This window comes from Rhodamnia argentea, chromosome 9 (assembly GCF_020921035.1).
Source record: "Rhodamnia argentea isolate NSW1041297 chromosome 9, ASM2092103v1, whole genome shotgun sequence".
NCBI classification, from domain to species: domain Eukaryota; kingdom Viridiplantae; phylum Streptophyta; class Magnoliopsida; order Myrtales; family Myrtaceae; genus Rhodamnia; species Rhodamnia argentea.
This window is the reverse complement of record NC_063158.1, coordinates 19152082-19224170: the sequence shown is the minus strand read 5'-3', so window position 1 is coordinate 19224170 and position 72089 is coordinate 19152082. Positions and strand designations below refer to the sequence as shown.

At 39.4% G+C, this 72089-nt stretch overlaps 2 protein-coding genes and 1 long non-coding RNA gene across 3 annotated transcripts; 1 reads left to right on the top strand and 2 right to left on the bottom strand.

The window, feature by feature from the left end:
- Positions 1-38599: 38599 nt before the first annotated feature.
- Positions 38600-42650, bottom strand: LOC125316603. Its single transcript, XR_007199735.1, has 3 exons — positions 42325-42650; positions 38760-38764; positions 38600-38610 (listed from the first exon to the last, which is right to left on the bottom strand). It is a non-coding gene; the product is annotated as an uncharacterized LOC125316603 (long non-coding RNA).
- On the top strand, positions 40742-45266 carry LOC115726594 (pentatricopeptide repeat-containing protein At1g02150). Its single transcript, XM_030656544.2, has 2 exons — positions 40742-41258; positions 43502-45266. Exons 1-2 carry the CDS (start codon positions 40893-40895, stop codon positions 44720-44722), a joined length of 1587 nt encoding a protein of 528 aa, XP_030512404.1. The 5' UTR covers positions 40742-40892; the 3' UTR covers positions 44723-45266.
- Positions 45267-71003: 25737 nt separating this feature from the next.
- LOC125316584 lies at positions 71004-71847 on the bottom strand. Its single transcript, XM_048285296.1, has one exon. It carries the CDS (start codon positions 71723-71725, stop codon positions 71249-71251), a length of 477 nt encoding a protein of 158 aa, XP_048141253.1. The 5' UTR covers positions 71726-71847; the 3' UTR covers positions 71004-71248.
- Positions 71848-72089: the final 242 nt, after the last annotated feature.

The following is a 72089-nucleotide window of genomic DNA, read 5'->3' as shown; positions in this document are numbered from 1 at the left end:
AATTCCTTCGCGGTTCACCCCAAAGAGGTTCAAGAAAAGTAGATTTGGACCGGGTATGGGAAATGACCCATTTGCCCTCGAAAAATACCCCATTTTTCACTTGGAACTAAGGGTATTTTGGCCATTTTCCCTTTTGGCCGAGATTGACTAGTCAATGAGGGGAGATAATTATTTTTTTTCTCTTGATTTTGTGGGCATAATTAATTATTATTAACCTATATTAATTATTATATTGACCCTCTTCTTCTTCCTTATCCAAGAACCCTCTCTCTCTCTAGCTCACTTTCTCTCTACCACACTCTCCCTCTCCCTCACTTGGCCAAACACCCTCTCTCTCACCCTCCATTGCCGAAAATTCTTCAAGCCTTCTTTAGTGTCTCTTTGGAGCGCTTGGAGTCGCTAGATCGTCGCCGAGTCGCCGGCCGTGCAAGGATTGCCGGAATCGCCAATTGGTTCGGGCTTTTCCTCAACCGTTCAACGGACATTTTGCGAGTTTTTGAGGTAGGATTGTTTCTAAACCTAAATTAGGTGGTTAGGTTGCTAAAAGACCATGAAATTGTGAATTTTTTATGAAGAAAATTGTTGGATTTGGGCTTGAGGAGGGGCTGGACGAAAATTACAGATTTGAGGAGAAAGAAGGCTTGTTCTTGCAATGAATAGTAAATGCAAGAGGATATTTGTTTGGTCAAAGTTTGACCATGGTTACTCTACCAACCCTAGTTACTTTTTGTTCAACTATGGTTGCTTTATGCTACTTATTAATCATGGTTAGGTTAGTATTTGACTCTAGTTAATTTTGAACCATGGTTAGTTAATATATTAACTAGGGTTACTTTTATGTGACATAAAGTTGTTATGCCATGGTACCAATTAAATGTGGCATTAGTATTATAAGTTTAGTACTATAGTAATATTATTTGCATGTTAGAAAATTATTATTGTTCGGCCGTGATAAATTTCCACGTTAGTATAATTTTAGTGGTGCGTGATTTATAAATTGCTACGTTAGCGTAATATGGTCGCATGACGTGGATTGGATACTATGGTAGTATTAATTGATCGGGTAGTCTGAATTAATATTTGGATTAGTGTGAATTAATCGGGTGATCTTGAATTATTAATTCTCTAACGTGAGTGAATCACGTGGTCCCGATCTATTCCGAGAAAATGAGAAGGGTCGTATTCAATCAAGTCGTCCGAGGCCAAAGTGAGCCGTATTCGTTTGATTGTCCGAGACCGAGGAAATGTGAGGGTCGTATTCAATCAAGTCGTCCGAGGCCAAAGTGAGCCGTATTCGTCGATTGTGTCGAGACCGAAAAAGCAAGAAAGTCGTGTTCAATTAAGTCGTCCGAAACAAAAGTGAGTCGTGTTCGACTAATTGTCCGAGACTTGATCCAGTCGTGTTCCTATGTGTCCGAGACCGAGATCCGTGGGTCGTATTCCTATGTGTCTGAGACCCCGATATATATATAGAGCCGTGTTCCATAAAGGTCCGAGGCTCAATTTCATGAACTTATTTGATGGCGGCGGAGTAACGTGGAATATTTTGGAGCAACGTGGAATATTTTGGAGTAACATGGAATATTCTGGAGCAACATGGAATATTTTTGGAGTGCCATGGAATATTTTTGAAGTAACGTGGAATTTTTGGAGTAATGTGGACATTTATATTATGGCCTGATGTGTTAAAAACGTGCCCCGGAGTACGTAGAATATTTTATTGTCGGACTAAGGCATGGAACGCCGAGACGAGAGTAACGTAGAATATTTGAGAAGGTGTGAGAATTTTCGGAGAAAAAATGGAATTTTCTGGAATTTAATTGGAGAATTTTTTAGGTAAGAAAGAAAGAGTTGTTGGAAATTGTTGCTCGTCTAGATTGTGTCTAGAGGCACTAGCGACCTGATCTAGGGTTAGAGATTTTCCTACTGAGATTTTATCTCACCCCGTCGTGGGTTCGTTGTTTTCAGACCCTCCGCCGCAATGATCCGACCCGGAGATCGAGATGCCGGGAGAAGTTGTGGAGCCTTTGGATGCTGAGTAGCCGCTTGAGATAGCGAGGATGAGGCTTAGGATAGTCGGCCCCTCGGTTTTGTGGAGTGTTGTATTTTGGTTGTGTAGTGGGCTTCAACCACGTGTCTTTTGTTATAGGTGGTCACGGGCTTGTACAGTGGCCCCTAAAGCCCTAGGTTTGACAGTTTGTAACAACTATGTATATATGTACATATGTGTATTTTTACCATCCCAAGTTATCGTAGTGTTATTGGTTTTACGTACGGAGATTTTGTTGCTTCCGCAAGTGTTGTGTAATATTGTTGGCCCGAGGATCCTGGAGAACCGTACGCAAGCGAGGCCAGGTGGGATGTCGACGGTTCGTAGGGTTCGGGTCGTGACACACTTCGCACGTGCCCACGCGTACGAAGTGAGTTGGACAGCATCCGGAACGGAACAAGATTCCGTCCAACTCCGTTTGGCACTCCGGCGATGCAAATTGTGCACGAATTTGGTCGTTTGTTCAGAATGTTGACTTTCTGGATTGCTGAAGCTTTGACCGGCCGTCCCGCCGTGCTCCGGCGACCATTGGTCCCAAGGCTGGTAGCGATCGACGCATCTTGACCCGAGGAACAAAACGCCCACATCAATTGACTCAATTAGGATCGATTAGCCTATCAATTTGATCGTCAAAATCAACCCGAGCATTGTTCATTCGCGCGAGTATTCCGAGGAAGAAGACGATACTGTTTTGGACCGGTTCGACCGGTCCGACCGGTCTAAACCGGTTCAGACTTAGAATTTTCAAAATTAATCAAAATTCATGGGGAATTTTTACAATTAAACCTCAAAATTGAACTTAGAGGCTTAAATTCTATCTAGAAATGTGGTTTTTCCCAAAAGTTTGCTTCAATTTCTACAAAAATCCCAAATTTTTCTAAAATTGCAAATAGGGGAAAACTTCAATTGGGTGCCCAAATGATCAAATTGGATCAAACCACCCCCTCCAATCGATTCAGAACACATGAAAACCTTAGGAGTAGTCCAATTTTACCGTGAAAGTCCCTAGATCAAAAGTAATTTCAAAGATTGGAAATTCTATGGACTAAATTGCAAAGATTTTGGGGATTTTTGCCCAATTAGTGTAATTCATGCAATTGAGGGTGTGATTGATTAAATTGAAGTTGCAAAGGACTGTAATTGAATGTCTAGACTCAAGATGTGCAAAAATTGCAAATAAAAAGACTCAATTTGTATTTTTAGGTGAACTCAACCTTTAGTGTTGTGAAGAAACCCCTAAAATTGAGTTCAATTTTTAATTTTTCTTGAGGTCAATATGAAGAGGGAATTAAAAGAAAAATATGAAACATTTTTCTATATTTTTGTGACCTCATGAAGTATTTTTTTATGAATTTTCTTGTATTTTCCTATTTTTTGAAAATATTAAAAAATGTGAAAAATATGAAAAATTAATTTTTGTTCAAAAATGGTTCCTTATGCTTGGCCAAGGCTACCAAACTTGATTTTTTTATTTTTTTTATTTTTTTATGAATTTTTATGAAACAAAACTAAGAAATACTTGACGAAAAATCGGGTGTCAACAATTTCCCCTCTTTGAATGTAATCTCGGTTAGAGGTTGCTTTCAAAGACAATGTGACACCTAAATCTTTAATTGACTCTACTGGTGATAGAGTTTAAGAAAAACGAGTATCAACATTCAATCATCTTACCTTTGCCGTTGAAGTTCAAAATTCTATGGAGAAATTACTTTGGCTCCTTTTGATGTGAGAGAGAAATGAGGAGAGAGAGAGATTTACCCGTAGCTCACCTATTAGTGGTCTGAAAATTTTTTGTCTGTGGTTGAGAGAACGAGTTTATGAGATTACCTTTGAATGGCTTTGAATGGCTTATGAGATTACCATCCGATGTTAAGTGGCTTTTCGTGGCAATTTCAAGGTTAGAAGAAAGGTTTACCCCGTAATAAGGGATTTACCTATTAAAAGGAGATTGGCTATCCCGTATGAAAGAATTCGTCATTTAAAATGAGATTGGCTATTCTGTAAGAAGGAATTCACCGATTAAAATGAGTTGGCTATCCCGTAGGAAGGAGTTCACCAATCAAAAGGGGTTGGCTATCCCGTAGGAAGGAATTCACCGATCAAAAGGGGTTGGCTATCCCGTAGGAAGGAGTTCACCGAATTAAAAAGGGCTGGCTATCCCGTAAGAAGGAATTCACCAATTAAAAGGGGTTGGCTATCCTGTAGGAAGGAGTTCACCGATTAAAAGGGGTTGGCTATCCTATAAGAAGGAATTCACCGATTAAAAGGGGTTGGCTATCCTATAAGAAGGAATTCACCGATTAAAGGAAGGAGGGTGTCATCCGAGGATCTAAGATTACTAGAGAACCTACAGAAGCTCAAACCCGATTTTTCTGATTTTTAAAAGTTGAGGGTGCCATCTAAAGAAGAAATCAGAGAGGTCAATGAGCGATATAAATCTCTAGAGTCTCGAACAAAATTCATCTTGCCACACTTCAGCCTCAACCATGATTAGTTTCTTCCTCTACCTCCTACTAATCAATTAGGTGATGGGCACAATGATGATCAGCACAATGATGAACGGCACAATGATGATGAGTTTACTGATGATGATGATTTTGTCAATCGTTTTATTAATTAAATAGCATACTTGAAGACTTACGTGAGAGCTTTTATTGTTAATGGATGTTTTATTATGTAATTTGGATGTTTTATTTGAATGTATTTGGTTTTCATATTATTCTACTATTTTGATGTTATTAAGTGCTTAATCAATGTTAAATATAAATTTTAGAAAATAATTTTCCTTTTAATTAGATTTTAAAATCGAAAAATAAAAGAAAAGATTTTATCATACGATCACAAATTATAAAAATTCATTGCAAAGTTCGTCCCTAAACAGTTGTCATTGCAAAATTCATCGCTAAAGATACATTGAAGAAAGATAAAAAAAATTACTATAAATTCATTGCTAAATTCGTCCCTAAACAATATTCATCGCAAAATTCATCGTTAAAAACATTTGGCAAAACAATCATAAATTAATAAAATCTCGTCGCTAAATTCGCCCCTTAATACTATTCGTTGCAAAATTCATCGCTAAAGAATTAATAAAAATTCGTCACTAAATTCGTCCTTGAACAATGTTCGTAGCAAAATTCATCGCTAAAGACATATTATCAAATACATCACAAAAAGAAAAAAATCGTCGCTAATTTCGTTGCTAAATTATTTCAAAATTCGTTGCTGCTGTTGTTGCTAATTGGCGACGAACATTTTCATCGCTAAATAGCAACAACTTTTGCAACGAATAAATTCGTCACTAATTAGTGATGAAATTAGCAGCGAAACTATTTGTCGCTAATCTGCGACAAATTTTTCCACGAATAGCATTCATGGCAAATTAGTGACGAAATTTGCAGCATAATCTTTTGTCACAATTTAGTGACGAAAGTAAACTTTTTCGTCGCTAAATTTTGTGACGCCGAATTGGCGACGAAATTTTTTTCGCTGCAATTTTCGTCGCAACTTGATTTAGCAACCAATTTCGTCGTAACTTGATTTAGCAACGAATTTAGTCAAAGTTTTCATGGCAAATGCCGTTGCTAAAACCTTTTTTTTTTTTTTTTTTGTAGTGAACAATCCTTTTTCTGAATTTTTTTCGATAAAAATTGGAACTTTATATTGTTCTTGCAAAATCACCTTCTTTGTTTCGATTATGGCCAAAATTTGGAGGATCCTTATTCGTTGATAGAAAATTCAGGTTTTCGATCCTTGATAGTAATGCATGCGAATTTGATTAAGATTCATGAGCATATGCAAAAGTTGAGATACGATATTCTCATCTCGGGCTTACGGACAGAAAAAAAAAATACTCAAAGAATAGCATCAATCAACAATTATGTCACCCTCAAAACAAGTAAGGAAATTTACCTTCGAAGCCAAGCAAAATCGATTCTGAAAAGTCGATCATAAAGTCCAAACAAAGTGCTGTTTCTTACTCCAAACGGCAGCGAAATAGCCCAAAACCTGCAGCAAAGATCAAACCTTGAATAATGAGCAAAACGGGATTGAATAACCTTGGAACAGTGGCTGATCAGTAGCTGAAACAGCAAGAACAACAGCGTCAATTCGTCTCGTGGGGCTCAATCAAAGAGAGATTGGCTTCGTTGGACGCTTCTGGGAGCTACTCGCACATCGCTACAAATCATTCGCAGTACGGGACAAGGTCGAGGGGTCAGGCGGTGTAATTTGCGGCCACGAATTTTCTCGGCAGAGTACTGAAGTTGGGGTCTTCAGTGTTGCATACAAAGATCATGGAAACTTGGAAAGCATGACATTTTTTTGGCGTTATCTGCACATGAGTGGAACGTCAGTAGAAGCTACCATGAGGAAATCTTCAATTGGACCATGGACTTTCTCCCTCCTCCCCTTCTCCATTGCTTCCTCGTTTATTTTACGAACCACCCTCCCTCACTTTTGTGGTCGTATATCCCTGTTCAGAATTTTCTGAATTGTGGACGATCTTGAACCCCCTCTCAAAACCCTTGGCATAAGCTAGTATTTATAGAGAAAGATTGTTACAAGCTTGGGGCCTAAAGTTTCTCAATTTTTGCAATATAAACCAGGGCTCAAAATATGACTTGAATTAAGTCCCAAGGGACTAAATTGCATCAAATTATTTTATTTTTCCCTGAAAATTTCTGCTAAGCCCATTGTGCTTTAAGATAGCTGAAATTCATTGGGTTTATTGTGCATTTTCTGAGTTTAATTAGGCTTTTTATAATTACTCAAATATTAAAATTAAAGCCTTTTTCTAAATTATAAGCTTCAGAATTGGTTCAAATTTTCAGCACATATATGAATGAATTGCCAAAAATTTGCCTATCAATTTAGGTCCAAACTGCCTAACAAATTAAGTTCAAATGCTTTGCCGTCAGTCCAAATGAATACGTATGATAAAGAAAATTAAATATGTTATGCGTGAAAATTAAATTAATTATTTTTTGATGAGAACTAAAACTTAATTCTCATTTTTTATGAATAAATGACTAAAAGAGTTTAATCAAAATTTAGGTTTCAACAATGGGAAAAAGATTAGAATCACTTTTGTTCATGTTCTGTACACTTGCTAGAAAAGAATTAAACTCGGGGAGGAAATCTGTAATATTCGAAATCCTAATAAGATGCCTTGAGTTTGTTTGGGGGATTTTAACGAAGTTATGAATTATTGGGAGAATGAGGGGTGATGTGTGGCTGAGAACTATAGAATTTCAACATTTCGGGATTTTTTGGAAAATTGTTCTCTCATGGATTTAGATAGCAAAGGTTGTGCCTTCCCCTGGTCAAATAAAAGAATAAAAGACAAGGGGATGAAAATGTAAGGGAGCAACTTTATAGGGCATTATGCAACCTTGATTTGAGAGTGATGTTCCCTAAAACTGAAATGATTGCACTCTCGACAATAGGGTCTGACCACAACCCTATCTTATTAGCTCTACAACCCAACAAAGCGAAAAGAAAGAAAGATTTTAAATTTAAGGCTTTTTTGTTTAAAAATGAAGAATGTAGAGAAGTCATCAAAAAGGCTTGGAATATTCCTTGTCCGATCGAGAGGGATTTTACAGGGAAACCGAAGTTCGTGGCAAAGGCCCCATCACTATGGAGCAGGAAAACTTTGGGGAATGGGAAGCAAAAGTTTTAATACTTAAAAGGGAAAAGTACACTAGAAGTGCCATAACTTGTGTATGGCATTCACTTGAGTGCTATAATTTTCAAAACGTTTACTTAAGTGCCATAACTTTCAAAAAATCGTTCACTTGAGTTCTACAGTAACTTTTCCGACGTGCCACGTCGGCTTTCCGGCGTGCTACAATAACTTTTCCGCACATGCCACGTTAGCTTTTCCGGCGTCCATGTCAATATGGCACTCAAGTGAACGATTTTTCAAAGTTATGGCACTTAAGTAAACGTTTTGAAAGTTATGGCACTCAAGTGAACGTTATACAAAAGTTATGGCACTTCTAATGTACTTTTCTCACACTTAAAACTAGAACTTCAAGAGCTTATTTGTGACATTCTGAAATCCGACCCTTTTGAAGTAATGAAATGTCATCGATGTATTTCAAGAAATCTCGCTCAAAATTGATCACTCTTGAGTTAACTAACCGAAGGGGAATAGCTAACTGGGAAATGGGTACGTGGACCTAATCATAAGGTCGATACGTGTAACTCCTAAAGAGCCGCCCGTTAGTTTGAGATAAACCGAGTTGCAATCGATTGGGATTAGCCATTAAATTGGACTTCGAATTTGGGCATCGGACTTTTAAGGATCACAATATGAATATTTTGGACGTCGCCTCACCAAAGTCAATTAAGTTTACGGTTCGTCCCAAAATGATTAGAAAAGTGAGATATGGATGGAATTAGAAATTACTCTTTTACCGTTGGATTAGAGCTCATTCCTCAAGTTAGATTAAGGGCAAAGTAGTCTTTAGACTTGAGTTGGATTTACAAGATTGCCCCTCTTGTTGTTATTTGCAAGAATCCAAAAGTTTGAATTATTGATATGACTCCCTAGACAACTCTCCTTAAAACCCTCAACCACCTAGTCTACCAAACCCCTCAAGTCAAAAGCCTAGTCTAAGACAACCCATCACCTCAATCTCTCACTCTTCCCCCTTGGCTTTGAGAACAAGCTCTAGAGAAGCAAGAGCTCATTTTCACTCTCCCTCTCCCCTTTCTCACCACCATCTCCTTCTTGTTGCCTTATCCGTTGGTCACCAGGATGCCTTACCACCACCACCATCGATCACCCTCCTCCGCAAGAGCACCGTGAGCCTTGAACCGCCATCCACGAGCCGTTGAGAGCCCACAAAGCTGAGCCAAAACAGCTGCTGCCCTACACTGAAACTGTGGACTTGTAGGGCTGTTCTAAGGAGTTGCTTGAGTTGTTTCAAGGTAAGAAACTCCATATACCTCACTTAGTATGTTAGACAACTTGTGGAAGAAGTTTGGAATGGATTAAGAGGATTTAAGTGGCTGACTTCAAGTGTTTTTCTTGGACTAAATCAGCCCTCAAATTTGTTCCAGATTTAGTCGTGAAGTCTTGCTGCCCCTTGGTTGGCTTTTCAAGCTTGAATCTTGTGGTAAGTTACCCTTAAACTTAGTCTAGGACTTTAGGTTACTAATGGATAGTTTAGAATTTGATTGGTAGGATTTTAGGATAGTTTTTGTATGAAGAATGTATGAAACCCGAGAGACCCATAATCCCGTTTTTCAGCGCGCGTCAAAATTGAAATGGCTCATTCGAGGTCGTCTGGAGTCCAAATTGAGCCCCGTTTCCTCCCACACGACTGTAAGATCATGAGGAACATGATTCTGAGTTTGGATTGCTAAAAAAAAAATTAGAAAGATGTCATTTTTTCTGAGAGTAGGTCTGGATGTAAAAATCAGTAGGTAGATACCACCAAGGATGCATGGACGTGGCTAAATTAACTTGCTTCCCCTATATGTGTTTGGTCTTGAGGTGTCCTTGGGGATTGATTACTTATTGTTATTATGTTTGGCTATGGTTTGCCAATGTGAATTGAGCATTTGGAATTGACTAGCTAAGTACATTGTATTCGGTCATGAGGGATTGAAATGATCAATTGGATGAATTGATAAATTGCTCCTAGTATGTTTAACCTTATGATGTGGAACATGAATGAATTGATGTGTTTGGGGCATAGTGGACGAACCATGAGATGTCCTTTGTGATTGTGCAATTCATGTTTGCTCGAACTAGTGCTATGGTTAGTTGGCATGGCTTGTGTTGTTTAGGTCATGATTGACCTTGAATTCAAGTTTGGCTAAGTGAACGAAGTGATTATATATATGTGATCACATAATACCCTGAAGCGTGATACGCGGGGAATTGAATTTATCTTGAGGCGTTAAACGTGAGATAACGACTTGATGCGTGTTTACGCGAGTCATAATATTTATAATGACTTGATGCGTGTTTACGCGAGTCTTAATATTTATAATGACTTGATGCGTGATTACGCGAGTCTTAATGCTTAAAATGGCCTGAAACGTTATGACGCGGGCACTTGGCAATCCGAGAATTAGTGGTTGTTGACACCTAAATTTTGATTTTTTAGCAAATCATTTATTTAAGCATAAAATGAGAATTAGTCATAATTCTCAAAAAAAATAACTTTTCATGCATTGCATATTTATTTTATACATGTCACTAGCATTTAGGATGAGTCAATTAAGCTTAATTTGACGGTGACTAGACCAGATTCAGCTTGAGAATCTCGATTATCGCAAGAGGAGGTGCCGAATTTTAATGAGTCAATGGGACTTAGTTTTGAGCTCAATTCTGTCTATTCGGGCTGAATTTGATAATTAAGGCTTTCAGCAAAATGTTCATTATCCAGAGAAACTTTAATTGGAGCCCAAAATTTTGAGATGAGCCCATAACATGATTGAAAGTTTCGGCCAAGGCTAGCTCATGGGAACCTAGTTTTAACTTCAAATTAGCCCATTCTGAACATTTAATTGAGTGAAGCCTCTAGTTAGTTATCCATTTAATTAACTAGAACCCAATTAGGCCCAAAATTACACTGTAAACCCACAAAAGAGGCCATTTTTGGCTATTTCTTGCCCCATTACTCCCTTTGGCCGAAAATTACATAGAGTCCTAGGAGATTTGGACTCTTCCAAACTTCAAGATAAATTAGGAGTTTCATCAATTAAGGATTCTTATCTTAAAGAGTTTTATCGGATCGGGGAACTTATCTAGCTAGAGTTCTAGTAGATGTGGACTCTTGTGATCCAATGGCTAATGACAAGTCCTACTCTAGCTAGGATTAGTGATCCAATGGTTCCACTTAATTCCTACTCCTAGTAGGATTGTTGGACTAGAGTTCTATATATACAACCCTCGCCTCAAGCTATTCGAGAGGAGGACACATAAAAATTCGGCAATCTCAAAGAGCAAGAAGGGTCGGCGGCCGAAATCCTCACGCAAGTCCATTGAGGTGCTTAATGCTCGTGCATGGTGTGAACATAAAGGGTGATTCCTCTTTTCTTTCGTGATTATTACTCCTTTAGTGCTTCACAATCTCACCTGCACATCTTGAAGTCTGCTGGTTAGTATTTGAGGTTTAAAGTGGCTGGTTTCTCTTCTATTCGGATGTAATTTTCTCTCGTGTTCTGGCTCAAGTCTAGCGGCTGTTCTATGATTCAATTCGCTGCTGTTCCGCGACATTTTTGAGGTTGATCAATCACATTTTGTCGTTATTTTAGGGTAAAACCTTGTTGTCACTTGTGGTAGATCCCTTGGGAGCGTTTTAGTAGCGAATTGGGTACAAAAGGCGCAAATTTTGAGCGAAAATTTCTAGCTCGAGCGTGCTGGAATTTTCGCTTGGGAAAGGTAAAACTCCCGACCTTTCTATTGCAATCCATGCTAATTAACTTGGTAACTTGCATATGTGTTTTACGACAACATGTCGGCTTGCAATCAAGAGTTTGGTCCTTTTTTTTCATAAAAAAAAACGAAGATTAAACATGTTCGTATGAAATTCTAGTTTTCTTTTGGGTAAGCTTGATTCAATCCTGAAATTGATTAAATCTCCTTGAGAATTGTTGTAATTTGATTGGAAGAACACTCTTCTCTAAGAAATTTTCGGATCCGTTGAATGCGAAGAGATTGGATTCTTGTTGAACTGAAAAATCAATTTTCGGCGTCCATGTAATGTCTTGGTCGAGCATATGGATGAATTTTGTTGGATTGTTATCTCATTGGTTGAATTGATGTTATCCTTGTTTATTTAGCTTTATCTATTGTAGTTTGGATAATATCATGTGCACGAGATGTTGTTTGCATGCTATAGATAAGGACTTGGATAACGTCAAACTCACTATGGTTAAGTTTTTGATCTTGGTCGTTATCTTTAGTATATGAATTGGTTGGAACTTTATCTTATATTTATCTTGTCCTATCTCTAGTGATTTTTTTTAATATCATCTGAATAGAGATGAGGCTTGAGCTTAATTAGAGGGTTTATCTAATAACTTGAATTGTCCTATCTTGTTATGGATGCTTATGATGTGGATAATGTCTGCGTGGATTAGATGACATTCAATTTTCTTGAGAATTATCTAAAATGAAATTTTCAAATCTCAAAAATAATTTCTCAAATTAAAATTGGATTGAGTTTTTGGATGAGGAAAGGTGGATCCCCAATGCCATATTTTTTGGCCACCTCTCTCATATTTTCAAAATATCCAAAAATAAATTGACTCATTTTTATTTTTTATTTTTGTCGTGCTGTTTGTTTTGATTTGTTATAAGATTTGCACAATTTTAAACAAACATGCCCATAATATATGCTCCTCAATGTGCCTAGACCTGTCGAAAAAATAAATCGCACGCCTTAGCCACGATCTCGTGGAATGGGATGGTGATTTAGTATAGAAATTCGTGATTCGCCCTTCGGCAAAAGGGATGTTGTTTTTCTATACACATATTCGCATACTGATTCGAATCCTCGAGGATGTAGCGGATAAAATCTCGCTCAAGCCCAGATCTTTGGAAATGAGAGGATTTTCGGAAAAATCGGAAATTAAAGGTATATTATGGGCATTTTTGTTTATTTTTGTTCAGATTTTTTATTGCTTTTGAATGTTTTCTTTTATTGCCAAAAATACCAAAAAAATCATCCTCTTGGTGCTTAATATATGGTCTTCATGTCACATTTTTTCAATTAATCATCAAATTCACATCGATCAATCGGAAAGGCTTTTTCATGAAATTGGTACCGAAAGGGTGTTAATTTTTCAATTAGCGTAACCAAGTCCCCGGACTCATTCTCTCTGGTTCGTAGAGATAAAATAGTTCTCCCGCTATTTTATATAGGTTTCTAATCAACCTACTGTAAATGATAAGTGGCGGCTCCGATTAAATATTTTCTCATGAATAAACCTAAGTTGCGATTTGGTAGGACTTGGGAGGGTCTGAATTAGGTTAGTTAATTTAATTAACCCGATAATCCGTTAACCTAAATTTTAAGTTGTGACAATAACTACCATCTCCTTTGGTGTCAAAATTGATGGAGAACTATTTCCCTTCTTCAAACCATGCAAGGGAAAAAGCCAAGGGATCCTCTTTCCCCTTACCTTTTCATCTTGGTAGCAAATGTGCTGACTTTTCTCATGACGAAAGCAATGACTGATGGGAGCTTAAAGGCAATAACTTAATAGATGGTGCCCTATGCTTTCCCATCCTCTCTTTGCTAATGACTCAATGTTCTTTTTGGATGGGAAAGTTATGGAATGCTAAAGCCATGCTTCAACCCAAAACCAATACCACGTGGCTTTGGGACACGAGATAAATTTGAACAAATCAGGAATCTTCTTCAACAAGGACTGCCCTCAAAATTTAAAAGAAAATGTGGCTGAGGAACTAAGAGTGCCTATCATTGATAAAATAGGGAAGTGTCACGGGTATTCCCTTGGATTGAGGAAAGTCAAAGAAGGAGATGTTTGCATGGATTTTGAGCTGTGTCGATGCAAAATTGGAAGGATGGAAGAAAAAATTTCTCTCGAAAGCATGGAAAGAGATTTTGGTCAAAGTAGTTGTAACAACTCCAAGACATGACCCCACTACTCTTTTCCTTTTCTCTTTTCTAAGTCATTTAATTATTTCTCTATGGGTCTTCCTCTTCTATAAACTTTCTAACGACATTCATTGAATTAATTTCAAGGGATACTTAAGGTAAGATTGTGACCTCCCACAATTCCGACGTCCGTAAGAAAACTGAATTTAATGAATTTCAAATCATGAATTCCAACCTGGCAAATAAAAGTAGATTTTGAGGATTTAAGAGACAATAATTGAAATATCCCGAGACGTCGATCAGAGAAAGTCAAGCCCGAATAGTTGAGCCATCACATTGTAGTATCAAGACCCTTCACGCCCAAGCCTAACCCCGACCGAACCCTAGATGTGAATTGAAAAATGGCCCTCAATTTTTAGTATCCATAGAGTAATTTATCCCCATGAGCCAAATTACCGTTTTTCCCCTAGATATTATGCATATAGGATGAAATAGTGAATAGTGATTTGACTTGTGGGCCCCATTAACATCACCATCACACACACACACACACACACACACACACACACACACACACACACACACACACACACACACACTCTCTCTCTCTCTCTCTCTCTCTCTCTTTCCTCCCTTTTCCCTTACGACCGAACCCCATTTCTCTCCCCGTGGCAACTCCACCCCACCACTACTATCTCCTCCTCCTTCCGTCATCGCTGGCCATCCCTCGCCGTCACCATTCCACCGTGGTGTCGTACCGCTCCATTGTAGTGTCGTACCACCCCCTCCGTGCTCCGGTAGTCCCCCCCCTCCCGAGCCGCTCCGTTCGCCGCCATCGACTCGCCGTCGAGCCACCCGTAAGCCGTATCCCACGGCAACCACCTCCCAAGCTTCGCCGACTCGCCAACCCCCGCGACCCGAACCTCCACTCGCCATGCGATGGACCACCGCCGCAATCCCCTCGAGTTGTCCTCCGGCCGACCCTAACCGACCCGTCTTGCACCACCAGGGCACCCCGCCATCGCGGAGCCGTTGTTGCCCATGCCGGCAAGTCGCTCCCGTTGTTGTGCTCGAGTCATCGCCGCCACCGTCATTACCAAACATCGTTAGTTGTGAGTTAACCTATAATCTCTTATTAGGACGTTAATTACGCTTAGGAAATAGATTAATGATTGTTAATTATGAATTTTAGTTAACTGTGGTCCGGTTAGATTAGTGATTATGGTTAAGTTAGTTGACTACGGTTAGTTGAAATCAACCCTATTTAGCTAAAGTAACCGCAGTTATTTTTCGTTAACCATAGTTACTTTATGACCAATCATGGTTAGTCTATTTAACTCTAGTTACTTTAATTAATCATGGTCATTTTATTTACCTAAAGTCAAGTTGACTAAATATTAATGTGCTAATTAACCGAAGCCGAGTTAATTAATTAAGGTGAGTTAACTAATTAAAGCTGGGTTAATTAATTAAAGTAGACTTTAATTAATTATGGTTGGACTGATTAATTATAATTAATTTAATTAACTATGATCGAAATAATTAATTAATTATTATTGGATGATTATTTGGTGAATACTATGTGCTTTGGGTACATAAATATGTTGTTAATGATTAATCACCCTCTAATGAATGCAAAGTCTGGTGGATAAGGTATATTCATATGATCGTGTATGAATATCCCGTTGCATTTTTAAGCATGAAAAATGGCATTGAGCCGAGTTTTGAGCACGATGATGTGTACATTGGACAAAATACAAATATATAAATTGGCTTGTCCGGCTGGTGTGCTCGTGTGGTCACATGATGGATGCCCGATATGTTTGTGCTAGAGGGAGTTCGGAACCATACGGTTTATTGGATGTCCGATATGTTCGTGTAGGTGGGAGTTCAGATTTATACGACTTATTGGATGCGGGACGGTCTGTGCTGGCGGGAGTTCGAAATAACACGGCTGATCGGATGTCGGCCGCGGCAAGTTGCGAACCAACGCTCCTTATAGGAATGCTTAATATGTCTGTCTTGGCGGGAGTTCGGAATTACATGGGTTATCAGTCATTGTGCCCGATAGGGTGGGATGATATGCGGTCATGCCGGGAAGACAACCAACCTTCGAGTTGTCTTGTAGCTAAGTGATCGTTAATAATTGGAATACGTGTGGTACATCGTGTATGCAAGACCGTGATGAGTGTTCTGATTGTGTGCCTTGGTTTGTGTGTGGTTTGAATGCCATGTTGAATTATGTGCGGTGTATGTGCCAAGGCGGGGTAAGATTGTATATGATTGATGGTTAACTGTTGGATTACGCCCGATCATGTGGTAGCTAGAGCATTGCAAGAGTCGCACGCTATTAATCGTTATCGACACTTCTCCTATATGTTTAGGCCACTCTGAGCAAATTAGCACCCTACTTGGACTCGGGCGTTGACTCACGGACATTTTATATCTCATCCGTTATTGTAACCATTTTTCAGGTCCTTAGCTATGGAGTAGCGATTTACTGGATTTGAATAGAAGACGAGGATGTTGGTCTCTTTTTAGAGTAGCTTGGAGTAGTGTTAACCCTAACCCCGAACTTGTATCTTTTGTGCGGTCGTATGAAGTGCCCCTAAGGTAGGGCTTGTATGTATATATACTTCCCAAGGTTAACGATATATATAAATAAAAATTATCTTTTGCTGATGTCATGATTGGGTTGCCTACTATTTTATCCATGTTATTTGTATTATTGTTTGGGAAAGTAGAATGTTCCGCATGCGCTTAAAAAAAAGATTAAAAAAACGAGATGATGACGTGCCTAGGACATCATCTTTTTATGACCCGAGGTGATTTGATAGGATTGTTACGTACCCTAGGATTGGGGCGTGATGTCCCCGCCTAAGATTGGTATCATAACAAGGTCGGTCTAAACCGCTTAGTCATGGTGCGGGGTGATAAGGTGCGCTGGGTTTTGGAATAGTTAGTAGGATTAAAACCCCGTGATTATATTTGCTAGTTAAGTTATAGGCTATAGACTTCAGTTCTCATTACGTACTACTTTAGGGTGAGCTAGGCTCCATAAGGTACCTACAAAATGAGCAATCGTAATGAGAGGGTGTATAGAGAGAGGGCAGCTCAGGAGGATCCCAGAGTGAACGGCATCCCGCAGGTGTTGGAAGCCTTAGGAGACATAGTTGGGCAGCAAGCGAGGAACCAAGCTGCTACTACTATTGTTGCTGCTCCGTATGAAGACCTGTTGGTAGGAAACAAGAATGGTGGACAACAAATGCATAAGTTGGTGGAGCAGTTTCTGAAGTTTAAGCTGCCAAAGTTTTCGGGAGTTGGTGATTCGGAGGGCGCCACCTTGTGGATCAAGGAGTTGGAGAAGACCTTCGCTTTGTTGAGGTGCTCCGAGGAGGATAAGGTGATGCTCGGGGTATACCAATTGCAACATAACGCTAGCACTTGATGGGAAGCCTCTCGGGGAAGGATTTTTTCAGAAGGTACGATCCCAAGATAGGATGTCTTCGTGGAAGCTTTTAATGGCAAGTACTTCTCTAACTTTGTGCCGAAACAGATGATGGCTGAATTTCTACGCCTTCCACAAAACAAAATGTTTATGGATCAATATGAGGCAAAATTCACCGATCTGTCGCGGTATGCACCGAGGATGGTGGAAAACCCTATGGACAAGGAAAGGAGATTTAGGGATGGGCTAAAACCCAAGTTAAAGGATTTGCTGGTGCTACCGAACCCGAAGGATTACAATGAGCTGTATGAAAAGGCCTAGCTAGTGGAAAGAAATACAACCGAAAGGGTAACTGCATCTAGATCACGATTTGTACCCTTTGGTAGGAACGATCACCGGTTTGGGAAGAGGCCGATGATAGGAGGAGAGCATTCCATTCCACCCAATCGAAGGAATGATGTGGGGAAGCAGGTATACCAACCCAATGGTGTATGTCGAGTCTATAATCGAGGGCATGGAACAGCTCCGTGCCCTTTTAGGGCGAGAGCTTGCTATGGTGTGGTTAGTATGGCCACCAAGTAAGAGATTGCCCGCGAAGACAAATGGGAATGCAAGCACCGCTACCGCAAGGAGGACAACCGCGAGGAAATGTTCCTCAGAACAACCCGAACCAACCTCGCTAAGGAATAGTATATTGTTTGCGAGAAGATGTCCCGATTGTAAATTGGTTGTAGGCGATCACAAGAAATAGATAGATTTGAATTATGGATATGTACTTGAATATAAGTTTGAACTTGTGTTGTGTTTTGATGGTTTTAGTTATTGACTTTCATTAGTGGCCTTGAGTGGTGATATGATTGAAATTCGCAAGGAAACGAACAGGAATTCGGAAGTTTTAAGTAGGGATTTGAGCGAGCAAATGTGCTTGCGATTTAATGATTTGCTTATGGACGAAGGAGTAGTTGGATTATATGATTATGATTCTGGATTATCAATGACCAAACTTGGGATATATAGATTGAGCACGGGCAATTGATCTTTGAGAGGTGATGATCGCCTATAGAGTTAGAAAGTTCAGATTGGTAGGGATCAAAGTGAAATTGAGTGACGTGTGATGAGTATGATCATGCATTGCACGTGTTTATGGCATTAAAGTTGGTTCTCAAAGTGAAATATATATATTTCGAAAATGCATAGCATTACATCTTGAGTGACGAATGAAAGATGATAAGTGGATCGAGATGCAGCGATTAAGTGATGTTTATACGCCCTATGATATTAGTGAAAGTTGGTTTGTGCCTCCCAATGCTAGTCGAAGAGAGTCCTTGCTATGTGACTAGGGTAGCCTTGAAATGGTTTGAGAGCCATACGAGCTAGTTAACTAGCGACCCAACAATGTCATGGTGGAGGGTGGTTTGTATCGGGACTATAACCAATAGAACCACAAGCGAGCGGGTAAAATAGAGAGGTTGTGGAAACGAACACGAAAGATTCATAATAGCATCGTGAGTTGATGGTAGGATGAAAATGCTAGTTGAATCTATAAGTTACTGAGGTCGGTGATAACCCAAAATAAGGTTAAGATTACGAGATATTGTAATTAAGGAAGACAAGTGATTATATTGTGTAGCGAAAGCTTGGTAAGGCCACAAAGTTGACCGAGATACCGACCATAAGGGTTTTGCTTTTGATAAGGAAGAAATCTTGTAGGAAGCCCGTCACAGCAACTATAGTATTCATCTCAGGCGATGCGAAAATGTATCAGAATTTGAGGCAATACTTTTGGTGGAATGGTATGAAGGCTGACATAGCCAAGCATGTGGCGAAATGTTTAATATGCTAACAAGTCAAGGTGCGGCATTGTAAGCCTGGGGGACTGCTGCAGCCGCTTGAGATTCCAGGGTGGAAATGGGAGCATACCACAATGGACTTTGTGATGGGTTTGCCAAGGAGTCAGAGAGGAAATGATTCAATTTGGGTTGTGGTGGATAGATTGACGAAGTCTGCACATTTCATTGCGGTGCGAAATGATTTTGTTTTGGACAAATATGCAGAGTTATATGTGTGCCACATAGTGTGACTTTATGGAATGCTAGTGACGATCACTTCGGATAGTGATCCCAAGTTCACCGCCACATTTGAAAAAATCAGTAGACTACATTAAGAACGAAGCTGCAATTTAGTACGACCTATCATCTGCAGAAAAATGGCTAGTCCGAAAGGGCGATTCAAATGCTCGAAGATATGTTGTGAGCTTGTGTTTTAGATTTCAAAAACTTCATGTGGTTGAGTTTGCCTACAACAACATTTATCAGCAGAGTATCGAGATACCCTACCATACAATAAGGCCCTATAGGACACTAGTGTATTGGAACGAAGTTGGTGAAAGAAAGATCATTAGTCCTAAGTTAGTAGTGCAACAATCGTTGGATACTATCAAGATCATTAGAGAAAGACTTAAGACAGCTCGAGCCACCGAGAAAGCTATGCGGACAGGTGGCGTAGGCCTTTGGAGTTTCAAGTTGATGATCATGTTTTCCTAAAGGTGTCGCCATGCTAGGGACATCTCGTTTTAGCAAGAAAGGGAAGCCAAGCCCGAGGTATGTTGGACCGTTCAAGATTTTGGAGCGAATCGGGAATCTGGTTTATTGTCTTGCGTTACTACCGAGACTTGCTCAAATGCGTGAAGCTTTTCATGTGTCGATGCTGAGGAAGTATGAGCCCGACCCAACTCATATGTTGAGTTTTGAAGATATCAAGTTGGATGAGTAAGTATCACACATGGAATTTTCAGTGAAGATCGTGGATAGGAAAAAGCAAGTGCTTTGGAATCAGACAATCCCCTTGATCAAAGTGGTTTGGCAACACCATGGAACAAAGGTGCAACGTAGGAAAGCGAAGAAGTTATGAAGAATTTGTACCCCTTTCTTTTTTATGAGTTGTAATAGTGGTGTAATTTCAAGAACGAAATTCTCTAAAATAGGGAGAGTTGTGACTTCTCGAAATTTCGACGTCCGTAAGAAAATTGGATTCAATGAACTTCAAATCACGAATTCCAGCGTGGCAAATAAAATTGAATTTTTGAGGATTTAAGGGCCAATAATTGGAATATCCTAAAACATCAATCGGAGAAATTCAAGCCCCGGTAGTTGAGCCATCACGTTATAGTATCGAGACCCTTCACGGCCAAGCCTAACCCCGACCGGGCCCTAGATGTGAATTGGCAAATAGCCCTCGGTTTTTAGTACCGATAAACTAATTTATCCCCGTGAGCCAAATTACAGTTTTGCCCCTATATATTATGCATATAGAACCAAATAGTGAACAGTGATTTGACTTGTCGGCCCCATCAACCATCACCATCACTCTCTTTCTCTTCCTTTTCTCTCATTTTCTCTCTCTTCCCTTTTTCCCCCACGACCCAACCCCATTTCTCTCCCCCTCCATTTTTCTTTTGCAGCAACTCTAGCCTACCACCACCATCTCTTCCTCATTCCGTCCTCACCGCCGCCGCTCAGCCACAATGCCATCCCGCCCCTCTGTGCTCGCTCGGTACCCCCCAAGCCGCGCCATTCGTAGTCGCCATTCGCCGCAAAGTAGCACGCAAGCCGTATCTCGCGATACTACCTCCCGAGCTCTACAACTCGCTGTGCGACGGACCACGGCCGCAATCCCATCATTGTCGTGAGTTGTCCTCCGTCGGACTCGAGCCGACCCATGCTACACCACTCGCACGCCTTGCCGTCGTTGCTCGTGCCCGCAAATTGCTCCCATTGTTCCTCTCGGGTCGTCGCCACCACTGTCGTCGCCGAACGTCGTTAGTAGTGAGTTAACCCCTAATCTCTTATTAGGACATTAATTATGTTTAAGGGATAGATTAATTAATATTAATTATGGATTAGTTTAGTTAAATATGGTCGGGTTAGATTAATGACTATGGTTAAGTTAGTTGACCATGGTTAGTTTAAGCCAATCCTAGTTAGTTAAAGTAACCGTAGTAACTTTTAATTAACTGTAGTTACTTTTCATTAACCATAGTTACTTTATGACCAACCATGGTTAGTCTATTTTACTCTAGTTACTTTAATTAATCGTGGTCAATTTATTTACCTAAAATCGAGTTGACTGAATATTAATGTGCTAATTAACCGAAGTCGAGCTAATTAATTAAAGTAAGTTAGTTAATTAAAGCTGTGTTAATTAATTAAAATAGACTTTAATTAATTATAGTTGGACTAATTAATTATTATTGGACGATTGTTTGGTGATTGTTGTGTGCTTTGGGTGTACAAATATTTTGTTAATGATTAATCACCCTTTAATAAATGAAAAGTCTTGTGGATAAGATATGTTCATGTGATCGTGTGTGAAGATCCGGTTGCATTTTTAAGCATGAAAAATGGCATTGAGCAGAGTTTTGAACACAATCGTGTATGCATTGGACTAAATGCAAAGATAAAAATTGGCTTGATTGGCTATGTGCTCGTGTGGCCACATGATGGATGCCCGATATATTCGTCTTTGGGGAAGTTTAGAATCACACGGTTTATTGGATGCCCGATATGTTCGTGCTGGCGGGAGTTTGAAATCACACGACTTATTGGATACACGGCAGTCCATGCTAGCAAGAGTTCAGAATCACACGGCTGATTGGATACCATCACTGCAAGTTGCGGATTGACTCTCCTTACGGGAATATCTAATATGTCCGTGCTAGCGGGAGTTCGAAATCACATGGCTTATTGGTCGCCGTGCTTGATGGGGTTGGACAATGCCCGGTCATGCCGGAAGATAGATAACAGTTGGGTTGTGCCATGGTCAAGGGGAAAAGTATACTAGAAGTGCCATAACTTTTGTACGGTGTTCACTTGAGTGCCATAAATTTCAAAACGTTCACTTAAGTGCCATAACTTTCAAAAATCGTTCACTTGAGTACCATGTTGACGTGGATGCCGGAAAGGCTGACGTGGCAGCCAAAAAGCTAACATGGCATGCCAAAAAGTTATTGTAGCACGTCGGAAAGTTGACGTGGTATGCCGGAAAATTACCGTAGCACGCACGGAAAAGTTACTGTAGCACTTAAGTGAATGATTTTGCTCCGACGTAGCACTCAAGTGAACGATTTTTGAAAGTTATGGCACTTAAGTAAACGTTTTGAAAGTTATGGCACTCAAGTGAACGCCGTACAAAAGTTATGGCATTTATACTATACTTTTCCCCATGGTCAAGTGATTGTTAATAATTGAAACACGCATAGTACATCGTGTATACGAGACCGTAATGAGTGTTCCGGTTGTGTGCCTTGATTTGTGTGTGGTTTGAATGCCATATTGAATACTGTGCGGTGCATGTGCTAAGGTGGGGTAAGATTGCATGTGATTGACGGTTGACCGTTGGGTTGCGCCTAATCATGTGGTAGCTAAAGCATTGCAAGAATCGCAAGCTATTGATCCGTTATCGACACTTGTCCTACATGTTTAGGCCACCTTGAGAGAATCGGCGCCCTACTTTAACTTAGACATTGACTCACAGAGATTTTATATCTCACCCGTTGTTGTAACCATTTTTCGGGTCCTTAGCTATGGAGTAGTGGTTTCTTGGATCCGAATAAAGGACGAGGATGTTGGTTTCTTTTTGGAGTAGCTTGGAGTAGTGTTAACACCGATCCCGAACTAGTATCTTTTGTGTGGTCGTAGAAAGTGGCCCCGCGATAGGACTTGTATGTATATATACTTCCCAATGTTAACGATATATATAAATAAGAATGATTTTTTGCTGATGTCATGATTGGGTTGCCTACTTTTTATCTTTGTTGTTCATATTATTGTGCCGGGGAAGTAGAGTGTTCCGTATGCGCTTAAATAAAAAATAAAAAGAATGGGTCGATGACGTACTTGGGACGTCGTCCTCTTATGATATGAGGCGATTTGGTAGAGTTATTACGTACCTGGGGAACGGGGCGTGACAAAGATGTTCTATCCAATTAAGTACCACTAGTTTACCAAATTGGGACTTAAATCTTTTCTCTAACTTTTAATCTAGATTTCCTTTACCTTTATATCGCAGAAATGCATCGATGGGCTCGTGTGGTAATAGCAGATGTGGTAACTTTTAAGATATACATAAACACACATAATCTTATATATATATATATATAATATATATATATATATATCGTTATATCTTGCGTATGACCTCCCGTTCATCCTTTTACAAATAAAATTCAAAAGAGGTTACTTATTCGCCGTCATAATCTCTCACCTGCTACTTCCACATTATATGACTCCACACCCACATCACAAAATCCACTCCAACGTCACGATGATACATATGTATATGGGTATGCTAGCCGAACGGAGGAGCTCATGGTAAAACTATTAGTTTCCTAAAAATGAAGGGATAAGCACACAACCCAATAGGAAAAGCACTAGTTTCGAGATAAAATAGAAGTTGTAATACCCGATGTCATGAGCCACAAAGCTATGATGTGATCTATTACTTAAATTCATCAAGCACAACATTAGTCATAACATCAAGCACACACTTAATACATGATATAGGCCTTTATTTTTCACTTCGAGTCTTAATTTCTCGAACCATTTCATTTCTCAAAGCAATCTTGTTTGACATCATTCATCACACTAAGCATTTGTCAAGACATGCAATATGCAGTCTTTTCTTTTCACTTTCTTGGGCATCCTTTTTCTCGAGGTTACATCGGGACTTTTGGTACCGAGCAACATCGTCACTACACATGTACGATGACACATTTGTTCAATCACTTGATAATGATAAACGATGTCTATGCCATCGCCTCAAGTAAACGTTTGGCCTATGACGACACTTGATTCCATTGTCACGAGCAACGGCCACTTGAAAAATACATTGTTTACCCCGAGCCCCTACCCTATAGCTTCTCGAGCTAACGGAGGCCCATCGATGTCTTTTAATGACAATCACATACTTACACACGTATGATCTCCTCATTATCTTTGATTAGGTTTATCATACCATCCACACATTCTAAGAAAAATTCATATACCACATGCAATAAATACTTATACACACGAGAAGAGCGAGATTTTCGACGCAGGAACCTTTTCCTTTGTTTTTTCCACACTTCCTTTTTCTGAAGGAAATTTTCCTGAAATGAGTCTTCTTCTTGTGTCCGCCGCAAGATGGATCATTACAATTTTTTGGATACTTATCTTCAAATATGATTTATCGCAATTGCTGTCCGGATTGCGATTCTCACGAAGGAATTTCTGGAAGAGCTTCTTTCTATGACAAGCTTCTTCAATAGCAAGATGAATTGCTTGTTGAATTTCTCCCATAGTTGCTTCGCAACCGGGTTTGTTGCGACCTTTCAATATTTTTTCTGCTTCATCAGCAATTTCCTTTGGGATATAGGTTAGGAACACATGCTTAAGATTCACATCTGCACCAAGGTAGTAAAAAAGTTTGATCATCTCACGAAAGTAACAATCAAGGTCTTTTTTGGAAGTGGAACAACATTTGCGCTCAAAGAATTCTTTTTTCTTGAGCTCTTTGGTATTGTCGGGCAGGCCAATGAAGTAAGTATGGATGACATGAACGGCTTGGTCAAAATTCATCGTAAGGAGAGATATCTGATCTTGTTCGGAGGCTAAATTCCCCCAACCTCTCAATGTTCCCGTAAGCCTGCTTGTAAACTCAAGAAGTACTTCATAAGTACTATGTTCTTTCAAATTTCTAGCAGTCATCCAAGCATGAAACTCTTGGAGTCTATCGTGCCATTTGTAAAACGGGAGGTCATCAAAGGTAAAAAAAGTTCGGAAGTTTGACGAAGGCTGATTTTCCGAGGGCATGGTTACTTGAGGCCCCATTTCTTCTTCTTTAGGTTATGCAAGATTAGCCATCATGATTCCAAGAATTGGCTGAATCTTGTCGGGAGAAGTATCAGATGAGGCTCAAGAAAGAAGATCGGTGTTTAGAGATTCTGAGGCTGAATCAGAGTCAAATGACTCATGGGGATTAGCCGAATCGACAGCAGAAATAGAAAGAAGCTATTGTCTCAAGAAATTTTGCAAAGTATTGGACACCATATAAGAATGGGTTCGTGGTTTGGAAGAATCGGGAGGTGATTCTTCAGATTTTGGAGGAGTCGAAGGGGTTGGAAAAGGAGATTTTCTTTTTTGTTTTTCTTTTCCAATTTCTTGCAATTTTGCTCTATGGGCTAAGACATTTGTCTTGGGAGAAGATAGTATGGATGCAAGAGTGACTGCAAAAGAGGAAGATCCAAAAAAAACTGAAGTGGCTGGAGAATTTGAAATAATTCGGGATGCAAAAGTTCTAAAAAGAATGGGCTTTATGAAGAAGAATCAGATTGATCTGGATGTCTTTTAAGATGTGCCTTCTGATTTTCAAGAAGCTTAATTTGTTTTCTGAGCTTCCCAATCTCGGGAGTCCGATCTTCAAGATAATGGTGAGGAATCTACCGAGTTTCAAGAGGAAAAAGCCTCTTTTGTAAATCTTCAAGCATCTTCTTGATCAACGTGGTGCACCGATCTACTCGTTCAAACCAGGTAGAGACCTTGTCAAGTGCAACATTTTGAGCCAAAGCATTTTCAGTCTGCCAATTTAAAATAGTTTCTGCTAGTGTCGGGCCTTTTCTTCTACCATGCGCATCAACATCATAAGGGGCTAGTATTTTGGGAGCATAATAGTATTTTTACTGGGGGTCTGAAAATTTTTCCAGCAAAGGAAACTAAAGATTTGAAGAACTGGACTCAGTTCTTGCTGGCCGAAGTAGAGGAAAATCTTCAGGTTGAAACATACAAATACTTGGCAATACAGGTGGCAAATCTGTCTTTGGTGCACATGAATAAGGCCTGGGTAACTCAATGGGACAAGATGGGTTTTTCTTAACCCATTTCTAGATTGGCTTATAAAAGGGTGAAGTAACAGGCTTGTTAGATGGTGGAGGTGGCGGAAGTTGGTCTTCTGGAACACAAGATGATGGTACAGGAATCTGAGGGGGCTCTGGTGTGCCGTCTTGGACTATATATTGCCATCTTCCACTGTCTTTACCAAGAGGTTTGACAAGAGGGTCACCATCAAGGTACCTCCGGTACAAAGAATTCTTTTTCTTCTTCTTCTTGGAAGAAGGCCTATCTTCTTCATCTTCATGTTTCAAACAAGAAGAACATGAACAATCAATATCCCAAAAACAATGCACTGAAGGGTCCTTGTAATGATATATGGGTTGGCCACGTGAATCAAAGGACTGGACAAATTCTTTGGGATCTGGACATTCTATGCTTACCGCCTCGGTAGGACACAGAGTAAAGCACGAAATGGTAGGAAAGGGAAAGAAGATGAGGAATCTTCTTTTTCTTTGGCAAATTTAATGGTGACAGTACCATCCTTTTTCTTGGTAAACCGTGGTTCAAAAGATTAAACAGGTCAGGAATTTTGGTGAAGCTTTTCATAGGTTGTAACCCAAATGTTAGGAGGAAGTTTGACAAGCTGATCTCTTGGGATCTGTCTAGGTACTTGGACGCAAGAAGTTTGATCATAATCAATAAAAATGATCAAAGCTTCATATGAATTGGGGAGGTTTAGGTCTATCGCACGATTTTGAACCCGATAAACCATCCGGTAATGAAGTGTTGCAACCAAAGAATTAGGAGTCCGAGGAGCTCTTGTAATATGGAGTTGGACTTTAAGGGCTAAAAGTAAGCTTGGATCAGCAAGAGCCATATTGAAATTTGGGAACAAGGTGACAAAAATTGTGCCAACGTTTAGAGTGGTTTGGACTGTGCCAATACAAGCATGTTGGTAAATCTAGAAACCGAGTATCCAAGAGAGCAATTCTTACTACGATTGGTAAGCCTTTACGGCCATGAAAGCATAGGATAAGACGGATAGCTCCAAAATGGAGATGGGTAAATCCTTGCTGGATCCACCGAAGAGGGAACTCCTGGGGGATCCGGAGAGTCACGAACTATTCTTGCTGGGTGGCCAGTATATGATGTTGGTCGAACTTTGAAGACTAGACATATTCCTTCACAGTTCGAGGAGTATGTCCGATGAGATGTTTTATGAATCTGATGGGTGAGAAAGACGATGGTTTGGAAAAAGCAAAGTAAGGATTTATGAGAGGGAGTTGGGTTTCCGAAATCTTACTATCCTCAAAATATACTACTTCATAAAGATAGTCGATCTTAGAAACCGTAGATTTACGGAGTTACGGAGGTGGAGCTAAGGAAACAGAAGAAGTAAGCTATATAGGAGCTGCAACATCGGTGGGAGAATCCATAATGAGTGAAGTCTTCTCCTCTTACAAATCCGTAAATTGAAATCATAATCTTAACTTAGGTTGACGATATTGGCTCTAATACCGGTAAAGGAAGTGGAAACAAGCCCGAATCAAAACCATGTATGCTAATCCGATATGACCCATTGTGGACGACTCTAAGAGATTTGCCTTTTAGCTTCCGCATTCATTCTTGAGGCTCAACCCTTAAGGCATCATATATTTCTGATCCACATGTTCCACAAAAGTGGCAAGTGGAGAGTATACTGAACCAATCGTCTTGCTAAATTAACAAAATGATTTCAACTCTTGAAATACTGCTTGAAGAGAAGAAGAGGGATTTTAGTGGATCATGGATAGAACAAACATTCACACCGATATTAGAGGAGGCTCCGATCTACCTCTATGCGTTACAAAGCAAGCCTTTTATAGGCAAACGATGATAATTGGGATCCATCAACATCAACTAGTGGTTTCTACAACTTTGACAACCACGATAATGACAACAACCAACAACTCATTACAAACCATGACAACAACAATTATTACAAATTACAACAACAACAACCAACAACTCGACGAGACATTATAAACCACCATTATAACAACTCTTGACCATGGTTGATCAATTATTTCACCACACATATTAACAAGATAAGGGGGTTGAGTAAGATGATATGACTTTTCTTCATGAGGGATAATAATTTGCATCATCACTGTCTAAGTTGTTTGGACCATCCTTTTATTGCTTGTAGGCCTTCAATAATTGCCTTTCTTCATACTCTGAGATTAATCTGTCTACTTCCGGATCATCAAGGATACCGCTGGACGGTATATCCATTGAACTGGATGGAATATCTCTGGAGCTAAACGGAATATCTTGATTGGGGAGCACCGGCTGAGGGAAATCGTAAGGATCTTAAGATAAAGGACCACCCCATGGATCATATGAGCTCTATGAATCATCTATGTTCATGGAAGAGTCTGGATGATTTCTTTGGAGTTCTTCGAGAGCTTAAAATGTCTTGGGGTGTGTGCTAGATCTGTCCCATGAGCAACCGGTCGAGTAGGGCCAAACTTCTGGAGGAATGACTCTATTTGCTTGACATAGAATCCTTTGAAGTTCCTTATATTCAAAAGAAATTTCCATGACTGTCTTCGCAAAAGTTTGATGAATTCGAGCAACTTGTTCCGAAAGATATGGCTTGAAAGTTGAAGTTCCAACTTGTACCGCATCTCGTGCGCTGTCTCCCGTTGGTCTCGTAAAACACCATGGATTGTAAAAGATTACAGCCGTGTGTCTTTCCGGTTCTTGTCTTCCAATTCTTCGCTGCATTTTAAAGTAATTGTTCCACACTTGTAGAGGTTGAAACCATGTCAGCATGTCCATCAAAAATTTTTGGTCATGAGTTCTGTAATCTCCGAAAAGAGCTTGAGATAAAACCCCGATAATTTTATCTATTGGAAATTCCGTGGTAACATGATAAAGATTAAACATGTACCGGAACATCCATTTAAGTTCTTTTGGAAATTCTTCATCTAGAGACCAACGAAGAGGTCCGATGAAAGGATAATCATAACTGAGACCTGGTTTCAACATCAATCCACTATAATCTTTGAAGATATAATAGTGGTAATGCCAAAATTAGAGATGAACATTTGCAGAAAACTGATTGTTCCGGATGAGGTTAGGAATATCGGGAGGATACCGATGGGAAGGCCATTGGTGTTATCTCATATTAACCGTACGAAGGGTACCGTCCGAGGGTTGTTTTTGCACGTACATGTTAATAGAGGAGGTGGGTTCCTTAGGCCTAGAGAAAAAGTCTGCAAGGACATTTTTCTTTCCCGAATTGTGTTTGGCATCGAAAGAGTATTTTGAAAACCATTAGCCCATCTCAAAAGCTAAGGATGAGGAATTTGTTTTTGTTTGAACTTTAGCATATGGGGAAATGAAGACATGTCCATTTCCACAAGAAAATGGTAGTCAATGAGATGAAACTTGAATTTTTTTATGCCATATTTGACTACTAAGATTTCTTTGAAGGTGGAGTGGTAGTGTATTTCCGCATTGGTAAACCTACCACTTTTGTGAGCACAAATTTTTCGCTTACCATCAAAATTCTTCAAGGAGTATTGCTACCCAGTATTTGTCACCGGCATATGTCCGTAAAATTCTTTTCCCGATGGAGGGGATTTGCCGAGGAGGGAGGTGTTGAAGGATTTCCTTGAGATATTTGACAGCCTTTGTTTGCTTTAGTCCCTATGGTGGTGCGTTCTTCTTCAGCATCTTCCGGAGTGGATGCGGACCCTTGAAACATTAGGAACAAAATCTCCGAGGTAGTTAACAATGCCGAGAAAAGCTTGTACTTGTTTAACAAGAAGGTTACTGTCTAGAAATTGTTGCAAATCTTTTGTAAAATGAGGTCCTATACAAGAGGTTCCATCTTTGAGATGCATACTAAGGAACTCTATCTCCTTTTGGGCAACGATCATCTTTTTCCGAGAAAGCATGATGCCATATCTTTTAACAATCTCAGCGAACCGAGTGAGGAGCTTACAATGAGATTCTTCATCAACCGAATAAAGAAGAATGTCATCAATGTAGATCCGGGCATTTGGTAATATGGATAGGAAGATTTTACACATGGCTTTTTGGAACAAAGAAAGGGTTGTCTTTAATCCAAATGGAAGGACTTTCCACTAGTAATGCTGGTTCAGAATACTGAACACGCTTTTGGGCCTGTCTTCCGGGCCGATACCCAATTGCCAAAATCCCGCTTTGAGGTCAAATTTGGAATAAATTCTGGCTTTGGCCAAACGGGAGAACAGGGAATTTTTGTGTGGCAATGGAAACTTATCATCCTAAAGGAACTGGTTCGGAGGCTGATAGTTTACGACTAATATGAGTTTGTCACGATTTTATTCAACACTTTTAATGACATAGAAAGCTTCACAAGCCCACCTGTGAATCGAAGCCCATCATGAATCGGATGACTCAATGAGTCCTTAAGCAAGCAGCTATGAGCATTCTTTTTGGGCTAAAACTAGATGTTCAAAATTCATTCCCGAATGACTAGCTTTTGTGGGATTGACATCTTCATTTTTCTTAAATGGCGGACGGACAAAGAAATCTGGATTTGTCCAAAGAGGCAGAGCTCAATTTTGAAAGAACTAAGAGTGGGAGTCTCTACAACGGGACGGGAGGGACCGAGTGATTGGGTCTAGGATTTCTGGTTGAATGATAAAGAGTCGCTGGATGTCCACAAATTCTTTGAAATCATCATCAAGTTGTATTCCATTGGAAACAATTTTGAGCTGTAGAAGTTGGGCCAGGATGTCCCAACCTATGATGAGATCTTTATCATGAGAAGGGCAGCCAAGAATCTTTGTAGTGATTGAGCACTCGGGAAAGATTTGAAGAGTAATTGTCTTGCTGCAAACTTTCGTAGTAAAAGTGTCACCGTAAAGCGAACTTAAATACCTGGTGTTTGGTAGCCAGTATTCTTCCGGGAGAACCGTAATATCCATAAGGGATGCAGCAACACCGGTATCTATAAGAGCAATCACTTGAATGGGGTCTTTCTAGTCGTGGAGAAAGATTTGGATGGGGATATAGGGCGAGTGAAAGATTAAAGGTTTGATATGAAATGAGTCTAACACAAAGTCGGGGAAGATACCAAAGATATCTCTTGGAAGATCATTAGATTCAAAGTCCGAAGAGTAAGCTTTTATGGCACAAAGGGTTTTTTAGGAAGGCTCGCCTTCAACCGAGAAGACTTATTCAATGTCTTCATCATTGAGAGAGATTCCCGTAGTCTTTGAAATCTTCTGAATCATGTAGCTTCCTTGGTGCTTTGCCTAAGGACAGTTTTTTGCATACCTACTTTTGATTCAGGCTTGTTTCCGCTTCCTTTACCGGTATCAGAGCCAATGTTGTCGGCCTGAGTTAAGATTATGATTTCAATTTACGGATCTGTAAAAGGAGAAGACTTCACTCATTATGGATTCTCCCACCGATGTTGTAGCTCCTATACAGTTTACTTCTTCTGTTTCCTTAGTTCTACCTCTAGAACTCCATAAATCTACGGTTTCTAAGATCGGCTATCTTTATGAAGTAGTATATTATGAGAATAGTAAGATTTCGAAAACTCAACTCCCTCTCATAAATCCTTACTCTGCTTTTTCCAAACCATCGTCTTTCTCACCCATCAGATCCATAAAACATCTCATCGGACATACTCCTTCAACTGTGAAGGAATATGTCTAGTCTTCAAAGTTCGACCAGCATCATCTACTAGCCACCCAGCAAGAACAGTTCGTAACTCTCCGGATCCCCCAGGAGTTCCCTCTTCAATGGATCCAGCAAGGATTCACCCATCTCCATTTCGGAGCTATCCGTCTTGCCCTATCCTTTCATGGTCGTAAAGGCTTACCGGTCGTAACAAGATTGCTCTCTTGGATACTAGCTTTCTAGATTACCATCGTGATTGTATTGGCACACTCCAAACCACTCTAAACGTTGGTATAGTTTTTGTCACCTTGTTCCCAAATTTCAATATGGCTCTTATTGATCCAAGCTTACTTTCAACCCTTAAAGTCCAACTCCAGATTACAGGAGCCCCTTAGACTCCTAATTCTTTGGCCACAACACTTCATTACCGGATAGTTTATCGGGTTCAAAATCATGCGATAGACCTAAATCTCCCCAATTCGGATGAAGCTTTGATCATTTCTATTCATCATGACCAAACTTCTTGCGTCCATGTACCCACACAAATCCCAAGAGATCAGCTTGTCAAACTTCTTCCTAATAGCTAGGTTACAAACTATGAAAAGCTTCACCAAAATTCCCGACCTATTCAGTCTTTTAAACCACGGTTTACCAAGAAAAAGGATGGTACTGTTACCATTAAATTTGCCAAAGAAAAAGAAGATTCCTCATCTTCTTTCCCTTTTTTTCCTACTATTCCGTGTTTTACTCCGTGTCCTACTGAGGCGGTAAGCATAGAATGTCCAGATCCCAAAGAATTTGTCCAATCATTTGATTCACGTGGCCAACCTATATATCATTACAAGGACCCTTCAGGGCATTGTTTCTGGGATATTGATTGTTCATGTTCTTCTTGTTTGAAACATGAAGATGAAGAAGACAGGCTTTCTTCCAAGAAAAAGAAGAAAAAGAATTCTCTGTACCGGAGGTAGCATGATGGTGACCTTACGTCGGACCTCTTGGTGAAGACAGTGGAAGATGGCAGTATATGGTCTAGTTCGGCACACCAAAACCCCCTCGATTCCCCGTACCATCACCTTGTGTTCCAGAAGACCAACTTCCGCTACCTCTACTACCTAACAAGCTTGTTACTTCACCCTTTTATAAGCCAATCCAGAAATGGGTTAAGAAAAGTATTTGTCCCATTGAGTTACCTAAGCCTTATTCATGTGCACCAAAGACAGATTTGCCACCTGTATTGCCAAGTATTTATATGTTCCAACCTGAAGATTTTCCTCCACTTCACCTAGTAAGAACCGAGTGCGCTTCTTCAAATCTTCGCTTTCCTCCGTTGGAAAAATTTTCAGACCCCCAGTAAAAGTACTATCATGCTCCCAAAATACCAACCCCTCATGATGTTGATGCGCATGGTAGAAGAAAAGGCTCAACACCAGCAAAAATTGTTTTAAACTGGCAGACCGAAAATGCTTTGGCTCAAAACGTTGCATTTGATAAGGTCTCTACCCAGGTTGAACGAGTAGATCAGTGCATCACATTGATCAAGAAGATGCTTGAAGGTTTTCAAAAGAGGCTTTATCCGCTTGAAACTCAAGCGATTCCTCACCATTATCTTGAAGATCGGACTCTAGAGATTGAGAAGCTCAAAAGACATATTAAGCTTCTTGAAAACCAGAAGGCATATCTTGAAAGACATCCAGATTAATCCGATTCTTCTTCACAAAGCCCATTATTTTCAGAACTTTTGCCATCCCGAATTATTTCAGATTCTCCAGCCACTTCAGTTTTTTTAGGATCTTCCTCTTTTGCAACCACTCTTGCATCCGCACCATCCTCTCCCAAGACAAATGTCTTATCCCTCAAAGAAAAATTACAAGAAATTGAAAAAGAAAAACGAAAAAGAAAATCTCCTTTTCCAACCCCTTGAGCTCCTCCAAAATTTGAAGAATCACCTCCCGATTCTCCCAAGCCATAGACCAATTCTTATATGGTGTCCAATCCTTTTGAAAATTTCTTGAGACAACAGCTTCCTTCTATTTATGCTGTCAATTCGGCTAATGCCAATGAGTCATATGACTCTGATTCAACCTCGTAATCTCTAAACACCGATCTTCTTTCTTCAGCCTCATTTGATACTTCTCTAGACAAGATTCAGCCAGTTTCTAGAATCATGATGGCTGATCCCGTAGAACCTAAAGAAGAAGAAATGGGGCCTCAAGTAACCATGCCCTCGGAAAATCAGCCTCATCAAACTTGAGAACCTTTTTTACCTTTGACGACCTCTCGTTTTACAAATGGCCTGATAGACTCCAAGAGTTTCATGCTTGGATGATCGCTAGAAATTTGAAAGAACATAGTACTTATGAAGTACTTCTTGAGTTTACAAGCAGGCTTACGGGAACATTGAGAGATTGGTGGAATTTAGCCTCTAAACAAGATCAGATATCTCTCCTTACGATGAATTTTGACCAAACCATTCATGTTATCCATACTTACTTCATTGGCCTGCCTGGCAATACCAAAGAGCTCAAGAAAAAAGAATTCTTTGAGTGCAAATGTTGTTCCACTTCCAAAAAAGACCTTGATTGTCACTTTCGTGAGATGATCAAACTTTTTTACCACCTTGGTGTAGATGTGAATCTTAAGCCTGTGTTCATGACCTATATTCCAAAGGAAATTGCTGATGAAGCAGAAAAAATATTGAAAGCTTGCAACAAACCGGTTGCAGTAGCAACTATGGGAGAAATTCAGCAAGCAATTCATCTTGCTATTGAAGAAGCTTGTCATAGAAAGAAGCACTTCCAGCAATTCCTTCATGAGAATCGCAATCCGGATAGCAATTGCGATAAATCATATTTAAAGATTAAGTGTCCAAAAGATTGTAATGATCCATCTTGCGGCGAACACAAGAAGAATACTCATTTCAAGAAAATTTCCTTCAAAAAAAGGAAGTGAGGAAAAAACAAAGGAAAAGGGAAATGGAAATTCATGCGTTGAAAATCTTGCTCTTCCGTGATAGAGAAAAATACAAGTCGGATAGATGCTACATTTGCAACAAAAAAGGACACTTTGCAAAAAAATATCCTTAGGCAAAGCACTAGGGAAGCTACATGATTCAGAAGATTTCAAAGACTACGAGAATCTCTCTCAGTGATGAAGACATTGAATCGCTCTTCTCGGTTGAAGACGAGCCTTCCTCAAAAACCCTTTGCACCATAAAAGCTTACTCTTCGGACTCTGAATCTGATGATCTTCCAGGAGATATCTTTGCTATTTTCCCTAACTTTGTGTTAAACTCATTTCATATCAAACCTTCAATCTTTCAATCGCCCTATATCCCCATCCAAATCTTTCTCCCTGACCCGAAAGACCCCATTCAAGTGATTGCTCTTATAGACACCTGTGCTGCTGCATCCTTTATGGATATTAAAGTTCTCCCCGAAGAATACTGGCTACCATATACCAGGTATTTCGGTTTACTTTCCGGTAACACTTTTACTATGAAAGTTCGCAGCAAGACAATTACTTTTCAAATCTTTCCCGAGTGCTCGATCATTACAAATATTCTTGACTTTCCTTCTCATGATAAAGATCTCATCATAGGTTGAGACATCCTAGCCCAACTTCCACAGCTCAAAATTGTTTCCAATGGAATACAACATGATGATATCCAGATTTCTTTGTCCGTCCGCCATTTAAGAAAAATGAAGATGTCAATCCCACAAAAGCTAGTCATTTGGGAATGAATCCTAAACATCCAGTTTTAGCCTAAAAAGAATGCGGGACTCATTGAGTCATTGATTCACAATGGGGTTGTGAAGCTTAACAAAATCATGGCAAACTCGGATTAGTCATAAACTATCGGCCTCTGAACCAGTTCCTTCAGGATGATAAGTTTCCATTGCCACACAAGAATTCCCTATTCTCCAGTTTGGCCCAAGCTAGAATTTATTCCAAATTTGAGACCTCAAAGCAGGATTTTAGCAATTGGATATCAGCCCAAAAGACAGGCCCAAAATCGGGTTCCGTATTTCGAACCAGCATTACCAGTGGAAAGTCCTTCCATTTGGATTAAAGACAGCCCCTTCTTTGTTCCAAAAAGCCATGTGTAAAATCTTCCAACCCATATTACCAAATGCCCATATCTACATTAATGACATTCTTCTTTATTCAGTTGATGAACAATCTCATTGTAAGCTCCTCACTCGGTTCACTGAGATTGTTAAAAAATATGGCATCATGCTCTCTCAGAAAAAGATGATCGTTGCCCGGAAGGAGGTAGAGTTCCTTGGCATGCATCTCAAAGATGGGACCAACTGTCCAGGACCTCATGTTGTAGAAGATTTGCAACAATTTTCAAACAATAACCTTCTTGTCAAACAAGTGCAAGCTTTTCTCGGCATTGTTAACTACCTCGGAGATTTTGTTCCTAAGGTTTCAAGGGTACTGCATCCACTCCAGAAGATGCTGAAGAAGAACGCACCACCATGGGGACCAAAGCAAACAAAGGCTGTCAAGTATCTCAAGGAAATCCTTCAACACCTCCCTCCTCTGCAAATCCCCTCCACCGGGAAAAGAATTTTACTGACAAATGCCGGTGACAAATATCGGGCAGCAATACTCCTTGAAGAATTTGATGGTAAGCGGAAAATTTGTGCTCATAAAAGTGGTAGGTTTACCAATGCAGAAATACACTACCACTCCACCTTCAAAGAAATCGTAGCGATCAAATATGGCATCAAAAAATTCGAGTCTCATCTCATTGACTACCATTTTCTTGTTGAAATGGACATGTCCTCATTTCCCCATATGCTAAAGTTCAAATAAAAACAAATTCCTCATCCTCGGCTTTTGAGATGGGCTTAATGGTTTTCAAAATACTCTTTTGATGCCAAATACATTTTAGGAAAGAAAAATGTCCTTGCGGACTTTTTTTCCAAACCTAAGGAACCCACCTCCTCTATTAACATGTACGTGCAAAAACAACCCTTAGACGATACCTTTCATACAGTTAATATGAGAGAACACCCATGGCCTTCCCATCAGTATCCTCCCGATATTCCTAACCTCATCCGGAACAATCGGTTTTCAGCAAATGTTCATCTCCAATTTTGGCATTACCACTATCACATCTTCGCAGTTTATGGTGGATTAATGTTGAAACCAGGTCTCGATTATGATTATCCTTTCATCAGACCTCTTCGTTGGTCTCTAGATGAAGAATTTCGAGAAAAACTTAAATGGATGTTCTGGTACATGTTTAATCTTTTTCATGTTGCCATAGAATTTTCAACAGATAAAATCATTAGGGTTTTATCTCAAGCTCTTTTCGAAGATTACGTAACTCATGACCAAAGATTTCTTATGGACAAGCTAACATGGTTTCAACCTCTGTAAGCGTGGAACAATTACTTCAAAATGCAGCGAAGAATTGGAAGACCAGAACCAAAAAGACACATGGTTGTAATCTTTTACAGTTCATGGTGTTTTACAGGACCAACAGGAGACACGCGCACGGATGCAAGACAAGGTGGAACTTCAACTATCAAGCCAGATCTTTTAGAACAAGTTGCTCGAATTCATCAGACTTTTGCAAAGACAGTCATGGAAATTCCTTATGAATATAAGGAACTTCAAAGGATTCTATGTCAAGCAAATAGAGTCATTCCTCCGTAAGTTTGGCCCTACTCGACCGCTTGCTCATGGGACGGATCTAGCATACACCCCAGCATATTTCAAGCTCTCGAAGAATTCCAAAGAAATCATCCAGACTCTTCCATGAATATAGATGATTCACAGAGCTCGTATGATCCATGGGGTGGTCCTTTATCTCAATATCCTTATGATTTCCCTCAGCCAATGCTCCCCAATCAAGATATTTCGTCTAACTCCAAAGATATTCCATCCAGTTCTATGGATGTTCCGTCCAACAGTATCCCCGATGATCCGGAAACGCATGCATTAATCTCGCAGTACGAAGAAAGGCAATTATTGAAGGCCTACAAGCAGCAAAAGGATGGTCTAGACAGCTCAGACAGTGATGATGCAAATTATTATCCCTCATGAAGAAAAGTCATATCATCTTACTCAACTCCCTTATCTTGTTAATATGTGTGGTGAAATAATTGATCATCCGTGGTCAAGAGTTGTTATAATGGTGGTTTGTAATGTCCGTCAGAGTTATTGGTTGTTATCGTAATTTGTAATAATTGTCGTTGTCATGGTTTGTAATGAGTTGTTGGTTGTTATCATTATCGTGGTTGTCAGAGTTGTAGAAACCACTAGTTGATGTCAATGGATCCCAATTATCGTCATCCGCCTATAAAAGGCTTGCTTTGTAACGCATAGAGGCGGATCGGAGCCTCCTCTAATATCGGTGTGAATGTTTGTTCTATCCATGATCCACTAAAATCTCTCTTCTTCTCTTCAAGCGATATTTCAAGAGTTGAAATCCTTTTGTTAATTTAGCAAGACGATTGGTTCAAGATGCTCTCCGCTTGCCACTTTTGTGGAACCCGTGAATCAGAAATATCTGATGCCTTAAGGGTTGAGCCTCAAGAATGAATGCAGAAGCTAAAAGGCAGATCCCTTAGAGTCGCCCGCAGTGGACCATATGGGATTAGCATACCCGCTTCTGATTCAAGCTTGTTTCTGCTTCCTTTACTATCTTTATCAAGTTTTATACACATGTTCTGACTTGCATTTCATCTCATTCATAAAGAATAACTATGCACTCACTTCAATCAAGCATTAAACTAACATCCCTATATCAAAACTAGTAATGCCCATACCTTTTTGATGTGAAAACTACCAACTAACATATAAGGGCAAGCAAGATCATAACCAAGCAAGAGGGAACACTTGAGGAATGAGGAGATGGACGTGAGGGAGTGGCGTGAGAGAGGGAGAGGGCGTAAGCTAGGGGGAGAGAAAAAAAAGTGTGAATGGTTGGTTATGGAAATTTTGAAGAGACCTCACCCCTATTTATAGTGACTTTCTAGCTTGCTCCCTAAGTTTGATAATGTGAAATGTATTTAATTCATATTGACTTTTCCTAACTTCTTTTTCAAGTTTCATTAATGAGCTTACTTCCCATTAGTCCACTTGTTTAAGCTAGTTATCTTAGGTCTTAGAGTAGCCACTTATCCTTATTTGATTGGTCCACTTTCATGGTTAATTTTGATCCTTATCTCTACATTTAATACTTGAAAATGACATTCATCTTATCCTAACATTTAATGCTTGAAAATGACACTAATTTTACCCTTATCTAATTGACTTTGCATTGACTTAAACATTGACTTATATATTGACTTACTTTTTAACCGATGACTTTTGATTACGAAGTATCACAATGGAGACGGGCCCTCAGTGACGCAACCGGGCAGTTGACACCGGCTAAGTAAGTGCACGGGCGTCGGTTGTCCCAACAAAACAATCCGCCATCACGTCGGCTATGCATGGTCACCACCAACCGGGCGTGTGCCCCGGCTTCGTCATGCTAGGCCGCCCGATGATCCTCGGCTCGATCCGTATCATCCTTACTCATCTTATAACATGTTCTTAATCATGGTTAATCAGAAATACAATTTATATATGATTTATTAATCGATAAAATCGTGGATGTCACATTAATATTTTCTTTGACTTTACTAACGAAAGAGACATTATTCTTATCCTATCTTAAAAAAGATATTATTCTTATCCTTGAGAAATACTTAATTGACTTCCCTATTCAATTTGATTTATAAGTATCAATTCAAGAGGGGCTAAACACCAAAAATTTGTCGTCCATGGTGATGGTACTTTCACACCAGCAGCGATGGAAGGAGCAATGGCATAGGTCTTCCGAGACTCGACGGGTGTTTTGCGGGACGTAAGAACAAAAAAGGTTGCAACATCATCGGCTCTGATGGTAGAAGCTTTGGCCTTGGAAGAAGCTCTCAATTGCGTTCTCTCTCCTTAGAAGAAACATCGATCTACTCGAGAACTTTGTTTTAATCCCTCAAACAATAACTTGACCTGTTACTCAGATCGTTTCTTCCTAGTCGAGGCCGTAGCCAACCCAAGATCCGAATTATGGGTGGCCCATGGCCTAGTATCTTCTTGTAAACACTTGTTTTTTTTTTTTTTCTTCCTAGTCTAGGCTATATCCAACCCAGGATTCGACTAGTGGGAGGCCCATGGCCTAGTATCTTCTTGTAAACACTTGCGTTTTTTTTTTTTTTTTTTTTCTTCCTAGTCTAGGCTATATCCAACCCAGGATTCGAATTATGGGAGGCCCATGGCCCAAGATATGCCCGTAAAGGCTTGCCTTTTGATTTCCCTAAAGCCCAAGCGCTCTGTTGCCCTAGAGAGTCTAGTATGGTGGCAGATTGATAGCCAAGATGCAAAGGGAAAATGAATTACCTCATAATTGGGTATCCAATCCACCCCGCGCTCTCCGAGATCCTTTGTTATGAGGCCCATCTTTTGGGCTTCCCCCCTCGAGGTTATATCAATGAAAGGTTTGCTTTCGTCCAATATATATGATATTGTCAATCATTTGGTGATGTGTGTTGGTCATTTCGTTAACAAACGGCAACTTCGTGGTTGAAGTATGCCTATTGAGAAATGAAGATTCATATCGCACAAGTACATTTAACTTGAGAGTTTATTTTTCATATAATTTAAAGGCTTGCCATATTCATTTTTTAATGTTTAATTTGTTTTTAATTGATTTTTTTTTTTTCAGTATGCTATTTTTCATATTTAAGGAGAAAATTACAAAGAATTGAAGCCCAAATCGGATTGGGTGTGAGTGAGGATTAGGTGAGATCAGTTATGGATCGTAAATTGTATAGCAGGTCAATTTGATTTGATCCCATTTTTTACGTACTTAAACTCGACAGGACGTCTGTCCAATACGTCTAGTTTAAGGACAGCCTATAGTCTGTCCAAATGATTGGAGTTCATGTTATCTTAAAGAGAAGTTTGCAATAAAAAAGTTCTGGCCAAAGTTTTGGAAAAGTAAAGAAGAAGAGAGAAACGAAAACAGAAGGAAAGAAACGTTCCGGTTCACCATTTACTTTCATTTGAGCCGAACCGGGTCAATGGACTGACACTGCACTCCACTCTTTCTTCTTCGGCTAAATTCGGAGTCCCAGGCTTATCTTCAGCCGCAAAGAAGCGCCATTCTCTAAACCCTGAGCTCTCTCCCTGACAGTCCCCTCTTCATTCCACCCACTTCACCACCTTGCAAAAGAACCGGGAAAGCCCTGTACCCATCAACGAAGATGCTGCTCCAACCTTCTCTCCGCAACCGCGCCCCTTCGATCTCTCCCTCTCTGTCGTGCCCCCACCCTCTGCAATCGAAGATCTCCCAAATCATCCTCCGCCGGAGCTCGAACCCCTTCAAGCCGCCGGCGATATCGTGCTCGGTGTCGCAGGTCCACAGCTACAACACCGTGGACTACGAGCGGAGGCCGATGGTGAAGTGGAACGCCGTGTTCAAGAGGATATCGCTCATGGAGAGCCCCGAGCTCGGGGCGGCCACCGTACTGAACCAGTGCGAGGACGAGGGCAAGAAGCTGACCAAGTGGGAGCTTTGTCGGGTGGTCAAGGAGCTGAGGAAGTACAAGCGGTACAAGCCAGCTCTCGAGGTAAGAAGAGACGAGATGAGTCGAGTTGCATGGTTTGATGAGTATTCCGATTTTATCAGTGGTTAGAGTTCCGTTCTTGAGATATGTGCTTTTGTGCATAACATATCGCGCCCTGTTGGGTTGAGTGATTGGGTTTAAATGTTCCTTCAGGAGTTGGTTCTGCTCTTGCTGAAATTGCGACCCTGTTTTTAAGCTTTGGGCCTTTGTGAGGTTGTTCATTCTTCTTTTCTTGTTTCTGCCAAGAATGAATATTGCTTGAGACAGTGGTGGAAATTTGAATAAATTAACTGAGATCCACTTGACACGGCCATGGGTAAGGTGATTCGCAAGATGGGAGATTAGGACTTGGTTGGGGTTCAAGGTTGCAAAATTGAAACTAGCCAAAGACAAGCAGGCTGACTGCTCATTTTGCTTGGGGAAAGGTTTCCTGATTGTGGTTCTTATTCTTGGTTGAGTACTCTGTTCTATGATATCGATTGCACAGGGCTTTTGTAGCATTGGCACATTCTTCGGCATCCTTGAGAATATTCTTTGGCTAGTTGATTCTGTTTGTTAGCCAACTTGTAGATGGTTTAATATCTTATACACCTTACTGGTCTTTATATAAAACCTTCATCACCATCTCCAATTGTCTTTTCTATAAATGTCCATGGGATGGTCATGAGCTTTTAATGATGATTGCAAATAGTTAGAGAGGGTGTTGTGAGGAAAATATTCAGTCCTTCGGGCCAATTTTCGGACAAGTCGAATACCCGATTTGAGTTTTCTTAAGCCTTGGGGATGTGCTGTCTATACTCATGAGTCCTCTCATCAATATGGAAAATTAGGTCCAAGAGGCAAAAGGAGTATCTTCATAAGGTATTCGGAGAACTCGAAAGGGTATGTGTTTATAGCGAGCAAGAAGGTGGAAATGTGACTAAATTTGAATCACGAGATGTCACGTTCTTAAAGAATGATTTTCCGAAAAAGGGCAAAATAGGTGAAGGAGAGAGATTTCAAGAAATGGTAGATCGATTCAGTTTTATAAAACATTCTTGGTGGAAAAAAAATGTGAACGAAAGAGAACCAGAAGTATCATTTGAAATGGGGAGAAGATAATTTATCACAAATTGAATCTTTCGATAGATATTGACTTTGTCCAATGTTAATATCTTCAATACTGCAAAATTTCCGCGGTTGCTGGTGTCATGTTAGCAGCTAATGGAGTCTCTTTTTGGTCGTTAGCAAGTGATAGACTTAAAGAGCATTTTTATTGGAAAATAGCAAGGAATCAATTGGAAATGCGTAATAGAGGATAATTTGTGCAGCTCATTGTTTATTCATATTGTTTTGCAAGTCCAAATAAGATGGTTTGATCATGTTGCATCAACAAAGTAGTATATTTGAATCCTTTTCAAAGTAAGGCGAGCTGAGCACCAGCTGAAATAACTCCCTCTTAGTCAGTAGAATTTCTGCAGAGGAGTCTCTGTACGATACAATGGAATAAGAGCTCTCAGATCTCCCTTTGGCTTTGGCAGAAGATGTTCTCTCAGCAGAAATGGTTTATCTCGAATATAGTAGTTATGTGATTTAGGATGTTGACAATTAAACTTGCAGTTATGCTTAAACCGACATTTAATGTCTTTGCCTGTGGTTGTCTGCACTTTATGATCATTTCACATCAAGCATTCATTTCACGAGTATGTAAACATTTTATTACTTAGGTCAAATTTAATTGCATGGAAACCTGTGGGCTTTCCAGTTCCTTGTACAAGTTTTATTCTAGTGTTCCTGCCTTAGGATGTTTGTTGTTCATTTTGCAATGTGGACTGTCAAGTGATATTTTTACTTCGTCTTTTGGACTTCTGCTACCATGCTTTGGATGTACATTCCTGTTGGTTTGGATATGTCTGAAGTTTCATCACATATTTGTGTCAATTAGCATGGATGGACTGCTCAGTGCGTACTTCGACATTTAGCTATTCATGAAAATCGCTTATTGGCGGAAGCCCAAGGTTTTCGAAATCTTTGGTCAATAGGAAAGACAACTCCGACACTCAGTCACGTGCAAGTGAAATGGAATATCTGTTCATGTTTTTTGTTGCATCCCTGCTGTTAATTGTTTCTGTTGGGGTTATATGTAGTTTTTATGTGAAAATTTTCAGGAATCCTGCATATAGTTGTAGATTTCGGCAGCCATCATTTGACATGTGTTTCTTTCACTAGCTTTAGTACAGGCCATGAAATTCTTATTTATTCTCCAGGTGTATGATTGGATGAACAATAGAGGAGAGAGGTTCAGATTAGCTGCCAGTGATGCTGCCATTCAATTGGATCTGATCGCCAAAGTGCATGGCATTTCTGATGCTGAAGATTTCTTCTTGAAGCTACCGGATACTTTGAAGGACAGAAGGATATATGGGGCTCTTCTCAATGCCTATGTGCGTGCCAAGATGAAAGAGAAGGCAGAATCCTTGATTGACACAATGAGAGAGAAAGGCCATGCCATGCATGCTCTCCCATTCAATGTGATGATGACCCTCTACATGAATCTTAAAGATTATGGAAAAGTTGATGCTCTAGTGTCAGAAATGATGGAGAAGAATATACAACTTGATATGTACTCGTACAATATTTGGTTATCATCTCGAGGGTCCCAGGGATCTGTGGAAGGAATGGAGCAAGTTTTTGATCAGATGAAACGCGACAGCATGATCAACCCCAACTGGACAACATTTAGCACAATGGCAACAATGTATATAAAGATGGGACAGCTGGAAAAGGCTGAGGATTGCTTGAAAAAGGTGGAGAGTCGAATCACTGGCCGAGATCGGATTCCTTACCATTATCTGATTAGCCTGTATGGTACTGTTGGTAATAAGGAGGAAACATATAGGGTATGGAACACTTACAAATCAGTTTTTCCCACTATCCCAAACCTTGGATATCATGCCATGATATCGTCTCTTGTCCGGATCGGTGATATCGAGGGGGCAGAAAAGATGTACGAGGAATGGCTTTTGGTGAGGACATCTTTTGACCCTAGGATAGGAAACCTTCTCATGAGCTTTTATGTTAAAGAAAGAAAATTTGACAAAGCCGAGGGCATTCTTGATCAAATGGTCGAATTGGGAGGAAAGCCGAATTCAAGTACATGGGAGATTCTCGCAGAAGGTCATACTGGGGAAAGAAGGATTTCCGAGGCTTTTTCTTGCTTTAAGGAGGCATTTTTAGTTGATGGGTCGAAAAGTTGGAGGCCTAAGCCAGTGACTGTGTCTTATTTCTTCGACCTTTGCAAGGAAGAAGGTAATTTGGAAACCAAAGAGGCTTTAGTAGGGTTGTTGAGGCAGTCGGGATTTCTTGAAGATAAAACTTATGCATCCTTCGTTGGCTTATCTAATGGACAGCTGAAAGATGAAGCTGGATCCCAGGATGAGGGTGATGGATCTGAGGTGCTTCTCGACCAACTGCAGGGTAGCATGTGATGCGCTTGGGGTCTGCTATTTTGAAAATCTGTCATCTACTTGGAGTTGACGGTGAAAATTACAATGCACAGGGCGTGGAAATCCAAGTTCTGAAGCCCCAGATTCGAGCATTGTAGATATTGTGACAGAATAATCAGACGTTCTGTTTGCTGTCCCAGAATATGGAGCTTGATATGCCTCTTGCCGCGAAGATGGACTTATGGACGTGGGAATCACTCATGAGACAGATCCAGCTTCTTTATCTGATTTATTTCGTAACTCTACACCATTGTTAATCGACATCTGCTAAAAGCTATTTCGGCATCACGGAGCTCTCAGTTTCTGTGAATGGGAGAAATATTTGAATTTCATTCTTCTTTCCTGCCCTGTGAAGTTACTTCGGCGGTCGCATTCCATCCATGAGCTGTTCACTCTAGCAGTCAACTGGTTTATGAGCAAAGAAGGTAAATTTGCTGTTACTCTTTCATTTTGAGGAGTACATGAGAATACAGACACAGATGTGTATGTGTGGAAATTCGTATTCTGCATGGTTTTTTTCTTGATTCTTCTCTTGCTGAACGGGTTGTTTGGCGGTCTCAATGTATTTGGTAAAAGTTTTAACTATTGAAAGTTTTTTCATTTAAAGCCACCCTCTCTGCACTCCTGACTCCCCTTAAGAGTGAGTTTTGACATGCAAAATTAGTCTACCTCATTGGTACCCTTGGGGGTTCTTGACCTTAGTCTGGCTTTTTGCCTGTAAAAATCGGGCGGTGTTCACTCCGTTCCGGGACTTCGATTGATGGGTTTTAAAGATGAACATCATCTATATGAGAGTTCAACTAAATGTGAATGAGGGTGATTTCGGTGTTTGTAGTTTAACTAACTCAGAAGGCTGTCGTGAGGAAACGGATGAAGGAAGTATGACCTTGCACAATCGTAATCAATCTTTTCATTTGATTGCGCTTTTAGATCTTTCAGCTATAATATCTTTCGAAATTCAATTTCACTTCACTAAATGTTGTCAACAGCTAGAAATTTGCCTCCACAGTCTTGCATGTTTTTGTTTTGTTTTTGTTTTTGATTTCTTCGGCAAATGTCGTGATTCCCTTAATTCCATTTTAGGAATCTGCACCCCATTTGTTGAGTTTCTATAGCACAATGAAAAAGGGGATTCAAGCCTTAGGATTCGATCCACAAAACCCGCCCCTACCCCGTCTGAAGACCGGCCCAATCCAACCTGTACCTGATTCGATTCATATTCAAAATAATCGAAAGTACCCGAATCATCCAGCCACCCGAACCTGACCCGGAACAGAAGGAAACTTAATCTTAAACGAACCCGAAGCAATGCATGATTAAATTCTAGGTAATCCAAATCCAAGAATGCCCGGGTTTCACATTTGAGATTACTCTAGGAAAGATATAGTTCACTCAAAATTAGTTCGTCTACCACTAGTTCAAATTTATATATGTCCGATAATGAACTGAAACAATTGGAAGCGACATCAAAAAAACCAAAGCAAAAAGCAAAATAGACACATAATCAAACAGATTTATGTGAAATTCGAGAGTCTAAAATTAGTGAAGATCGGAAACAATCTGAATTTGCATTCGAAAAATAAAGAACTTGAAATGAACCAATGTCTGGATGATCCATCGCAACCCGACTTCTAATTGCAATTTCATAAGCCGAAATGTGGTAAATCTGAAAATATATCAAATCTAACCAAATGAAAATGATCCAACCCACCCTTGTACCGAACTATTTGAAGCTCAAGGAAACTGAAACTCACAAAGACCTGAGCTGATCAGACCTGCATTTGAAAATTAGACAACTCAAAAATTGAAACCAAGATGTTCTGAACCCAGCTAAAGTGCGTCTGAGATTCTGAAATCAAAAGAAACAGAACCGGAACCATCCGAACCGCAACTTTGCCACCTCTACTTAGAACTGCGGACCGGGGTTATATTCCTTATTGGAAATAAATCACCTTTTGTATTATAAATGATGCCCATGTATCCTGGTACTTGTTCTCTTGCAAACGCATTTGTACGCACCTACAACACAAACATGTGCTGGGACTTAATGTTTTCTTGAGCTAACCAAGGTGCCCATTGATTATCTAGAAGTTCTTAATTAACAATGGATACACCAATATGTTCCTGCATACTAGCGGTAAGCATAGATGACGACCCTGATGACAGATGGCACAAAAGCGGTGAGCGTGATGTAGCGGAGCTTGACCCTCTTGTTGGGCACATTGGCGAACGAGGCCGAGACGCATGTCACCATCATCGAGACCGTTGCTGCCATGGTCTCCAGATAGAAAGGGCATCAGTAGGTGAGTAACATGATCAAGAGGACAGAGGTGGAAAGAGCTATTAGACTTATCCCACATCGCTTGTGGAAAGGATTGGCAGTCTGTTTTATCAAGAGTGAATGTGTTGAAAACCAATAAGTTGAGTGAAAGAGCACCACCCGGGTAGAGTAGATTGCATTGTGACCCCGGTTGTCTTGCCACACCACAACCAGCGGGTTGACCATGGTCTGGAAGGTGACTGCAGCGATCAGGGTGGTCACGTACAAGAGCATGTTGCGGATGTCGGTCTAGTCTGGGTCCTGTCGGATATAGTTGAACGAGCTCCTTCTAGGTTTGATGCTGTCTTCCGAGGGGCTAGCCACTTTCATCAAAGTATATTGAGCTAGAGCAAGAGCTATTACGATGCCGAGTCCATGAAAGCTTCTATATACGCAAAACATTGGGCAATAGGCATAACAATGGACAAAAGTTTATTTTTGTCTTTCGCTGTAGTGTAAACATAATTTCTTTTTCGTGGGCCGAACAACATCACGACCAGCAAATGCAACATGTTTCTCTCGGATCAAATATATGGGATTTAGAACACCAGACTGACAGTCGTAGCCAACGTTGGATTGTGTTTTGACTTACCATCTACGTTGTCATGTTATGTGGAAAATTTTCCGGTGACGAAGGCCTTCGTCTCCTTCACCGCCCACCGGTTTCGTGGCTCTGTGAATGGGCTTCGATTCTCTTCATTCTATCTCTCTCTCTCTATATACGTACACTTCGAGCTTAACAAGGAAAGCAAATGTACATATCAGATGTGTAAAGCTGTGACATGGTCTGTTCAGCAGCCGTTCTTCATGATCCAATTTGGATTTGGTCCACGTCCATCAACTTATTACATGCAAAGACGGAGAGACGTTTTTTATGTTAGAATGTATTTTTAATATTTAATGTGGGCTTTATTAATTGTTATTGTAAATATTAATTGGTCTAATAAATATAGATAAAAGATTTCCTAATTTTAGTGAGATATGGGCATGGATAGTATGGGTTGAGATAAGTCTTATCTCTAATGAGGGGATAAGTTTTCAATCTCTACAAATAGAGCTCAATTCCCTCCTCTAAACCATAATATCCACATAACCTCACATAAAGGGTTCTCGGGAGCGATACGTGACGGGCCGTCTCATTGAAGCTAATGATAAAAGGGGTTCATAGAGGAGAAGCTCTTTCGCAACGGATCGTCGCAAATTCCGCATTAAGAACAATGGATCCAAAACAAGGTGCGTTAATTTTACTATCTTCTATATCCGTGATTCGTGTATTTAAATGTGATTATCTTGGGTAGCTGCATAATAGTATTAATCACAGCCAACATGTGGTATCAGAGCTAATGCATTCTTGATCTCGAATCACGTTCTAGCATTTTTTTCAAAAATTTATTTTCGTCAAAATTGAAATAAAATTATATATTCGGAACCTATACGACGAGACGAGAAAAACCATATAAGTTTTGCCGCTAGAGGATGACAGACGCACCGCCACGCGGGGCTACGCACCATTGCCCATTGGACGCGTGGCGGCCATGCGCCAATTGAGCGAGCCACGCGCCGACCAGGGCCCCGCACGTGCTTGGCACGTGTAGGGCTGATGTCGCCCAACGTTAACCGGGTTAAGCCCGACCGAGTTCGCCGATTCGGTTAGGCGAGTGGTTGGACAGATTTCAGAACCGATCGAGAAGCAGAACACGTGCCTTGCACGTATCAACGTGTAGGCCTCATGCGTCGAAGTTTCGGGTAGCGTGTGAGGGAGCGTGAAATGTCCGATTGAGGTATTCCAGGTACCAACGTACTCGTATGCTCATGCTCTACAAAGTGGTATATTTATTTTACATGTTTGATGCATTTATAGATGAAAAATACCTATGAAACTCTAAGTACGTGTATTGTTTGGGGTATTTTTAGCGTATTTCTATGTATTTCTATAAGATTTTGTGAAATACAAGTGCAATCTCACATGTAGACGTGGCCGGTTCCGTGGAACTGCCGGTTCCGGTTCCACGAAAAGTTGGAACCGGAACCGGCCCTTGAAAATATCGATTCCGGTTCCGTTTTTTAATTTTAATTTTTAAAATAATAAATAATAAAATAAACATAATAAATTATAAATTATAAAATACAATCAAATTGTACATTGTAATAAAATGTGGGGAAAAAAAGAGAGCGAGAGGAATGGACTTGAACTTAATGAATTATCATTAAGCGCCTACATATCTTCTTGGGGATAGAAGAATCAAAACCAATGTAGTTCTTTTACCTTTGATAACCTCAACTTACCTCATCGTCAATAGTCGCTACCAGTTGTGGTACACATGGCAATGGTATCTCCACAATCCTCGCTAAAAAATTCGTGTTCTCGATCCAGCTCTTGGTGTCGAAATTTCACCTTCATTCAATCCTTGACACAAGCTTGAGCTTTCACGGACTCCGGCCTTAATCTTGAATGGCGAGAGTCCAAAACTAACCCTCCAGAGCTAAATGCTTGTTCAACTGAATCTGTTGAAGAATAGGTTGCTAATATCCGGTGAGCGATGAGGGCGAGAACTAGGTAATCGATTTGGTGACTCTTCCACCACTTTAGGATTTCGAAATTTGTACTATGTTCTGCATCACGAAACTCAAATTGAGTGGTTAAATATTTTTCTAATTCAAAAATACTACGTGTTGCCCCTTTTTATTTTTATTTTTATTTTTTTTACCTACTCTTGAGCATATTATACCCTCTACTAAATGAACTACCAGCTTCATTACGTAAAGCAATAGATTATAAAGATCTAGAATCACTTAAACCATATCTACTACAAAATTCCCATATAATACTATTATAAATTTTTTAACATCTCATTGTATATTTGAAATATCTATTGAATCTTTCAAATGTAAATAATCATGATAATACACATTCAAATAATCTAGTAAACCGTCTAATTTAATACGTGAATAAAAAACAATACCAACTAAATAGACAAGAGAAATTTGAAAATAATAATGCAACCATTTTTCTCGCATTACTAAAATAGTTCGAGCTAATTCAGTATCATTTTCATATTTACTAAAAACATTACCAATATTAACACACTCTATTAAAAATAAATAAGTAGTAGGATAATAAATACCAGATAAAGTATTAGTAGCATCATTAAAAAATTTCAAAAAATCTAAAAAAAATTTGCAAACGTCCCAATGTTGCGGAAGTAAAGTAATTTCGGGAATATTTTGTGAAATAAACATACATAATAAATCTTTGTAATCAAAAGTTTGACGAAGCAACTCGTAGGTAGAATTCCAACGAGTCGGTATATCTTTTGGAAATCTTTTTGCCATTCTCCCATATTGTTTACAAAATTTTCCCCATGCTTTCATAAAATGGGCACTACTCCATAAAATTTAATTGCACCCTTTATTGGGGTGAGAAAAGTGTCAAAAGTTCGTAAACCATCTTGTACACATAAATTTAAAACATGGCAAGCACATCTAATGTGAAAAAATTATCCGCCAAAAGAGGGTTTGCAAATATTTTTTAATTCGAGAATGGAAGAGGTATTTGCGGCGGCATTATCAAAACTAATTGAAAATACTTTATTTATCAAATTATATTCTTCTAAAACTTGCCTAATTATTCTATTAATATTATGAGACGAATATTTTTCATCAAAAACTCGAAATGCAATAAGTGTTTTTTGAATGGTCCAATCGTTACCTATCCAATGACACGTGACACCCATATAAGAATGAATTTGCCAATGATCACTCCAAATATCGCTACGTATATGCACACGTCCATTGAATTCCACAAAAAAATTTGCTAAAGTTTTTTTTCCTTTTTCATAAAGATGAAAAAGTTCGCGTTTAAGAGTACTTTTTGGAATAGATGGTGCTTGCGGAACCAATGCAGTATTTATCAAATATTTCAAATTAAAATTTTCACCAGTAGTAAACGGAGCATGATTAAGGGCAACATATTCAGCTAATGTTTGTTTATAAAGTGCATCAGTGTAATGGAATAAAAGATGAGGATTAGAATTGGCGTACCCAGAAATTTGTTGTTGCGTATTGTCGATCCCTGCTTGCTTTGGATGTTTTTTCGTCAGATGCCGACAGAATGTTCCGTAGCCGTCTCCTTTCGTAAATTTATATGTTTGCGAACAATATTTATAATTTATATTATACTTACCTTCGCCTTCATCACGTATCTTATTGAAGTATAGCCACAAGTCGGATGTACTCTCTCGGCCCTTCCGTTCCGGCTCATTTTCCATTGACATTTCTTCGACACTAGTAGGAGGATGAAGACTTTCTTGTGTTGGGATGTGCTCGATGTTCGGAATCGGGACAACGTTGATATTATCGTCGTTGTCTTCCCAACATGCATACTCATGAGGATCATATTCAGGAATGGGATATTCGGAATCTCCCATAGTCATCTTGCCCTTTCTAGCATTTCTACTTCCACTTGCCATTTTTTAGAGAATTGAGCGGAAATCCGATTTAGGGAATTGAGAAAATTTGAGAGAATTTGAGAGAATTGTTGAAAGGATTTGTGAGAAAAATGAAAGGGGGAGATAGGTATTTATAGGCAAGAATTAAAAACAAATCATTTTTTTAAAAAAAAAAACCAACGGCCAATTGGCCGTTGCACATGAAACGGCTCTTATGGGCAGCGGGCCCCCGGCGGGGGCAAAGAGCCGTTGGGCTCTTTGCCCCACTGGGTCCTTTTTTTTTTTTTTACGGGTCGGAACCGGCGGTTTCGGGCCCCGATTCCAATTTGGCCATATCTACTCATATGTAAGTACCACATACGGATATGTGAAGCATAATTTATTAATTACATGTATATGGTTTAACATGTATTGTTGAGTGAATTAGCACGGCATGCAATTTTATGGATAATTGCCTCTAGTTTTTGAAATTATATGCATACGATAAATGTGAAATATAAAGTTTATATTCCAATTGCAGAAAAATCCAATTGGGTTGTGATTGCCAAAGTGGCACACTTGATTGGGTTTAATAAATAACGGTTTATAAAGTATTGGAATGTCTCCTGCTTTAATGCATAGTTATACTCCCAAAGAAGGTAATTGCATATTGTTACATGGAGGGTTACATATACAGCATATGGTTGAGAATTGATTAGTGTAAGTGCTTTCATACACCCAAAGGTGGTGATTAACGAAAATTAAAATAAATTCTCATGGCCGCTATAATGCAAAAAGTATACGCTTGCATATCATGTCCTCTGCCCAAAGGTGATTATATGATTATTTATGTAACTCCCAAGGTAAATTTTCACATTATGCTAATTATAAATATTGATTTTTTCAGTCACATTTTCTGTGAACGGCAACTCCATAGCTATTGAGATTCTTATTGGTTCTAATTTTAAGAAGTGGAAAGAGGATTTTTTGTTTGGTATGGAACTAGCGGATGTTTAGTTTGGACATGTGTGGTTACTCTTTTGAGATTTCAAATAATACAATTTCAATTTCTTTTCATTCAAATAAAGTTAGGTATTGCACTATGTCCAATGGATTGTACAAATTATGTTTGTCTCCCAACGAAATATACGTCGCTTATACAGCAGAAAAAGTTGTTTCTAAAAGACTTCTACCTAAGGAACAATCTTACGCATTATGACATAAATGGCTTGATCACATCTCCAAGGAAAGAGTGGAAAGACCGACAAAGGAAGACATTCTACCCACTCTCAAAAGTGACTTAAATGCATGCGTAGACTACTGTAGAGGTGAGATGACTAAAATAAAGAAGAAAACTACAGCTCGTAGTTCTCATTTGTTAGAGATCATCCATATAGATATAAGTGAACCATATACAACAAAGTTGTGTAGAAATTTTTATTTCATCACATTTATATATGATTATTCCCGATATGGTTATCCGTACTTGATTAAGGAAAAGTCTGAATCTCTTGACAAATTCAAGATTTTCCGAACTCAAGTCAAAAAACAGCTAGAAAAATTCATAAAAATTATCATATCCGACCGCGGTGGTGAGTATTATGGACAACATGGCGATGCTGGACAACTTAAAGGGCCATTTTTCAAGTACCTAGAGGATTACGGGATTGTGGCTCGGTTTACTATGCCCGATAGTCCTTAATAGAACAGTGTAGCATAAAGGCGTAATCGTACTCTTATGGATATGGTGAGAAGTATGATTAGCGTAACTAATCTACCTGTTTTTTTTTTTTTTTGTGGAGTGAAGCTTTGAAAATAACGCTTTATATTTTGAATCGTGTTCCTATGAAATCTGTGCCTCTTACTCCTTTTGAGTTGTGGACTGGACGGAAACCTAGCTTGAATCACCCGAAAGTTTGGAGATGCCCCGTAGAAGTATAATTGTATAATCTAACTTTGAGCGAGTTAGACTCCAAAACTACTCGATATTATTTTGTATCTTATCCAGATCATTCAAAGAGATATCGATTTTATAATCCCAATGGAGGAATGAGAATTGTGGATTCACGGACAGCGAAGTTTCTAGAGCTTGATGTGGTGAAAAAAGGTAATTGTTCACGGACTATTGAAGATAACGGTATGATGAGTACTTCTATGTAATTTTCTATACCTATACGGACAATTGTGGAAGTTCCTACTCCACAACCTGAACCTATTAAGGCTCAAGAACCCGTTATTAAAGCGGTTCCTGATTAAGTTCCTCAAGTTTCTCGAGAACGGAATGAGGTTGAGATACTCCTCTAAGGAGATCCGTTAGACAGAGACAATGAGCTATACCATCATACTACATAGTTTATTTAGGAGAGCAGGATTATGATATTTCTTGTGTTGTTGATCCGATGACTTATGTAGAAGTTATTTCTTGTCCTCGATCCGATTTATGGTTAGATGCGATGAGTGATGAGATATTGTCTATGAAACATAATGATGTTTGGGATCTTGTTGAATTACCTTAAAGATATAAACCTTCCAGTTGTAAATGGGTGTTTAAGACTAAGAAAAACTCCACAAGAAAGATTGAAAAATTTAAAGCTAGAATGGTAGCTAAGGGATTCACTCGGAAAGAAGGAGTAGACTATGATGCAACCTTTTTTCTAGTATCTTATAAAGACTCTTTTAGAATGATCATGGCTTTAGTAGCTCATTTTGATATGAAGCTTCACCGGATGGATGTTAAAACTGCTTTTATAAATTTTTTAAATGGAGACCTTGATGAACAGGTTTATTTAGCACAACCCAAAGGCTTTGCAACAAATGATATAGGTAATTTGGTTTGTAGATTGAAAAAGTCTATCTATGATTTGAAGCAAGCTTCTAGACAGTGGTACTTGAAGTTTCATAGTATTGTTACTTCTTTTGGGTTCATTGAGAACAAGTTAGATCGGTATATATGCTGCAAAATCAGTAGGAGGAAATTTATTTTTCTCGTTCTTTATGTTGATGGCATCTTGCTTGCTAGCAGTGATATTGAATTATTTTTCTCGCTCTTTATGTTGTCACGTAACTTTGATACGAAGATTTTGGTGAGACATCTTTTGTTCTTGAGATTGAGATCCATAGGGATCATTTTCATCGTATATTAGGCTTATCTCGGATGGCATATATTGATTGTATCTTGGAGAGATTCAATATACAACAGTGCAAACCAGGAATTGCTTATGTCTGCAAAGGTGATAAATTAAGTCTTTCACAATGTCCTCATTCAAATACCGAGAAAGTACAAATGAAGAATGTACCTTATGCTAGTGCATTTGGTAGTATCATGTATGCACTGATTTGTACCATGCCAAACATTGCTTTTACAATAGGACTTCTAGGCGGATATCGGTCAAATCCAGGACACAATCACCGGGTTTCTGCCAAGAAGGTTTTGAGGTACTTAAAGAGGACTAGAAACTATATGATGACTTATAGTTATGTTCAAAACTTGTAACTAATATGGTATCCAGATTCAAATTATGCTGGTTATCGGGATGACATGAAATCAACAACATGGTACATCTTTATGGTAGCGGATGGTACAGTATCATGGAAAAGTGAGAAATAGAAAACGGTATCATCATCTACCATGCAAGCGGAGTTTATAGCATACTTTTCAGCCGCTACTCAAGCTATTTGGCTCCGAAATCTCATTAGGGAGTTAACCGTATTTGATTTTGTTGATAGACTCATACGGTTGTATTGTGACAATAACTCTGCAATATTGGTCATTAACAACAATAGAGGTCTCAAAGGGTCTATGCATATGGAGGTCAAGTTTTTGACCATAAAGGAATCCGTTTAGAATGGTGACATTGCAGTAGAGCATATTACTACAAATGTTATGATTGCTGATCCACTAACTAAAGATCTACGCCCTTGTATATTTGAACGACATGTTATTAGCATGGGCTTAGAAGCATCATTGGATATCATTATTTAGTGGGAGCTTTCTATTTTTGCTCTAATAAAACTTGCATTTGTATTATGTTACTTTTAGTAACGGTTTTGATATGTATTGACTCTTTTACATTCAATTGAGTGTTTATGAATGTGTTATTGAATGTATATCTATTCAAAATCTCAAGGTATTGTGTAAACCTTGAGTAATGGCTGGGGCATTTATTTTTTGGCCGTGTGCATGTCTTGTTACACATAAAGTATAGTTATCTATAAAGGTAAGATATATGTAGGTTCATCGGAACTATAAAGATGTTCTCTTGTGACACATCGGGTTTATGACACATAAAGTAAGGGAATGGTGACTGACAAAGAGAATAACATTTAAGATGTCTCTATTTTTGAAATGTTATCCGTTCATCATACTACCATATCAAATTCATATTAGTAAAGTTAAGAGCATTTGTGACCAGGGATAGCACTATGTCTTTTGATACGATTACTACTATGATTCGATACTTAAGACGTTAGGAGATCGGATTGACTATTAGGAATTATCTTTAGACCAATATAAAGATGCGCATATACGGTATAATTTCAATTAATCTAGCCAAAATGGGAGAATGTTAGAATATATTTTTAATATTCAATGTGGGCTTTATTAATTGTTATTGTAAATAGTAATTAGTCTAATAAAGATAGATAAAAGATTTCCTAATTCTAGTCGGATATGGGACTGGATAGTATGGGCTGAGATAAGCCTTATCTATAATGAGGGGATAAAGTTTCAATCTCTATAAATAGAGCTCAAGTCCTTCCTCTAAACCCTAATGTCCACATAACCTCACATAAAATATCGTTAGGAGCAATACGTGAGGGGCCGCCTCATTGAAGCCAGTGATAAAGAAGGTTCATAGAGGAGAATCTCTTGAGCAACCGATCGTCGCAAATTCCGTATCAAGAACGATGGATCCTAAACAAGGTGCGTCAATTCCTTTAACTTCTATATACGTGATTCGTGTATTTAAATATGATTATCTTGGGTCGCTGCATAAGGGTATTAATCATGGCCAACAATTTAGTGTTAAGAGAGGCAATCTCGGATTAAAATCATTTGGAAGGTGGGCTACATGTTTCATTCCAAAATTTGAAGATGTAAACATAAACAGAAAATTTTCCCAATGCTAGTTAAGTGTTGATAAAGTCGTTAACTTTCCAAAAAATTGGTGGTAAATAGAGTTACCGATCACCCTATAATTCGTTGGTAAATTACCAACATTTATTTTTTAAAAGTACTGACTTTTTGTTGACAGTGCACAAACGGGGAAATTACTAAGAAAGTTCACAATCTATAGCACTTGCATCAATTTAACCCCTAACATTTTGAATTGATCAATTTAGCTCTTAATCTTTTGACTATTTGACAATGTATTTCTTGCCGGGTAACTTTGATGGAAAATTACATACGTAGATGCAAGCCATCCTATGGGACATGGCTAGTCTTGACGTAAATAATTTTTACAATTTTTTTAAGTTATCTCTTTTCTCTTTCTTTTTTACTCTTTTCTTTTTGCCGGTGGCTTGCAAGATGGCCTCGATTGGGCTATGGCAAGGCTGCCCTAGCCTAGGTGAGGGTCAGGCCTAGGAGAGGCTCAACCTCCCCAAATTTAGCAAGGGGGGCCACTCTTGGGTGAGGGTCGGTTGGTGCCTAAGCAAGGCCTGGCGAGGTCGATCCTCACCCAGACAAGGCCAACTATTGTTTGTGGCTGATGGCCGGTGATTGACCACTAGCGAAAAGGGAAAAACAAAGAAAAAAAGCAAAGAAAAAAAAAAGAAAATTCAGAAAAATTATTTAAAATTGAAAAAATTATCCAAATCAGCCCTGATTGTGTCACATAGAGCGACCAAAGCGTCCGCATCCGATTTCCCATGAAAATTGATCTGATGGACTATATTAGCAAATCTTTAAAAGGTTAGAACTAAATTGAAATGTTTATAAATAAATTGGCACAAATGGAATAGGTCTAGGCCTTTCTCTGTAATTTTCTGATGGAAAAATCATCAAATTTTCTTTTTCTTTTTTTACTAACTTTTCTCTGTCTTTCATACCAGTATGAAGTTATTATTTTTTATGTGAGCAACTTATCAACTATTTTCCGACTATCAAATCCTGCATGAAAGTACCAATATTTATTTGTGTCTCTTATTATCTTTGGGCGTAAAAATCGAAGTATCTTGTTCATACGTCCCTTGTTCTGTCATTTTCGAAAACCTATTCAAAGGAATAGAATTTCCTCTCGATTTTCTCGGACAGCTGGGGATCAAAGAGAGGAAAAAGAAAGAGTCGAGAATAAGGAAATGTTCCAAGGCTGCTCGTATTAGGCCCATCAACTGTTCCCATTTGGACCTCTCATTTCAGGATTGCCAATTGACACCGATCAAATTACTGCGGAGATGGTGTCGCATTACCTTAGCAAAAGTTAGGAGCTTATGTTCCCATTTGGACCTCTCATTTCAGTAAGTCTTATGTTTTTTTTTTTTTTTCTGAAGTAGTAGTTAGAAGACAACAAACAATGACCAGTCTGTATACAGATGAGTTATATCTGTAGCAAGGATCCTCTAGGGCCCCATTTATTTCACGAAAAATAACTTCTAAGAAAATATTTTTCGGATTATACCTATGAAAATATACATTCAAAAGTTAGGAAAATATTTTCCTCTTTCCGAGAAAAGAAAAACATTTTCCTTCATCTTTCATCCCTTCGCTCTTTCACATTGATTTTCTTTTTAATTAGTTTAGGAACAATTCCAAATTTTTTAATTTTTAATTTTGATGAATTTAATTTTCTTTTCTTTTCCTTATTTTTTTTTTCTTTCTTCTTCTATACGTATCTGGCCATGGAGACAGTCGGTGACCGGCCATAGGCAAGAACGAGCCTTGCTCGCCTAGGGCGAGGTCGAGCTCGCCCAATGCTGGCGAGCTTGACCTCACGAGGCCGCAGGCTCCACCTCGCTTGGGGTTGGTCACTAGTCGTTGCTGTGGCCGGCGACCACCATAGAAGAAGGAAAACAAAAAACAAAAAAAAGACAAAAAGAAAATAAAAAAAGAGAAGAAAAATAATAATAATAATAATAATAATTAAAAATTTTGGTTTAAAAAATAAAAATAAAAATACCAAAAAATAACATCATTTTTTTCTAAAAATGACTAGCTAAAAATTATTTTTCAAAAATCGATATTTTATGCGAAACACAAAGAGCCTAAGCTAATAAAGTTCTGACAATATCTGATTTCGGCTTATTCTACTCCCATTGCCATCAAAACCAAAGTCAATTTTGGATTCCACAATTGCAACATCAATTTTGGATTTCAGCTTATTTTCCTCTCTTTTGCCAACTGAAAACACATGATTGTGGAGATATGAATTTTAACTACCCAGCTTACCACTTACGTGCTCCTAATTTGCTCTTGACATATTTACAAATCCGAATGGCAACCCTCATGAGGACCGGAACCGCCGCAGTGGACAACAAGTATGGGAACTTTACCATCTTTGTCACCGTTGGGGTGATCGCAAAGATTGAGGCCCCCTAAGTCATCACCATCGAGACCGTAGCAACGACCACCTCAAGGAAGAAAGGGAAATCCCAGGCGAGGGAGATAATGAGGAGGATCGACGAGGCGAGAGCGAGTGTGTTGCAAGTCGGGAACACGAAGAAGGCCGTCTCGTCCAAGGCATAGATGGCCCGCCCCGCCCGGTGTCCGTCTGCCCGGACCCTGCCCGGGGGTTTCACGCCAACTTGGAAAGTCACAGCGGCGATTAGAGTGGCCACCATGAGGAGGTAGTTGCGGACCTAATTGGGATCATTTTTCCCTTCGTGGTCGAACAAGGACTTGAAAAACTTCCTTATGGAAAATTGGTCTTTCAAATTGGCCATAATTTGCACAGGAGTGGAAGGGTGTGCCTCTTATGACTAGGCGAATCGCTTTAAAAGAGGCCAAATGAAAGAAACAAGACCAAGACGAAGAACTTGAGTCGTTGTCTACTGTTTCCTTGTCACGGCCTTGAGACTAAGAAGAATCAAAGTCGTATCTGGCTGTTTGTAATGCAGTGTCTTCATGAGCGGCTTTCAATTTATTGAAATTGCAATAAAGCTGAATGTTGATTGCAAGAGAGACCCCACCTCTGTAGACCTGGCCTTTGTGCATCATGCATACTAATTGCTTTTTTTGTGCCCTTTTATTGGTGTAATCTCAAGATTTTGGAGATTTTTTTATTGTGAATTCGGGTTCAATGTTTGATCATCTGAACGACAAGATCAGCGAAAACGACTATTGATAGGTAATGGGGCCACAGACAATAATGGCTCTCGCAGTGGGGCCGTGAAAGGATGGCTTTCGCGGTGGGGCCATTGCGAAAGGATGGCATTGGATTATTTGATCCGTAAAACACATAAACTATCGCATTCTTTGTTTTCCACTCCAATTTCGCTTTTGTCCTTTTCTTTCAATGATTAGGATCCTCTGTTGCCTCCAATTTCAATTTTATCCTTTTCTTTCAATGATTAGAATACTTCGTCGCCAAATAAACCATCAGCTCTGAATCACTAATTCGAGCTTGTCAATATATTTAATAAGGTTTGGTTTATCTTCACTCAAAAGCTTAAGCATATGAGTTATAGGCCAATTAAGATGTTAACTGCTTAAGATCACATTAATTTTTCGATATGAGACTTTTTTAACACAGCACAACTCACACGTGTATCTTAAAAAAAAAAAATAGTTTCCATAAATTCATACCCAAAATTATCACCGAACTTGTTAACCAAGAGAATATAGTCGACAACACTAGATCATCGCTACTTATAAAAAATAAGTATTGTATGATTTGGTTAAATATAGAATGTTTAAGAAATACGAGTCGAGTATGGATCGGATATGGGTTAGGTCGAATATGGGTTATTGAATTTGCATTGGATGAATACGGGGTCAAAACGAATTAAATTGGTCAATATGGGTTAGATCATACTCGACCCGACCCAAACCCGACCCAACCCACCCATTTGGCACCTCTAGTGAACACAAGGCCCATGGTAAACTAAAATTTTGGTTGCCTCCCATTTTTTGATATAAAAGCATACTATTTTTTTTAAAAAAAATTGTTTTCATATTTTGTTTTAAATAAAGGCATATGTGTCTCATATAACCTATGTTAGGAAATTATATTTGATTTTGAAGGAAACACAACTCACATACTTTGTTAAAAGGACTTTGATTTATACTTTGATGATTTACTTAAAAATATATCTCTATGCCTTTTATGTTTAATGGCTGCGTTTGGTCGTCCGTATAAAATTCGGGATATGATATGTTTTATTCTATTCCGTGTTTGGCGGGTGTCTCGGATAGTATAATGTCGGATCTAGAGGGGATATAACCCCGGATAAAAAAATCCGAGGGGAAGGGGTAGGATAAGGTCGGATAGGATTTCTCTTATCCGTTATGTAAAAGCTAACTTTTAGAATGATGACAACTTTCTTGTCTTATTTGTTTCTATTTTCATTTTATTTTTTTTTTTTTTTTTGCAAAGAGGTTTGAAAATCTAATAAAATGTGTATATTTTCAAGTTTTTTTGTGTATGAGAACGTTATTTTTATAGTAATAAGATCGGAATATTTCATGAGCATTACGTAAGGGCATATATATCCTTTATATTGATATACGGTTTCTACCAAATGCGGGATATGATAAGATATGAAAATATCCGACTTTAAATTCGCAGTTCACTAAACAGTTGATAGGATATGGCCAAATCCCTATATTTTTTATCCTATTCTATCAAATCCAATCCCGACCGAAAATCCCGACGACCAAACGCAGCCAATGTGTTTAACATTTTTATACTGATAGAAGCGGACACGATTTGTGGCGGGGGCAAACTCATACGAGATTCTATGGGAGATATATTTCGATCTTCATATTATTGCTCGCTATTTATTCAATCTTATTCTTGACTATTTAGCATATTGAATTTCCCCACTAACGATTAATTCTCTAGTTAGGATTGCGTTGCTAAGTTAAATTGATTGATCATCAATCATAAAGATATTCTCGTAACTTTCCATACGAGGAATCTTGATTGATTGGCAATCACCCCGTATATAATTTCCTTTGTTAGAAACTTGATTTATGGTGTTAACGATTTGATTGCATGGGTGAGCATATCCTCTCAAATCTCTAATACCTCTCACCTCAACAACTCGATATTTATTCGACAATCGACCAACGGCTAGTTTTGGAGATTGATCCTTGGGCTGATTCTATCCAAATGGAAACTTAGAAGACGAGGAGTATAGAAAAAGCACCGGGTTCGAAAAGAAGTAAGAGAGATCAAAAGTTCAATATCCATATTTCAAGAGAGTTTCATTTGTTTTAATTATCTACTCGTGCTAAAAGCCATATCTTGTGAGGGGTGTTATATAGAGTCAAGTGTGTAGAGTGGGATAACCTTGGTAGAGGTAGAGCTCACTTTTGTTGGAAGTGCTTGTGTTCAAGCAATCACATCTTTCTGTAATATCTCATTTGATTACTTAGTGGAATCCAACCGGTAGGGTCATAGGGTGGAAGAGTGGACATAGGCTTTCCAAAAGTCGAACCACTATAATCTCTTGTACATTGTCTTCTACTTTCTACTCGCCTCTATTTACTGTATACTACAAGCACTGTATGGTTTTGTTGATTACCCTTTGCTCCTATTAAACTCGATTGTTTTAATTCCGCATTATTTATCTGATTTTGATCACAAACACCTATTCACCCCCTCTAGGTGTTAGGTCTAGCCAAATCAACAACCTAATTCACTGATTAATCTATTTCATCACATACTATATATAATATATAATATAACTATATTACGAATGATCTCATCTTATAATACATCAAGTGTTAATAAAATTATTTTAGTGAAATTTAGTTGTCTCAATTCTTGGGTTTGTGCTATGAACTTCGTGACCCCATCAATCTCGATAGCTAGTCTTGGGAGACGCTGGCCAAACTTGCCTCTCTCCGCTCGGTCACCCCACTTCCCCCCTGGTTACCTCACGGTCTTGGGCAACCCAAATCTAGCATCGCCCTATGCAAGACTTGGGCTAAGCGACAGCAGATTCAGCGTCTAAACCGACCTACAATGCAGAGGGGGACGTGCTTAGAGGGATAAACTATGTCGGTGATCGGGAATGGGCCCCTGGCGATGGCGGCATTGTCATGAGTCGGGGAGGGGGGGTTAGGGGGGCCAGTGGTGTCGGGGGTGTTAGCATCAAGTGGCGAAGGCGTGGTGCCGTGGTCGTGCGTGGGTGATTGTCGTTCATAGTCTGAGCGCGCGTGGGTGACTTATGAAATCGTGATTCATATTCTATCACCATTCGATGCCTACCTACATAGAGAATCCTAATTCTAAACCCATACACCATCTTTGTTGTCCTCTACTTGAAAGTATAGTTACTTTGTGTCCGGAATCACCATAAAAACCGGATTAATCTTCAAAATCGAGGATTCAAATTTTTGATGGAAGGTCTTTCGTTGCAGATCGTTTCCTTAATTTATTAAGCTCTGTTAATATCACTTATTCACCTCGAACACCCGCCCCCCCAACCTTTATGTGATGTTTTAGCCTACAGTAGAACTAATTGCTCTTTCGCTTCTTCTTTTTTTTTTCGTGGGATTCTAGATTTAGGGACTTCTCTAGTATGAATTCGGGTAGATCATATGTTTGGATCGTATGAAGTCTATGTTAAAGTCACTCGATACAAAAACAGCAACCGTCGTGTAGAAGGCGCATGTACACCCTGGCCCCGGCAATACTCACTCTTACAGCAGCGGGGCCAATGTGAATGGACGTCATTCAATTGTGCAATTAGTAAAGTACACGAACTATTTCATTCTTTGTTTTACCGCTCCAATTTAAATTCTATACTTTCCTTTCAAAGATTCGGATATTTTAATGACCAAAATAATCATTTTGGAATAATTCCAATGACATAAATTTAAAGACGTACTCGGTAAATGAGTTAACTTTAACTTTATATCACAATGAATTACTTTCGAACTACAAGTGACGATGGGTTTTAAGTCAATTTGGAATTATGGTAACCACCCGGCCGTGTCCTCAAAAGCATTACTTCACGTGACAACCTTAAAAGGGATATTTTAAATGACAAGGCAAAAAGGGCGACAATTTTAGGAGTAGGTGTTTATTTATGGATTGCTTAATATGAGCTCCCTCATCTGACATAAGAATTTAAGACGTCGAAAATGCGTTCCGCTTGAACAAGCGAAACTTTTCAGACGTCACAATTAACAATGTTGCAAGTAGTAAGTAATACCTCTTTTTATTAATTTATAGTTAGAAGACTGCGAACAATGACGGGAAAGTTACCAAAAAAGTCTTAAATCTATTGTAGTTGGGTCAATTCGGTTCAAAACTCATTCTCTTTTTTTTTTTTGGCCAAATATGTCCTAAACATTTTGCATTTATGTCAATTCAGTTCATTTGATCGGTCGGCCTGATGTGCGTCATCGGCGTTGGCCTATATTAAATTTTAATGATAATTTATTTTTCAAAATATTTAAATAAAATTTTCTTTCTCTTTCTTTGTTTTTCCTTCCCCCACTATGACCCACAAGGGCTTCACAACCCTCCCCACAGCCACACCTTGTGATGGTCTGAGGAGCGGCCGTGGACGAGGGTGCCTCGCCAGTTGCGGGTGAGGGCTTCACAGCCCTTGTCTAGTGACCAGCGAGCTCCGCAGTGGGGCAAGAGAAAAAAATAAAAAAATATAGAAAAATTTAAAAATATGGCATTGAAAATTCTCCACATCAGTGCCGGCTATGCCAAATTAACGTCGCCCGATCAAATGGACTGAATTGACACAAATGCAAAAGGTTTAAGACTCAATTGACAAAAAAAAATTAAGATTAAATTGACATAATTGCAATATATTTAAAGACTTTTTTGGTAATTTTCATGAACAATGACCAGTCTGTATATAGACGAGTTATATCTCAGCAATGATCCTCTAAGTCTAATCTAATAAGATCTGAAGTTTCCATACAGAGAAAGAGCTTCACCAATGAAACATGCTTATTCTACTCTGCATTACCATCAAAACCAAAGTCAATTTTGGCTTTCACAATTGCAGCATCACGTTCCCCTCTCTCTCTCTCTCTCTCTTGCTAACTAAAAATACATGATTGTTGAAATATGACTTTTAACTACCCAACTTACCACTCACGTGCTCCTTTTTTTACAATTTGCTCTTGACATACTTGCATATCAGAATGACAACCCTCATGAGGACTGGAGCCGCCGCAATGGACAACAAGTATCGGAACTTCACCGTCTTCGTGTCCCTCGGGGCGATCGCAAAGATTGAGGCCCCGTAGGTCATCAACATCGAGGCCGTAGCAACAACCACCTCAAGGAAGAAAGGGAAGCCCCAAGTAAGGGAGAGAATGAGGAGGGTCGATGAGGATAGGGCGAGCGTGTTGCACAACAGGAACACGAAGAAGGCCGTCTCATCCGAGGCATAGATGGCACGCCCCGCCTTGACCCCGTCCTGCCAGACCCCGCCGGGGGGTTCACACCAGCCTGGAAAGTCACGGCGGCGATCAGGGTGGCCACCACGAGGAGATAGTTGCGGTGCTCGTCATCTTTTAGTTCGTGTCCGAAAAGGAGAATGAGGAACTTCTTTATGGATGGCCAGCAGGCCATGATTTGCATGGAAGTAGAAGGTATGTCTTATGAGTGGGTGAATCGCTTTAAAGGAGTCAGAAAGGAAGAACCAAGACTATGAAGTAGAAATTGAAGCTTGAGTCATTTTTTAACAATTACTTTGTCTCAGTGTTGAGACTAAGAAGAATGAAAGGCGTGCCCGGCTGGCATGCGCACATGAGACGCTTTGCATTTATTGAAATTGCAACTGAACTGAATTTTGATTGGACGAGAGTCCCAAGCTTTGCAGACCAAGCCTGTGGGGGAACCTTTTGTCTGATGAAAGCCAATTGCTCTTTTGTGTCCTCAAGATCTTGAGGGAATCCAAAGATTCGCGATTATCCACGAGGCCTCTCTTCGCCCGCCCTCCCTCTCTCACTATTTGATCTTCTTTTTCTTTTTATTTTTCTTACTTTTCTCCCGCTTGAGAGCTTATTCTCTTCCGATTAGCCTAGATCTGAAAGATTTTCTCTCTCATTTTTTGGAGATATCTATCCCGATCTAGTTTAGATTTGAGATTTTTTTTCATGTGTGTTTTTGGAGTTTTACTCTCTCTCGGATTTCGTCAGTGAACAATTCCAGTTTCGAAGGAGATCAGAGGAGCTCGTTCGTGTTAAATATATGCTCGTTCAATCTTTTTACTCTGCTCGGTGTGATGTTAGAGAAGCCAAACCTAGGCGCGTATTGCCGAAAGGCAAAACCCATAGCAACAAATGGAGTTCTCGGGTGTGTGTTCATTTCTGAAGACTGATTCTGTGATTGAATGCTGATTATGATGTGAAGAAGTGATAGATCCGCTCATATTTCTCTTGTTATCTAGAGTTTGTTTTGATCCGAAGTTGTATGGGATGTATTTTGATTTGAAGTTGAACTGTGATATTTCTCATTTATATCTCGAGGGCGTGAATAAAATAAAATGTTGCTTTTGACCAAAAAAAAATCATGGTTGTCTGGCAAAATTACACAAAAAATCCTAAATTTATTATAATTGTGCCAATTCAATTCTAAACTTTTTTTTGCCAATTGAGTCCTAAGCATTTTACAATTGTGCCAATTCAGTCAATTTGGCTGGCTACTGCTAACTTGCCAAATTTTTAATAATATTTTAATATTTTTCAAATTCTTTTAATAACTTTTTCTGCCTTTTTTTCTTTTCTTTTTTGCTTTGGTCAGCAACCTGAGCCCCTGGCGAAAAGGGCACAAAAGAGCAATTAGCTTTCATCAGACAAAAGGTCCCCCCACAGGCTTGGTCTGCAAAGCTAGGGACTCTCGTCCAATCAAAATTCAGCTCGGTTGCAATTTCAATAAATGCAAAGCGACTCATGTGCGCATGCCAGCCGGGCACGCCTTTCATTCTTCTTAGTCTCAACACTGAGACAAAGTAATTGTTAAAAAACGACTCAAGCTTCAATTTCTACTTCCTAGTCTTGGTTCTTCCTTTTTGACTCCTTTAAAGCGATTCACCCACTCATAAGACACTTCTATGCAAATCATGGCCAGCTGGTCATTGAGAAAGACGTTCCTCAATTCCTTTTTCGGACACGAACTAAAAGATGACGAGCACCGCAACTATCTCCTCGTGGTGGCCACCCTGATCGCCGCCGTGGCGTGACTTTCCAGGCTGGTGTGAACCCCCGGCAGGGTTTGGCAGGAAGGGCTCAAGCCTGGGCGGACCATCTATGCCTCGGACGAGACGGCCTTCTTTGTGTTCCTGTTGTGCAACACGCTCGCTCTATCCTCGTCAACCCTCCTCATTCTCTCCCTTACTTGGGGCTTCACTTTCTTCCTTGAAGTGGTCGTTGCTACGGCCTCGATGTTGATGACCTACGGGGCCTTAATCTTTGCGATCACTCTGAGGGACACGAAGACGGTGAAGTTCTAATACTTAATGTCCATTGCAGCGGCTCCAGTCCTCATGAGGGTTGTCATTCTGATATGCATGTCTGTCACGAGCAAGTTGTCAAAAAGGAGCACGTAAGTGGTAATTTGGGTAAAAAAACATGATTGGCGGATTTGGACTATATGATACGCAACATGAATTACCATTTTTGGCATTTTTTTCATGAATTTTCAAAATTAAGGAAAAATGGAAGTAAAAAGCTATTTTAAGATGAATAAGATTCAATATAATTTAAGAAAATGATTTCTTAAAGTCCTAAATTACACTAGATGTTATTTTTTATGCAAAAGTGTAGAAAAGCATGATTTACTTCAAGAAAAATTGGACATTTTTTGAATTTTCTTCTGAAAAATTGGTTAAATTAGATGAAACAAAGAATTTGAACAAAAATAATCAATTTTTCCCATAATACACATTTAATTCTGAAATTCCGATTTTAATTCACATCATTCGCTTGCATCGGGGCCAGAAAGTGAATTTAATATGGAATAAACATTGTCCCTAAATACATAACGTGGATTTTGAAATTCTATTTTGGAATTATCCATCCATTCCTCAAGATCGAGGATGTGATGTATAATTTCCATGTGTATGCACTATCATACTTCTGAATTGAAGTCAAATATTACCCTAATGCACATATTCCTCGGGACAAGACAATTGCGAGCATGTATTCTAGGCAAAATTATTTATTAATGTGCAAATTAAATCACAATCATGAAGATAAGCAAGAAATAAAGTGCAAAATAAAATAACTTACCTATTGATAAGTGCCTAATTATCCATAAGACATTGTTACGAAAAATAGTACCTTATCTATAAATATTTTAGATCTTGAACAGGCAATTGTATCTATAGATGAGACAAGATATGCAAGACAATTCTAATTAGGAAACAAGATAATTCAAATCAACTAAATTCAGAATTTTTACCTTATCTCGAAGATTATTTCCTAATTAGAACTAAACCCGTGATCCAAGCTTGAGGACCAAGAGAAGGAACGGCGCTAAGAACTCGCCAATTAGACACGAAAATCACAAGGGTTCTGGCTGGTAATTCACGTATGTGGACCAACAACTTCGTGCGAACTCGGCTGGTAGTAGCTTGCAGACCGACAGGTCTTCCTCGGACAGCAAGCAACGGCAAGAAGACTCCTTGGCCCACCAGCAGCAGCGGAGGAGGATCGAGCAGCAGAGGAATTATGTCGCACGGTGAAGACTTTGGCTCGACCTGGGGGAAGGGGGGAGTGGGGAATCTCGGCACTCCTAAGTGTTTCCTTAGTATGCTTTGAATTTTCTAAGCAATCATGATCGTCCGCCTAACCCTTGGCATTATAGTGTATATATAGACTAACGGTTTGCAAACTACGGGCTCGAGGTTTTAAATTTTACAAAATAAACCCGAGATTAAGGCATGGTTTGAAATTATATCCTCTTGAGTCTAAATTGCATGTGATCGGGTCTTTCGATAATAGAAATTTCGGCCAAGCCCAATTGATAGGCTTGCCAAAATTTACTTGCTCCAAAGTGGGTACATTCACATTTTTCGGGCTCGAACTAGGCTTCTCATCAATTAATTGACATTTGATTAAAGTCTTTTCTTAATTATTTAAGCATGAATGGGCTGAATTAAGCTAATAATAAGCCCTGGGGCCCCTATGAATTTTGACACATGCTCCCTCTCCATTGCCGAAAATTTGTGATGAATCTGGTCCGATGGCATTGTCAAGTTAAGCTCAATTTCTTGCCGCCGGTCCAATTCAATGCAAATGTAATGTATGAATCCTAAAAAAATTAATATGAAAGATGATTTAATAATTTTTTTGTAGGAACTAAAATTAATCCCTGATTTTTTATGCAAAAACTAATGACTAGAACATGATAGTCAAAATTTATGGGTCAATACTTATAACCTAACACGTGTTATGCCGGAATACATGTGTCATGTTATGATTCCCTGAAAATTATTATTAGTCAAAAAGTCATCACGTTAAACAATATAAGAAAAAACAAAATTTAGAGAGAGAGAGATGGAGGTCCATCAGGACCGCTATAGCCGTGAGCCCAAACTCCATGCTTGCGGTGAGATTAAAACGATCAAAATCGATAAGTCAAGTTTCTTTGGCTTGCATGAACTCAAAAGTAGCACTTGAAAATGTCTAAAATTTAAATGCGTAGAAACAAAAATTGTGGTTAAATTTGAAGAGTAGGTAAAGCCATTACATATAAAGCCGATGAAATCACAGCTTTAGAAAAAGACGAAGATGTAATATTCTCTCCGAACGATCTGAAAAAAATATGACTTTATGCCCGAGCCCTTGAACAATCGAGGCTCGTGAGGGACACGAGTTTGGTGACGGAAGAGACAGGCCCCCCACCAACCTCCGCCGGTGCAGCCCCAGAAACCCTACAGCCTACTACATCATGAGCTTGGGGCTCGAGACGTGACGCCCTTGCACCTGTTCGTGCCTCCTTTGCCGCCACCGCGGGTGGTGGATGGTTCCCGAGTGGCTCCGGTCATGGCAATTTAAATTTCCCAAGTTACACATCATGAGATTTTTTTTTTTTGTGGGATTCTAGATTTGGGGACTTCTCTAGTATGAATTCGGGTAGATTATATGTTTGGATCGTATGAAGTCTATGTTAAAGTCGCTCGATACAAAAACAACAACCGTCTTGTACAAGGCACATGTACACCCTGGGCCCGGCAATCCTCACTCTTAGAGCAGCGGCGCCAATGTGAACGGACGTCATTCAATTGTGCAATTAGTAAAGTACACGAACTATTTCATTCTTTGTTTTACCGCTCCAATTTAAATTCTATACTTTTCTTTCAAAGATTCGGATATTTTAATAACCAAAATACTCTTTTTGGAATAATTCCAATGACATAAATTTAAAGACGTACTCGGTAAATGAGTTAACTTTAACTTTATATCACAATGAATTACTTTCGAACTGCAAGTGACAATGGGTTTTAAGTCAATTTGGTAGCCACCCGGCCGTGTCCTCAAAAGGATTACTTCACGTGACAACCTTACAGGGGACATTTTAAATGACAAAGGCAAAAAGGGCGACAATTTTAGGAGTAGGTGTTTATTTATGGATTGCTTAATATGAGCTCCCTCATCTGACATAAGAATTTAAGACGTCGAAAATGCGTTCCGCTTGAACAAGCGAAACTTTTCAGACGTCACAATTAACAATGTTGCAAGTAGTAAGTAATACCTCTTTTTATTAATTTATAGTTAGAAGACTGCGAACAATGACGGGAAAGTTACCAAAAAAGTCTTAAATCTATTGTAGTTGGGTCAATTCGGTTCAAAACTCTTTTTTTTTTTTTGTGTGCCAAATATGCCCTAAACATTTTGTATTTGTGCTAATTCAGTCCATTTGATCGACCAGCCTAATGTGTGTCGCTGGCATTGGCCTATATTAAATTTTAATGATAATTTATTTTTCAAAATATTTAAATAACTTTTTTTTTCTTTCTCTTTCTTTTTTTTTTCCTTCCCCCACTATGGCCGACGAGGGCTTCACAACCCTCCCCACGGCCACACCTTGTGATGGTCTGAGGAGCGGCCGTGGGTGAGGGTGCCTCGCCAGTTGCGGGTGAGGGCTTCACGGCCCTTGTCCAGTGGCCGACGGGCTCCGCAGTGGGACAAGAGAAAAAAAAAGAAAAATTTTAAAAATTTTAAAAATATGGAATCAAAATTCTCCACATCAGTGCCGATTATGCCAAGTTAGCATCGGCCAGCCAAATGGACTGAATTGACACAAATACAAAAAGTTTAAGACTTAATTGAGAAAAAAAATTTTAGGACTAAATTAATACAATTGCAATATGTTTAGAGATTTTTTTGGTAATTTTTACGAACAACGACCGGTCTGTATATAGACGAGTTATATCTCAGCAATGATCCTCTAAGTCTAATCTAATAAGATCTGAAGTTTCCATACAGAGAAAGAGCTTCACCAATGAAACATGCTTATTCTACTCTGCATTACCATCAAAACCAAAGTCAATTTTGGCTTTCACAATTGCAACATCACGTTCCTCTCTCTCTCTTTCTCTCTCTCTTGCTAGCTAAAAATACATGATTGTTGAAATATGACTTCTAACTACCCAACTTACCACTCACGTGCTCCCTTTTTACAATTTGCTCTTGACATACTTGCATATCAGAATGACAACCCTCATGAGGACTGGAGCCGCCGCAATGGACAACAAGTATCGGAACTTCACCGTCTTCGTGTCCCTCGGGGCGATCGCAAAGATTGAGGCCCCGTAGGTCATCAACATCGAGGCCGTAGCAACAACCACCTCAAGGAAGAAAGGGAAGCCCCAAGTAAGGGAGAGAATGAGGAGGGTCGATGAGGATAGGGCGAGCGTGTTGCACAACAGGAACACGAAGAAGGCCGTCTCATCCGAGGCATAGATGGCACGCCCCGCCTTGACCCCATCCTGCCAAACCCCGCCAGGGGGGTTCACACCAGCCTGGAAAGTCACGGCGGCGATCAGGGTGGCCACCACGAGGAGATAGTTGCGGTGCTCGTCATCTTTTAGTTCGTGTCCGAAAAGGAGATTGAGGAACTTCTTTATGGATGGCCAGCAGGCCATGATTTGCATAGAAGTAGAAGGTATGTCTTCTGAGTGGGTGAATCGCTTTAAAGGAGCCAAAAAGGAAGAACCAAGACTAAGAAGTAGAAATTGGCGCTTGAGTCATTTTTTACAATTACTTTGTCTCGGTGTTGAGACCAAGAAGAATGAAAGGCGTGCCCGGCTGTCATGCGCACATGAGTCGCTTTGCCTTTATTGAAATTGCAACCGACCTGAATTTTGATTGTACGAGTCCCTAGCTTTGCGGACCAAGCCTGTGGGCGGCAACCTTTTGTCTGATAAAACTTAATTGCTTTTTGGTGTCCTTTTCGTGAGGGAATCCAAAGATTTTACTTGCCCGCCCTCCCCCCACCCCGCACAAAAAAAAGGAAAC

Coding starts and splice junctions, on each gene's coding strand:
- LOC115726594 (XM_030656544.2), top strand. CDS start 40,893: ATGCTGCTCCAACCTTCTCTCCGCAACCGCGCCCCTTCGATCTCTCCC. Junction 41,259..43,501: donor GGTACAAGCCAGCTCTCGAG/GTAAGAAGAGAC, acceptor TTTATTCTCCAG/GTGTATGATTGGATGAACAA.
- LOC125316584 (XM_048285296.1), bottom strand. CDS start 71,725: ATGCAAATCATGGCCTGCTGGCCATCCATAAAGAAGTTCCTCAATCTC.